Raw genomic sequence first — 72,089 nt, forward strand, 5'->3', positions numbered from 1 at the left:
AAAATTGGCCAGTGACGCTAGCCTAGCAAAAAAAGAAAGAAAAGAAAACAAATTTGCCCATACTGTCACTGCCTAGTTACGAATATAATTGGATACCTGAAACGGTTTTAATTAATTTTTGACTGATTTTCTACTGTTTTATGGTTTTCAGAAATGTGTTTTCATAAAAGATGTTGTTTGAAAATGGTGTGATAGTGATGTGTGCAGAATTTCTTGAAGATATTTGCCAATAAAGATTTGAGTTGAGGAAGATATGAGCACAAAAATGAAAAAAGTACACTGTAATATTTATAGGCAGTAATTCGCCTTGATAATTTAAAGGGAGAGTGGGAGAAATGGGGTTTAACGTCCACTCGACACAAACTAGGTCATTTCGGGACTAACATATGGTTTAATTTTATTTCAATAATTCGCTTGTGCGTAGGGGTCTTCAGCAGTGGGAGAAAACCATCGAGGTTGGACAGGCGACCCTACTCCTTGTCACGTACAACCGGGGATTCGAAACCACGCCAGTTGACTCAATGACAGGCCTTATGATACAGCGCGCACGTGCTAACCATTCGGCCATCCACCCCCACCCCCACCCCCACCGCACCCCCATAATTTAAAGGGGGTTTATTGTCCATTCGACCACACTTTTCGACCAATCAGGATAGAGGAAATTTCTAATTTGTGCTACAATAATGTAATACACCCCAGATATTAAACACAAGCCTATGTCACACATTATATAAAACATAAAACAAAATAAGATTATCTACGGCCATTCCGTTTTGCTTATGGACATACATCGATTTGGGTTTATACTTTAGATTCTTTTTCCGTACCATCGGACTAAATCCATAGCCAATTGTTTAAATCTTCCACTGGAGCATTTAGTAACCACAAAAGAAAATAGTATAATGACGTTTATTACAGGGGAATATATCTAGAATGAGTAAATGTCATGTAATAATAATAATTAAAGGCTCAATACCACTCTTGTTGTAACTGAATAATATGTCCCAATCTTTATTCTGGTCAACAAATTGTACTATTTTACAATATTCCAATTAATTGATGATACAAATTTCATCTTAACAGACCTAATTTAAAAAATTGGAAAAAATCAACTAAATGATTTGAAAAGCCTAACGTAAACCTTTTCAAATGTGACTTGGATTTAAAAATATTTTCGAAACCTCTGGACAAGTAAAATAGGATGTAATGGATAATTTACACAACAGGTAGGACACTTAAACATCTAATACTTAGAATATGGCTATTATTTATTTTCTGGAGCTGTCAAGCCAGCAAGAGTGTTATTGTCCCTTTAATAAAACCAGTCATTATCTAGAAAAAAATAAGTAAACTGAAATAGTGACCAACATAGATATAAATATATACATAAGTAATAGGATAAGGCTAAAGATGAAGTTTATATAAAGCTTTATGGTTGTGTTAATTTATAAATATAAAACATATTATTTAAACATGCATTATGTAAGATTTAAATAAAGATCTGATCCTTCTTCCTATTGTTGTGTTATATTACACATCTTAGTAATTCTTAATTGATTAATTGCTTTAAAGTGGATAAGTAATCTCTACTTTGGAACCTTGATCGTTCTAATTTACCTTTTTTAAACACTTATCTTAAAACAATTTGATATCACTTAACACGCATCTTAGTCATTGATGATTCAGTAGGTACCTATCAATAATGTAAATATTTTAATTTAAATCACATTTTGTATTATATATGCTTGATAATTCTTATCGTGTATATGTTAAAATATTTCTAGTTTAATTATAATTAAGACAGTAAGTTGGTGATAGCGAATGGGTATAAATATAACAGACGAAATACGGACAACTATTTTCATTCGTTAATAAACCCAGTTCGACGCCAAATAATCATTACTTATGTATCTTATAGGTGAATTAGTTTATATTTGTGTCGCCTAATGTTTCATTAATTATATATGTTTCTTTCCCGCATGGGGGGTTGGATGGCCGAATGGTTAGCACGTGCACGGTGTATCATAAGGCGGCCTGTCATTGAGTCAACTGGTGTGGTTTCGAATCCGCGGTTGTACGTGACAAGGAGTAGGATCGCCTGTCCAACCTCGTGGGTTTTCTCCGGATCCTTCGGTTTCCTCCCACTGCTAAAAACCCCTACACGCAAGCGAATTATTGAAATAAAATTAAACCATATGTTAGTCCCGAAATGACCTAGTTTGTGTCGAGTGGACGTTACCCCCTCTCTCTCTCTCTCTCTCTCTCTCTCCCTCTCCCTCTCTCTCTCTCCAACATTTATTATTCAAGTAGCTTTAATCTATAAGAAACATATATAAGTAATATTTATTTGAGGTCGAACTGGGTTTAATATCGAATGAACATCACAATACAATAAAGACATTAAAATCACAATTAAAACATCAATAAAAAATTATCTATTAATCAATAATTAAATATAAAAAGTAATTAGCAAGTGTAATTATAAGCTATTTCACATTATAATATTATGCATGAAAGAAACATACATTAATAAAAAATTGAATATAAAGTATTTTCAAACTGTCAAAAAGTGTCGTTAACTATTTCACATGATAATATTATGCATACAATAAACATTTATCACCCAATAATACATTCTACAGTAGATATCGTTTGTGTGATATATTTCATAATCTACTGCGATATCTCCTTAGGAGATATCGCTTTACATGAATTTGATTGGTCAGTTAAAAAGGAACTACTTTTTTTTATTTTCAAAGAAAAGTTCATTTCTTATTAAAAGTAACTTTTTTTAATATTAATAATGAACTATTGTTATTCAATTGACCTTGATGGAAACACTGGGTCAATATAAAGGACTTTGCAATGGTTGAATTGCTGTCAAAAAATGATGTACAACTACGCCATAATGTTCAGTAAAAGTTAAATCTACAGCAAAGAATTATATTTATCTATTTGTGCATGTAAGAAGGGATTGGGTGATATATAAAATCTCCTACTCGTCTTTTTTGATATCAAAAAATATCAACACTCGTTGATAAAGTAAAAAGAAACTCGGCAGAGCCTCGTTTTTTGATATCAAAAAAGACTGGTAGGAGATTCTCTATATATACTTCATGAATTATACAGGCCGTATTTCTGCAAGGACCATTTTGGAACTAGATATACGTATTCCTTATAACCCAAGGACGGCAACTTCAGGTACATGCCCTGATCCCTAGGGGCAGAGCCAGGAACATTTTTTTGTGTTTAGCGTCTGAAAGGCCACAATTCTGAATGGATTATCTTGGAAATGGGTATACTTATTCCTTATACCCTAAGGACGGCTATTATTGATTTTGGTACAAGTATATTATGTTTCATAAGGCAAGTATACTGATGCGCGACGAAATATATACAATAAATATTTACACATGATATTTTTTTAACAATATAAGATGACGTATAGCTTTTTATTCAATATTATCGTCTCTGTGGGCTTAGTATTATATAAGATTTATATAAGGGCGTAAAGCTGTAACTTAATCTTATCCAAACAAGCACGAATTATTGGTCTATTCCATTCAATAGTGATGTTATCTTGGGTTCTTGTTATCCAATAAGACACAGAGAACAATTTTAAAACCAGTACACATCGGCTCTTTATCAATGCTCTCGAGCGCAATTTGTTATATAGAACTAAATGTCAGGGCGTAAGTGAATACAATATGGTACGTACCATGTAGAATTGGCCCGCCAGGCACACGTGGTTAGAAATTACGATAAAAGTTCTCAACAAGCGATTGTCATGCCAGATATGCCCACATTTTGCCAGAGATAGACAGTTTAAGGATCCTTGTTTATCACGTGACTTGATTGAGGAGAGGTCCATTTTTAGCTTCTATAATCTCTCGTTACTTGCTGTCCATTTACCATAACAGTTGAAGCGAAAGTAACGGCTTTTGTTTTTCCCGGCATTTAACAGTTCGTTAACTAAGAGTCTCAATTTTCGCACAACCACCAGCTATTCGATTTAAAAAAACAACTAAATACGTTATTTAGACAGAGTATGCACATTCTTCAGGGGATCCATTATTTTTCTAGTAAGTTTTATATAGGCTACAAAATTGATGATACTTTTATTGGTAATAACTACCCTATAAATACTTTCGTGGATATGTAACTATCAATGCGTTTATTTCATTGTCAGGCAAAATAAGTTAGTAGAGACACCCTCGCCCTATCACCCTGAAAACGAAAACAATAGTTGAGAAATGAAAATTAAGAAGCATTCTAAAGATATTTTGGGGCCTCACTTTTTTGCAAAAAAACTAAATATTTGAATCTCCAGTCGCCAGTAACCGACTTGGGAAAGAAAATGTTATTCAAATATCCCCAAGCAAATAATTTTAACGTTTGAAGATTTTTAAAAGTCATGTAAATAATTTTAAAAAGCAGTTTACTTGACAAACTGATACTAATGGTATGAAATTTATAAGAAAAAATAATAATTTTATTTGAATCCCAAATAACGAAACACTTTCTTTCTCGTTATTCGTTTTTCAACATTTGAATCCCTGATAACACGTCCTGCCACGTTATTCTCGAAAAAGTACAATTGGCCATTTTATGGCATAATCGTGAACAGATGGCTGTTTACTGTCGAGGCACCCTTCTCATAAGTCAATTAGTGGCCAGAGGTGGCTCAGTGAGGAAGAAGTTGGCTCGCTAAACAGGTTGAAAAGTTCATCAGGATTTTCCGGCTCGGTTCTCCTTTAGCAGTGGGGCAGGTCCTGGCAAATGACAATGTATAGTCCTTCAGAAGATGTGAAAAACAGATCCCGTGCTCGTACGCATGTTCAGGACGAAGTGTAAATCTTTACATTTCCGTTTATCTGTCCTATTTCAGCTGCTTTTTTGCCTTCCCTGTCATATTTTCAATTTATAAAACGATTTCTTGTGACTAATAAATGATTTGTTACTTAAGTGTTAGTCGTAATTTGATCAAAGCGTAATTCAAAATTCCACTTACATTAGAAGTTGCTGAATGAATCACCAATATTTAGAATACCTCCAAATTATTTTAATTAATTTATGTCTATGTTCTACAGATTTATTTATATCAGGGTTGTATTTCCAAATAAGATCAAAGTTTCATTTGTGTAGAATTTCTTGAAGATATTATTGTCAATAAATATTTGAGATTGGGAAGATGATATAAGATCATGAAAATGATAAACACAAGAGTAGGGTACACTGCAATATGTAGACATGGTTAATCAATTAGGGCTGTCATGGAAATCATTATTAGAAAGGCAAGGGATATGTCCTTTAAACATACATTATGCAAGAGCTAAATTTGCCTATTGCAATTCTTTATTTAGGCGTCAGATGTTATAGAAATTATTAATCAGATATTTATTTACATGACAAGCTCAAAATCAACCCTGTAGACCCACGGATGGCCTGGATACAGCTTGGGTTTAAACAGTCGTCCATTTGAAATTAAGTCAATAAATGACTGACCAAGCTAACGTTTACCGCTAGCTACTGACGGCACTACGGAGACTGCCAGAGAAAGGCCTGCCAAGCGAGTGTACAGTAGCCACTGTCAATCAAACGATCGGCAATTCTCGTAGACAGTGCGGACATAGTTGATGCCTATTTCTAGCCCGTGCAGAATAAAGTAATTTGAGTGAAATTTTCAATATTTTCTTTTTTTTATCATCTAGTATTGAATTATTATAGCAAGAATGGCCAACGGTTTATTAAACTCTTAACTAATGTATCTTTAAATAATGGCCATTGTTTTTTCACCTTATGTTGCTTGTCAATAACGCTACGCTCGATTGAAGTCATAACGACTCTGGCACACTTGCAAATAATATGGTAAATCAATGTGCGCTTACTTAGGTCAATGTGTATCTGAAGTATCGATCTTAAAGATAGATTATGGGAGATAGATAAAGAGCTGGCAGTTCTTACTATAATAGTTAAAAACTAGATAATGTAAAGGAATTTGCTAAAAATTTCAGTCAAATTGATCCACCCCGAAACGAGTATATGCGATTGACTTTTGGGCCTAGCCTAGATCATCATTACTAAAGTCGGTACAATAAAAAACATAGTCTCGATTATCCATTTTTTTTTATTTAATCAGAAGCAGCAGACCGGGTTCTAATCAGGTAAATATCGCAGGCTAGCGATGCCACCGAGAGTTGATTATGGATAAGTTAATTAATGTCTAATTAATAATTTAGATAACATTTCAGACCCAAAGAAAGACCTGCGATTGGCAGATTTAGCTCTTGCATAATGCGTGTTTAATTATTTATCGTGCCATTATATAATATTGATATCAGAGTAATCTGGTTTTAATACAATCTGATTAAAATACAGATCTATATTTGGTTTCGTTTTTTTACTCTACATAAAGATCTGTTCGGTTGTAGTAAAAGGTCGCGTCAGACAGACATTAATTAATCATTCAGCGTTGACGTTTCTAGTGGTTTACCCACAGTCCCGTGCATCACACGCAAAGATGGTTTCCTTGGCTAATCTCTCACGCCATCCAGAAAGCAGGTTATAGAACAACCCTTCCAGGTCCCAGTGTAGTACAGAAAAATAAATTAAAAAGAAATTTTAACTATTAAAAACGAAACGAAATGGGATCTGTGTTTAAATTAGATTGGTTTTAATATAGCGCTCAAGTAGTATTGCCTATACATAACACGTGACTTAAGTATCAATTATTTTCCAAAATAAATTTCTTTAAAGACTCGGTATGATATTAGCGCTATATAATCCCCTGCATTGTGAAAATTGAAATCTCTATTAGGAATTTCAGTACAAAAGATATGATCAATTGAAAATATTATATCTATCTATGCTACTTCGTTGTGAGTAACAAGGACAGCTGTCTAGTCATTCGGATGAGACGAAAAACCGAGCTCCCGTGTACACATTGGCGTGTACGTAAAAGATCCCTTTGACAGTTGGAATTCGATATAAGAGTAGGCCGTAGTGCCGCTGTCCGGGCAAAATTTCCCTATTAGCACACTGTATGGCGTATGCCCGTCTTCATTAGCCCAGTTCATTAGAGCAAAACAGTAGGACGTTAAACCCAATTTCATTTTATTTCATTTCCGTCGTGAGTAACAAAGTGGTCGCCATCTGCATTTGCCGTAAAACAAAAGTGATGGGCCTGTTTTCTATCTAACTGATTCCAAGCCAGGAGATTATCAAGCGTTGGTAGTTGATTTTGGGTACATATTAGCGTGGTTTAAGTCTTTAGAATTTGACATCAACCATTGCTACTTTAAACATATCTATTTTTTTATTTAATTCAATAATCTATTTCCTATTGAATACCTTACATGGGACAATAAGCTCAGAATATAATCAAAAATACAGAATCTATCTATTTATACAAAAGTAAGGATGGTTTGATTTATGGTTTTAAATCAACAACAGTGGAACTGAAATTAAATCAAATCGAATGGGGTTTAAAGTCTTACTTCCATGTACCAAACGTTAACCATGGCGTGTCACAGGTATGGCTTGGAGTTCGGTATGTAGTATAGTACCTGTATTGTGCGAAAAACAGGTATTCGTGCTAATTTGCGGTTTTGTCTCGATAATCTAGATATCACGATCTTACGGTTATGGCCTTGAATATCATTTACATTTGAATTAGTATACATAATATCGACGATTCATAAACGGCTGGTCTGTTATTGGCTAGTCTACATAATGTTGTATCATTTACAAAGTTCAAGTGGTTTGTTTACCCCAGAAATTAAGCCATCTCTATAAGTATGACATACTCATTAGTGAGGCTTTCAGAAAGTTAGTATAGGTCTCTACGATATGAACCAGTACCCTTCCTGTCTTGAATAAGTTGATTAATTTATTCACAGGAAGAACCATATTCTCTTCTACAGTTCAGAAGAGGCTACAATAATCTATATGTCGCAGGATTTAGCTGGCGGTGGGCATATTTCGTTGCCTGGTAACCTTTGTTTTAAAGATGTCTGCTATTCTGCATATTCACAGCTGAATAGACAGTTAGTGCAGTTGAAACTTGGCGGCACCATGGGTCTGAAGGGACAGGATGGTTTTGTTTTATTCACTAAATAAGCCACTCGAACAAAGTAAATAGTAAATAACAATATAACAGTATATGATATATTTGGATTTCCAAATACGTCCCGTTAAGTGAAGTTTGGCGTTCCAGAAATAGACAGCTGTACAATTGCAACCTTGTAAGATATATTTCATAAAGGATTACAATATGCGATCGATTTCTAAATGTATGTGTTCGAAAGAAAACCAGCATTACATTGTACCCCAAACTCATCAACATATGCTAACGTAGCCGCCATTATGTAATACAATTGTAGACAAATAAAGGGATATGGACAAGGGGTGATGTAGTAACAGCGACCATAAACAGGGGTAGACTTATTATGCGCTTTGATAATTGTCCTGGTCACCACAAATAAACGAACGACGTTTTAGCAACGACGTTTTATTAATCTTAACGAATTAGCTCCCGCTAGCAGTAGATAGTGCCTTTCTACCCCCATGGTCACAATATTTGTCCACGTTACGCATATTATGCTTTCAAAGCAGTTAAGTTTTGGGGGAATTGATCTAATTATAGACAAAATGAATATCATACATGCTTTAGTTTCGTCAACTAATTAAGTATGTAATTGGCATACAGATATGGCACAATGCCACAAACCTTTGCCTTGTTACACAAGTATTTCACAGATAAAACGATACAGATTTGCACACCCGATATCCCGTATATAATAATCATGTTCCGGTGATATAGCGTTGCATTTGTCTATTCCACCATCGGGTTCACCAGGCGCCCACAGACCACCAACTGGAGTACCATTTAACCAATAATAGAATATACTACTGCTATTGGGTCCATACCGGTTGGTACCACCAACAAAATGATAAGATATATCCAAGGCTACAAAAGAGAAACACAATATATTTAATTACATATTTTAAAATTTTCATAATGGTATTTCAAACAACTATTAGAGACCAAGTATTGCTACTAAAATGTATTCGAAAATATGTTCGGTTGCGTTTTCGTTCACAGCCTCCTGGAACACACGGTTTCACAATCCAAATACGCCCCTGATACCTAGTAGACATACATACATGTACTGTAGTGCCACCTTTTCATTAAAACACTAACTGTATTTGAATCACCTGAAATTCTATTAATCATACAGTGTTTATACGGCAGAAGTTAAGCGGGACATGGTAAATTAGTGGATAATAAATTCATTTTATCTTATCGTGATATAACCCTAGCTAGGACATTTGTTTCTACAAGTATGCCCTATTTCTATTCAGATGACCGATCATATTATCTAATTAATATCATTCAACTACTTTCAGCTATTTTTCATACACTGAAAAAAAAAAGAATGCTTAAACTTTGTTTGATAGATCTGTCAGAATGTGTGGGCTCCTATAATTACATTCGAGGTATTTTTAATAAAGAGCGTTGATGTTTTTTATATTGGACTTCATGTGGTGCAGCTTCGAGAATGAAATCTTACAATTGACCGAAAAGAAAAATGTAGTAGAGGATTCTTTAGAGATTTTCATTACAATATATTTTATACAATTTGAACCACATATAAGCAACACAAGGCGGTTTTACTCGCAATCTCACTTTAACACTTGGCATTGCAGGTTAAAGTTTCTCAATTTTTTGTAAATGTGCTAATGACCATGACGAAAAACAACGTCAGAGAGCCGGAATGGAAACCCTTTAAATTCATGTGTCGACGAGGTGCCTTTGAAGCCTACAGTTAGGCAGCTTAACAAAATGATGTGAACGTTCCGGACAAAGGAGCCAACTTGTCCACCAATATTACTTATCACCTTAGCTTTACATGTTTGATATCCACCACTTCCTACAAATATATTATGACGGTCATCTTGGATATTCAGAATTTCTTCTGTGCAAAACCATTATCTGCCAATTAGGCACGCAATCTTGGTGTCTGAACCTACAGATATATCATCTAGAAATATGTATTGCGTGGACTCAGTGGTGATGATGATATATTATCACACACATTTCTAGAGTCCTTGTAGTGTATTTCATTGACTGCTGTACATTAAGATCATATGCTGATAATGGTTGTTTTTGACCTTATATGAACAGTTTTGTTTCCCAAATTACCTTTAGAGATTTACTTCCAAACTGACACTTTTCCAGATGGTACAATTGTATTTCTTGAACACCAAGATTGCGATCCTAACTGATTCAGAAGCTGAGATATTGGTAGATATAAGAATACCATTTTTTTCTAGCGTGAATAACAGCTATCTAATCATTTTCTAGGCTGCATTTTATTTGTGGAACCTCAAAATGTAGGTTTATGCATGACGAATGATGATACCAACTGGTCCAGAACCTAAGATATTGATATACCAACTTTTTTTAATGAACTTTGTAAAAAAAATAATCAATAAATGTTCCTTTTCTAGATGTTATAATTGCATTCCTATGCCCTGAAAATGTAGGTTTAGACACACAGCTTAAAAGCTGAGATATTGGTAGACAAAACGTTTTACATAGTGTAAATTTAGAAGATAGAAGATGGCCGACATAATATAGTTGGAGAAAATGGTGCCTTTTCTAGATGGTATAATTGTATTCATTGAGCCTAAAAATGTAGATTTAGACACCAAGATCGTGATCTGAGTGGTTTAGAAGGTTATATATAAATTCGTGCACAGCTGAAATCTCGACGATCCAAGATGGCCGCGGAATTTTGTTGCTTTTGTCCACAAGTTCACACCGTTATACACATGAGACGGTCTGGTTATATGAGACAACTTGAAATTACATAGATCCATGCTTTTATCCGTTCATGAAAATGTTACGTCATACCCTGTTTAATTCTTTAATAAATTGTACATGTGTTCCAATTGTAAGTAAACAGCTCCTATTAATTGGGCATTAAGTAAGATTAGATAAACTATCATAAATAGCTGACAGTTCTCGCTATAATAGTATAATAGTTAAAGAATGGATAAAGAAAACAAAATATGCTGAACCGAGATATTAGCCATTGAGTTTTAGGCTATAGTCCCAGTCGTCATTACTGACGTTGGTATGATAACAAAGTGTAGATTATCCATTTTTACGTTGAATTATTAATCACAAAATGTATTAAAATCCAGTAAAAATAGCAGGCTAACGATGGCATCGATAATTGATTATGCTCTGGATAAGTTAATTAATTCCAATTAATAATTTAGATAACCTTTCAGGCCCAAAGAAAGACCAGCAATAGGCAGATCTAGCTCTTGTATAATGCATGTTTAATATTAAAGTGCGAATATTTAATGTTCTGTTGGTGGGTCGATATACGATTTCTGATTATCCTTATTCACTCGGTCAATATCAATTTTAGCTCAATAAATTCTTTATTTACAGCATTGAATATATAGTCAAAAAAAACCCAACAAAACAAATAGAATGTAAAATCGTAAATGGAACAATGACTAGACAACGCTTTTCCATTTCGTCTTCAGAATTAATTAAATCAATGTATTTAGGAACTTATTAATTGAGAATGACGGTTATATTGACCCTAACAGCAAATAGAATGTTAGATATTCTTTGAAGGAACCTAATATTGTTTAGTTTCATTAAAGCCTAATACACACTGGTAAATTTCTTAAGAGAATTTGTAAGCGATTTTCAGTTGACCCCATATTGTTAGGAAAAAACGTCTGCGTGCGACAAATATCTAACTGATTTCTGAGACAAACTTGTTTGTGGCTTTGAGATCGTACACCAATAATGAATGGGTATTGTTTTTGTTTGACCAATAATCGCAAGCCTAGGTAAATATCACATGGTCTTATAAAATCTCCATCCACATGATCAGTGTTGGCATTCCATAAACAGTCGAGCCTGAGAATTAGTTGCACACGCACACACACACCGCTGTGATTCGAACAGCATCCCTAGTGGCCTAACAATTGCTCAACATTTAACTCCCGTGTATGTTCGAAACTGGGTGGCCCAAACTATCAGATCGCAGAAAAATCCACAGACTTTGTTTACTTTGGAAAATAATAAATTGTCCCTCATACCTATCAGATTTAGTTCCTTCTATCAATAACATACCATATAATCTAAGAAAGCAAGATAATATACCGATTCCTTTATAGAATAAGTCTTAAAAACAGCCCCTTTTTCCTAAAACTATTTCTGAATATAATAGACTATTAACTGATAAAAAGAATGCAAATTCATATCTCAATTTCAAAAAATCTATTTTAATTAAATTTCCGACACCACATTATAGAAACATTGGCATACGTAAACTAACAATTCTTGATAACCGACTCCGTCATTCATCTAGCAGCCTTAATACTGACCTATTTCAATCAAACATTATTGACACTCCTCTATGTTCTTGTAAAATGTCAGTGGAAAATATATACCATTACTTTTTTAAATGTTCCATTTACCGCTCAAAGAGATGTGCTAATGTCCGATATTAATTATCTTAATAGTCTTCCCTCGGACGAATTATTAAATATCTTACTAATTGGGAGCTCTGTTTTACCCAACATTTTAAACAAGAACACATTTCTTGCCGTTCAACGTTATATTTCCAGCACAAAACTAATTCTTTATTGATTAATGTACATCCTCGCAATCGCTCACTCATATTTTTAGATACACACATATTTATATTAGATGCTTAATTTAGTAAAATAACAATGATCTAATTTACTCTTTTATATATCAAAACAATAAATAGATGATAGGTAATTATTAATACGTGTACATATTGTATATAGCTGTATCTTAAATGTTTGTTTTGCCAACAGTGTGCCGCTCCACCAAAACCAGGTGCTTGTCGCACGACGTCATTTTGTGCTACGGGCACAAAAGAATTGTTAACAATGGATTTGGGTCAAAATGTCGATTTTGAGATTTGAGGTTGAAACATCAAGAAATACAAAAGAACTTTGTGATTTGAGAAAAAGTTTGACAATCAGAAAACTGGAAATTTTATGAGCCTACCTGATTAAAAAGGCCCAAGAAATGACGTCTATTCTGTGAAAAAAATCAGCGAAAGTAATGCAATGTTTAGAAAACGCACGCGGTGCTAGATACTAATCTCCATACGTCATTGGAAAGGTCGTGAACCTAATTTTCCATATTTGGAGTAATCAAAGGCAAACTCTTTGTCAATAACGAATCAGAGTCAGTTTAACAAGATAAACCGTAGGCCTTCTCGTTGCCACGAATGACCGACCTCCTGATAATAATATAACGCGATCTCATTGGCTTAAAGTTCTGGCTCGCGCTCGGTGTGTAACATGGGCATGAGCAACAAGGATGTAAACATAGATTTGTTGACTAATGCCATTCTTTTTTTTCAATAGTTTCATGAATGAAAATTTCGTATTGATATTAACTAAAAAGTTTGTAAAAATGTGATCCAAATCTAGACCCGTTGCCCATGTTGCACGACTCCTGAATTCAGCTAAGCAAATCGGTATTTAAGACCCCGAAAATGAATTTCTACTGTGAGTGCAGGCGATGGCGGGTTTGATGTTTCTACTACTAGTAGTATTGCTATCTTTCTATGGAATCTATGTGATATTTAACATAAATATTGAAAAAAAATCATTTTTATGTTAGGCCTATATACGATATTTTATTGCTTGTGTAGCCGGAGCTTTATCACTCGGGGGTTTATAGGTTTTAGAGGAGATAAACGAACAGCACTGAAAATATAAATACAAATATATTACAAACATGCCAGACAGAACATAATCAAAATAGAAAAAAATATTTAAAAGAAACATAAAATACGAACTAAATACATTTAAAAACATTTAGAAGGAAGAGGAGAATAAGAAAACTAAACATACGGAAGAGCTATATTACACAAGCTGAAGAACATACAAGGGTCTTGTCATTAGTCATGTCAAGATATATAGCCGGAGTGATATAATTTCTGTTTGTCAAGTACCGAGAACAAATTGCAAAATAATTTCTTTCACTAGAATCTAGTAAAGGGATGTCTTAAGGACTCCCAACTCAAAATTGTCCGCTGAAACCCTGTAGCGTTTTTCATAATTAGCATAAATCCAAGATGGCCGCCAATTGGACTTTCTGGCCTCCATATCTTGGAAACGGCTCGTTTTAGAGCAATAAATGTATTATCATTAAATACAAAAGTGATATCAACGAATCGGAAAAAAAGGTCATCACGACGCCAGCAGGTCATGGTGTGACGTCATGACGTCATTGTGACGTAATGACGTCACACTACGTTATTTTGACGCCAAAACACTTAGTCCTGCAGAAAAAGGCTGAACCTGGAAGTTGTACACAAAGATTTTTTTATGATTGATTTTAGTAGCCTATGGTGTCCTCTTTAAGAATCTGCCGATTGAACCTGGGTCACCCTTGAGCGGTTTGGACAATAATTATTTAACCGAACCAAACTATATATTTATGGACATAGAACTTAGAAGCATATGATTGATACGATAACACTACATACAGGGGGTCCAGGGCCACATGAGACGGCCCTGAAAAGAAGGGCAGAATCTGTTTTTTGATCATTTAAAAAGCAAATTCTACCCGCAAAATACGAAAATACCCCCACAAAACTAGGTAATATTCAGTTTAATCCTTTAGTCGTGTGTCTGGTTGCAACCTGCGACTTCACAGGTGCAATATACTATACATTCTAAGCCACCCCTTGTGCAACTACAAGCAAGCGTACTATTTGGGGCGTCACTCGTGCATCCGCATTTGATGAGCTAGAGCAATTTGACGGATTGTAATCTTCTCAATTTAGTCTACTTAACCCAGCAATACAGTTCTGGATCAAGCTCTGGTGGATTGCGATCTTCCAATGAACGCCACACAATGCATCATTCGTTGGAGCAAGACTACATGGTTTAAATGTGGATGATGACGATATATTTTCAGTTTCGGATGCCTATACCCTCCAGCTTGTTTCAGGCGTCGATTTGCAAGGAGCTGTCCATAACACGTTGACAAGAATCACGTTGGTGGGTATGGACATCTAAAAGTCATCATCCCCACTCAAACATGGTAGTCTTGCTCAATGAATGATGCATTTACAGGGAACGTAAAAAGAGCTCATCAACAAGCCATTGCTGGGTAAAGGATACTAAATTGATAACACTACAACCGGCCAACTTGCTCCGGGGTCTGTCATGTGTCACATCAGATGCGGATACGCTTGCTTGTAGATGCACTACGGATGGCTTAGAATGTACAGTATTTTGTGCTTGTAGCCTACTGTCTTAGGTTGCATCCAGAAATACCACCAAAGGATTAAACTGAATATTGCCTAGTTTTGTGGGGGTTATTTTCGTGTTTTGTGGGTAGAATTTGTTTGTTTAAATGTTCACAAAACAGCTTGTGCCCCCCTTTATCTAGAAATATGTAGTTTGTCTCTAGATATAGTTTGGTTAGGTGAAATAATGGCCCATATTGTCTGGCATTTTAGATTTTACTATCATCTAATCACCCCACAACATAATGAATGATTTCAGTGTATTCCTTGACCCGAGTAACATAAGTTTAGACCCAAAAATTATCGTCCTAGAATAAATACTATGGGAGTTATGGGGGATTATTTGAAATGGCGGTCGTCTTGGACGCCATCTTCAATTTCGCAAAACGCTCAAGGGTGACCGGAGTTCACCCGGCAGATTCTGAAAGAGGACACCATAGGCTACTAAAATCAATCCTATAAAACTTTATAGACAATTTCCAGATTCACTCGAAATATTGAGGTTTGACGACCGGACAAACTGCTTTGATACCGAATAAGCGGGTTTGACGTGAGTTCTGTTTGAAACAAGAAGGTGCAAACCAGGTAAACTCATTAAAAGTACTCAGTGAACATAATTACAACAGAACACACTGGACACCACATCTTGACTCGATTCCAAGACACCAAGCAGATATAAACAAATACACCATAATATATTACATAAACTTTATTTACATATATAAACATTTATAAATTTCACCCTACTACACTTGTTATAAACCTCCAAAAACTAGGGTGCCCACCCTTGCTTGATCAAAAAACCGAGGAAGTATACATAACAATGTTGATATATAGTCACTTCACTTTTCGTCATAGCAACAATAGAAAATCAAACTATAAAATATTCACACAAGCCTGGTTTGTATTCGTGTGTCATATGATATTTACCACGAATCTTTTAGGATAATAATACATAACAGCAATATAAATTCATAATTATAATATTCATATATGCGTGTTTTGTATTCGTATGCCAGCATCATCTTGCATTTAATTGGGGTTTTCACACATGTGTACCAATACAAGTACAAAATGTGTATGGTTATTTAAAGTAATTGGGATATGTTTGCTTCAAATCTACATTGAAATCATTCTTTTATTTTTTTTTTTTTCAAAGCATGATTCCTAAAACAGTTTTAGAGATTTATCTTCAAATTAATATCGATGGTCCAATAATGAACATTTTAAAATTAGTACACAAGTCGAGTATTTCTGTGGTTTCGGTGCCATTTGTAATGAACAAATAAAAACATATCCTACAAGAGAAAGCAGAAGTAATTAGTAATGGCTGATTCACAACCGACAAAATAATAATTAAAAGACCTGTAGATTGGACTAAGCAAACGTAAACGACTGACGTACAATTTGGACTATTCACGTATTATCCCGAAAATAATTGATTAGAAATTACAATAATTATTTTTTTAAAATTGAATATACATGTAGACCCCTTTATATACATTCATATTACATTAATTTGTGATTTTGGACTCATTTTCATCTATTTTAAACATACATTATACACGAGCTAAATCTGCCTATTGCAGTTTTTTCTTTAGGCCTGAAATGTTATCTAAATTATTAATTAGACATTCTTTAACTTATTCAGATCATAATCAACTCTCGATGTCAACACTAGCCTGCGATATTTACTGGTTTACGATCAGATTTGCTGCTCAACTTTCATTCATGATTTAATCATGAAATGGAAAATCGAGACCATGCTTTTTTTTTTATCGTACTGACTTTATTAATGATGATCGAGGCTAGGCCGAAAATTCAATCGCTAAAATCTCGGTTCAGAGTGGATCAATTTGACTGGAATATTCAGCAAATTTCCTTTACATTATCTAGTTTTTAACTATAGACAGCAAGAAAAGTTAAGCACCCGACAAATAAAAGCTGAATTATCGGTATATGTTGAAACCAAATTTCAATCCTCATGATAGCAAATCAAAGAGTGGTATATTGGTGATAAATAAGGTGTTACTTATTGGAAAATGTCTCTCACGAACGCAGCCACATGCACGTGAATCCCGCCCCCCATGTGTTGACACACCAAAGTTTCAAACAACCACAAGCATTGGGTATTTAAGGATTGGTATCGACTTCATTATCACTTTTTTGCACTTCTGATTTACAAGGGCACGAAGGAGAATTTCCCATGCATTGCGATGGCAGATCATTGGACTTCATCGGGCAGGACTTTCTTACAAGGAAATTGGAAGAAGAACTCAGTTTCACTACACCGTAATAAGCCGTCTGGTAAGGAAACATGCGCAAACAAAGGATGTAAAGGACCTTCCTCCTTCTGGAAGACCAACCGCTTACACGCCCCAGGAGTACAGAGCTCTGTTACGGCATGTTAGACGCTCTAGCCTTTCTGATTCAAGCACCCTTCTGAAACAGGCCTGGTTATCTCATCACTACTTGAGCAACCAGACTGTGAGAAACGGCCTCAAAGCTGCTGGATTAAGAGCCAGAAGGGTCAACAGGCGTCCACAGCTCACAAATCACCTCAAGCGTCAGCGTAGGTTATGGTGTGAGCACAGGCAGAGGTGGAACCTAAGATCATGTAGGAGTATACATTGAAGCGACGAAAGTCGTTTCCTCCTGCATGCTGTTGATGGGAGAGACCGCGTATGGTGGACTAGGATCATGTCCCGGGGAACATTTTGCCAAAAGTACCATTTTGAGGGGGATCCGTAATGGTTTGGGGAGGCTTCCCCTAAGACTGTAGACTGGATTTGGTGACTATACAAAGTTCATTCATAGATGCTCGCTACATTCAGGAGGTTCTGCATCCTGTAAGTATTGATCATTTCGATGACCACAGACTTCTCACAAGACTCTTGTTCATGGACGACAATGCATGACCTCATCGTTCAGGTGCTGTAAACCAACACCTGGCAAATAATGATGTGACACGAATTCCATGGCCAGCAATGTCTCCTGATTTGAACCCAATCGAACATGTTTGGGACATCATGAGCCGTCGGGAACATAGAATTAATCCTCCTCCACAAAACCTGGGGAAACTGAAGGCAGGTCTTCACGAGGAGAAGCAGCGGATCCCGATGGAACAATTAAGGAACCTGGTTAGGGGTATGCCAAGAAGAGTGGCTGCAGTTATTTAGGCACGAGGTGGCAGCACACGTTACTAATGTTTTGTGATCCCTGGGGCATTGATCCACATTATTTAAGCTGCTTTAACCGGGTGGCACACACCAAGACCTTGAACTGATGATACTTAAATACCCATCTCTTTTCGATGAAATTCCATTTCAATTTCACTGTTTTCATGCACTTTTAGTGCTCATACCCTTACAAATTTTCACTTCCAAATGACCAAATAATTGTTCTTTTAATTAAAATTTGTTTTGCTTATCTTCTTTTTCTCAGTTGCTTACCTTACTTCCATGAAGTTCACCCCTCTGTGAAAAGTCAGGAGAGTGCTTAACTTTTTTTGGCGTGTATATTATAGTGAGAACTGCCAGCAATTTCTTTTGTACATGTAAAAATATCCATCTTTCATTACAAACAAAATATATAAATTATTAATTGTGTGACAGAACCGTTTGAAAGGGTGCGTGTAAATATATATAATGGCGTTGAATGAAATTTTAAAGTTACAATCCAATTATCATCCATGTACATTAATCGTTTATCGCTAAAATTAAATCATGCCGAAGATAGTGAAACGTTTTGAGATTTTATCGCTTAAGTTTAACCATGCTAAATATTGTAAAACTGATTGAGATTTTATAATAACTGAGTATAAAGGATGTTATGCTGGTTAAAGATGCATGATTTAAGAGCTGAGGGGCTGGATGGCCGAATGGTTAGCACGAGCGAGCTGTATCATAAGGTCTGTCATTGACTCAACTGGCGTGGTTTCGATTCCCCGGTTGTACGTGACAAGGAGTAAGGTGGCGGTCGCCTGTTCAAACTCGTGGGTTTTCTCTGGGTCGTCTGGTTTCCTCCCACTACTGAAGACACGTACGCACAAGCGAATGATTGAAATACAGTAAAATTAAATCATGTTTTAGTCCCAAAATGACATAGTTTGTGTAGAGTGGACTTAAACCCCAACCCGTCTCTCTCTCTGGTATATTGGAGACTTAGCCTCGCTTTCCTATTTTTAAATGGCGAACCGTTCTAATCTAGCTAAAATCTCGAGTATCCAATGCCATCGAAAGTTGATTATGGTCTTGTTTTGTTATATGGTTTATATAACATTTCAAGCCTAAAGAAAGACCTGCAAAAGGCAGATTTAGCTCTTGCATAATGTATGTTTAAACTAGCATTGCAAGAACTGTCGGCTTTTTATCTAAATCTTAATAATTCATCTTTTCCTTTCCCTGGTTGATCACCATGTCACGCTATGCATAGGCGTACGGGCTCGATGACAGTTGGGGGGGGGGCAGAACCCAAATCCAAATTGCCCGAAAAAATTTCGGTTTTCAGACGGCGGCGGTGGTCTTCTGCGAGTGAGAAGGAGCTTAGCTTACCGTGAAGGGACCCTCCAAGAAAATTTTGGAAACTTTGACGGCGTAAGGCGTTTTCCTGCTTTTCCAGCCGGTGAATACAGCAACTTCAAAGTTGTCTACTATAGCCTAATAAAGATGGCTGACTTGAATTCCAATCAAAAGATCAATCGTTTACAGTCTACGGAGACGGGAAGGTCGGTAGAGAATTTAACTATTGCAAATGCGTTTTCCTGCTATTCCAGCCCGTGAATACAGCAACTTCAATGTGATTCAATGCAGCCTACCTTAGGTGTCTGACCTGAATTCCAAACAACTAAGAAAGCGTCGCGGGTTTTGGGGGCCATGCCCTTCCGGAAAAGTTTTTGAAAATTTAACCGCCGCAAATGCGTTTTTCTGCTATTCTAGCCCGTAAGATTAGCCACTATAAAGTTGTCAGTTTGCTACCGTGAAGGGACCCTCCAAGAAAATTTTGGAAAATTTGACGGCGCAAAAGCGTTTCCCTGCTATTTCAGCTCGTGAATAGGCTAGAGCAACTTCAAAGTAGTCTAATTTAGCCTAATAAAGATGGCTGACTCGAATTTCAATCAAAAGACCAATCACGGAGCCGGGAAGGTCTGGAGAAAATATTGAAAATTTAACTGCCGCAAACGCACTTTCCTGCTATTGCACCCCGTGAATACAGCAACTTCAGTGTAGTCCAATATAGCTTACCTTAGGTGCCTTACCCGAATAACAAACAACCAATCAATCGTCGCGAGATTTGGGGGTCTCGCCTTCCCGGTGAAAATTTTGAAAATGTAACCGCCGCAAATGCGTCTTTCTGCTATTCGAACCCGTGAGTTAAGCTACCCCAAAGTTGTCCAGTGGTTTTGTAACCGAAATCCCACTCTAGGCCGACCTGAATTCCAGCCATCCAATCAGACTGTTGCAGCTGCATTCACAAATAATAATCGATGCCCGAAAAGTAAAGTAAAGTGGCTCCAGACAAAATATAGTACAAATTAGTACAAATTCGTGGTATTCAATTAAAAAAGTAAAACTAGTGTTTTATGAGATTTCGGGCACTTTATTTTGCTAACTAGATGAAATAATACTTTAGATTTTCACTTTACACCTTTGCATTCACAAATAATAATCGAATCCCCCCAAAAAATGTAGCATAAAGTAAAGTGACTCCAGACAAAATGTTTTAACCCATAGTCAATTCAGTACAAATGCGTGGTATTCAATTCAAAGAAAAGTAAAACTAGTGTTTTATTAGATTTTTTTTCACTTTATCCGTCTGCCCGAAAAGTCAGATTGCCCGAAAGTTAGGGGGGCAGCTCTGCTTGTACGCCTATGATGCTATATTAATAATGCAAGATATCTTTACACAATCATCTGTTATGCATCAATGGATAAATTAGAATTTTAATAATTCAAAAACGACAAAGGGAAAGTGAAAGTAATTGATACTCCATTAAACCAAGTATGCATATCAAAATAAATCAACAAGCAATTCGATACATCGTTGTCATCCAGTAGTTTTTTTCTTCATACTTAAAATAGAAATACATGTCCCAGTAGTCAGCTAATGTTTTTTGTTTATGTGATTCACCATGTAACGAATACTAGTATTTGGGTAATAGGGGGTTTGGTGGCCATTTGGTTAGCGCATGCATTTGAGATCACAAGTTTTGTCATTGAGTCAAGTGGCGTGGTTTCGATTTCCCGCTTGTACGTGACAAGGAATGGGGTCGCCATCTAAACTCGTCCACTGGTTTCCTCCCAAAGCTAAAGACCTTATGTGCAAGCGAATTATAGTTTGTTTCGAGTGGGCGTAAAATCCAATTTATCTTTTTCTCTCTCTTCTCTCTCTCCCTGGACAGTTTTGACAATAATTGACTTTGGTAGTTTATTCCATAGAAAAGGTCTAGCATAGGACAAAGCACGTTTTCCAAGTTGTAAGTTTATATTTGCAGATTTTAGAAGATGTACTGTCTGAAAACTGAGATTTCTACTGGTAGTGCAGGTCTTCACAATATTATTTAAGATATGACATGTGAATTAATTATATTCATTTAATTTAATTTTCTTTTCTTTGAGTATAGTGACGGTCGTGGTGCTACCTGTTGCGCTGCTGATAGTGTTTGTAGTGTGGGGTGTCAATGTTATATAAATTATATTCGTTGATTTTTGTCAATATTTCCCATTTCTTATGTTTATTACATTAAAATATATATTTCTTTGAGTTAAACGTAATTCAAATGGGATTTAACGCCCGACTGGGCTAATGAAGACGGGCATACGCCATATTGTGTCCTATGAGGGAAATTGTGCCCGGGATCGGTGCTACGGCCTACTCTTATATCGAATTCCAACTGCCAATGAATATACGTTGACCAAGGCCCTCTGTCCTGCACCAGTGACAGGTGGATTTTGGTGGATTTTCAGAATGATCTACAGGGAAAGGTCATCGACACTTGGTGCCAAAAGACCTTCTAAAGAAATTTGTGGTGGGTCTTTCAGTATTTTGATTAGACTAATACTCAAATAGACTATAGCGAGACTAGATTCACGCATATTATTGTACAGAAATCTTCCATGTGAGCAATTGCGGGACATTTTGACTGGTTATCGGAACGCGGGACTTGGCTACAGTTTGCGGGACTGTCCCGCGAAATGCGGGACGGGTGTGGTCACCCTACCCAAAAGGTTCAGGCTGTGAAAGAGCTTGTTTACGTCACGTGACTTCTCGCTCACTTTTCCACCCGACTCGACTGATTACCGTAAGAACTATACCTGCTTCTACTCAATTTCTATGCATCTTGACAAATTTGTTATACCGATACTTTGATTTTCCAAAGGAATTATTGATTTCTTATTGAAATACATTTTATAATAGCAGAAGTATAAATAATGCCATCTATGAGAGCACCGATAGAAACTTAAGAAACGTCGGGACGGAAGTGTCATTCAATTGTCATGTGCCACTATGTGGTCAGTGAACAGAAAGAAATCGCTACTTGACTAAATAAATGGATACATTTTGGCATAGTATGTATGTTTTATAGTTAAATGTAGTATCCTTGGACTAATGTAAAATGTATTTTCAAAGAGAGGTATACTATACGAATGAGTGAACACGAGTTTGCATCGCTAAATATCCGATCGTTCCCGTAGATATATAAATAATTACAGTACGGTACATGTCTAAGTACATAAAAGGTATTAATAAAAGGAAATGTTTAATGCCTTCTTATTATAATTTGCTAAACTGATTTACATCTTTTTCTTACAATTATAATGAATTGGATTTGTGTCGGATACACTTATTCACTTCTTCGGTGCTATAAAATTTGAGGCTTATCATATTAAAAATATTTATGTGCCATACAATATAACTGAAATGTAATTGATCATTACTTTTGAAATCTCCCATTACTCATTATAGCCTTTACTTATAATTTTTTTTACAATAATAATTACATTACCCCAGCTCTGGCATATACATACAGCTTAATGTGAAGGAAATTTTGCCAGGGCGGTGGCACTATTGAATTCCAACTGCCAAAGGAACTTTTACACGCACGCCTATCTGTACACAGAGGCTCTGTTTTCCATCCCACCAACACGGCTAGACAGCTGTTCTTGTCAATCCCGTCATCCGTCACCACTGACAAGCCTTAGGAGAAACCATGCCGGAAAATCCAGATGAACTTTCTCGGTCAACACCGGGATCGTGCCGCGACTTGACGGAATTATTGAACGTGTATGGGCCCCTTTAGAACAGAGAACAGAACAGAACTTTATTCACAACTCAGATCAAATACATGACATATGAGTGATAGGTTATTTACATATTTACAAGATGGAGGCTTTTAATTTCTTAGTCAATGGACATAAATTTGTTAAGTATTATCTTTAAAAACATACATAATTTTATAATTTTTGATTGTTTGCTTGAATTAAAAAGTTTATGATATTTTAAAGTATTAGGTCTTGTGATACAAGTAAATTACTTGATTGTAATTGTAGTCTAAATAATTAAAGATGCATTATATAAGATTTCAAACATACTTCAAAAACAGATATTGCAAAATGAACCCTGAGCGAACATATTAGCCTATAACAGTTTTTATAACACTTTTAGGCCTAAAGAAAGATCTGCAATAGTTAGATTTAGCTCTTGCTTAATACATGTTTTAAAAAGGATTCGCGATAAATGGTTTTTATTTCCCAATATGGATTTTGCATAAAATATCTAAATTAGAGTATTTGCCATAGTAATTTTTACATGTCCACATAAAAAAAGTCGTCGCCCCTGTCCACCCAGAAACATAGGTTTATCTTCCCAAGATCGCGTTTTCTTTCGATATTAGCATGTACAGGACCATAACTTCATGAATGGCCCCTGATTGTACGAAAAATCATGTTTTTAGATGGTGGACACTGTAGAGGTCACAATTGTTATCTAAATTTGATGAAATTTGAAATGTAAGTTTATAAACCCAGAGATCGTGTTATTCGTGCATATTGGACAATAACTTCCCGGATTACGACCCCTAATTGTACAGAAAATTACGTTTTTTGCTTGTGGACTCTATTACAATTTTTATTCAATTTAAAATTTTTGTGAATATCAGACCAAAACTGCCGGTCAAATAGCCGCTCGTTGTACGCAGATAGTTTAAAAGTACGTAATATCAAGGTTATAGACTATCTAGAGGTCACAATTGTACGAAAATTCACTTTTTTAGCTTGTTCTCTGTTCATCTTCTGCAAAATGTGGGCGTGTCTTGCATGGCAATCGCTAGTTGATACAAAATGTATATATATATATATATATATATATATATATATAATAAATAAAAGATTCTACTCTCAGGTAAAAGTATATAGAAAAATGAGGTTTTCAGAAAGGAAAAACTAATTACATCTTAGCTAGCGCTTTCACCCACTACGGGGATCATCAGGCATTTAGGCATTTAATAATCATTAAATGTCTGATGATCCCCGTAGTGGGTGAAAGCAATTATTAAATGCCTGATGATCCCCGTAGTGGGTGAAAGCGCTAGCTAAGACGAAATTAGTTTTTCCTTTCTAAAAATATATATATATTTTAACACTATTGGCCATAATGATTATGACATGTTTTTTTTTATAATGTTATGACTTCAAACATTTGGGTCTTCACAGAGTAAAAATATACCACAGAGTAAAAATACAATTTCATAGTATTAGGGGGCCTATAATGGCCCATTTTAAGGTGTATGGAAATTACATTTCAAATATAGGAATGGAAACAACAAGTATTTGGTGGAATAGTTTCAAAGTTAATAAAACCTCTTAAAAATCGACAATAATTTACGGCCTTAAATAGACCAATTCGTAAACCATCACAAATGCCGTCTCTCGTCTCAGTCCCACTTCATTCCGGGCCGTACCACGCTTTATGCATGTTTTAAAAATATGAATCATGTTTTATAAATTCCCGAAACACGTGCACACACACAACTAACATATTATGATTGTATGTGATAATTCTCAGTAGTTTTGTTACCGAAAATATTATAAAACTACGAAATTAAAGCGATTTAGTAATTAGTTCATCGATATAGATATCGTAACGTCGTTGAGCGAACTGTCAGTGTGTGTTTATTACAGACAATTCCCAAGATGCATTGCGCGTCGCTTTGTTTCTATGAGCCGTAATGCGAGTCGCCACTCTGTATTTTTACTCTGTGCCATTAGGTCTGATCTGTGTTCAGAGTTTACTTTCATTTTTGTGATTTTTTTGTCAACTGATTATTTAGAAATAGAAAATTTAATTTATACGGTGTACTATTATGGAATTATCTGCCATACAAACTGAAGTTAACCATACAGCATACTATTACTAGATAATCAAGGAGTAAATTAAAATTATTTTTAATTACTGAATGGATTAAAATTAGTGATAGTGCTTCAGTACATATTTTATTGGTCGGATTAAGGCCTACCAGTAAAAGGGGAAATGTGATTTTGAATAGCATAAGAGTATTAGGCTTACTGTTTTATTAAAAGCTTATTGCAACTGAAAATTGAGCAAAATAATATTTTTGTTATAACATACCATAAACTTAACACTTAAATTGCTTACAAGTAATTGTAGGCCTACATATAATCAAATTTTTCGATTCACAATCTTAGAAAAAATTAGGCTTATCCATTATCCTTTTGCCAGAATACAACAGATTCTTCAGGTTAGTTCCCTCGCACATGATTCTTTTTCAATTGATTTTAATGACAACATATGAATCTAAATTTATTTTATTCGGTAGACTGTAGGACTATTATTGTATTTGTAGATTTTATTTGTTTTTACAAAAAATATAGAATGTAAAAAGAACATGTGCAACTACGGACAGTAAAGCTTAAGGCCCGGTCCCACTGCACTTACGGATGCAAAGAGGATGTAAAACGAGAAATAAAACGTCCCTCCGTTTGAAAACACCATGCATCCGTTGTGTACTCATTGCATACGTGTTTCATACGCTCTATCTATCGAGCATCCGTTCACTTTGATTTCATCCGCGCAAAAAGTTTTGAGCTGCACAAAACTTTTATAACGGATGAACTTTCTGCCGTGTACGATGTAAATGCGCGACATATACGAGCACCAAACGTTCCATGTCCGTTAAACGTCCACTGTCACACTGATCCGCAGTGAATATTTGCTAGGCCGCTACAATCACTGATAAGGATGACATCGATGCGGCTTAATGAGCCAGAAATATTAACTTTTTTCCTGCGACAAATTAAATTCTAAAACATTTTTTTTATGTATTGGAAAAATAAATAAAGGCGTTTGACGTATTTGTAGGTAAAAATTATTTCCTATTTAGTGTAAATGGGTATTAAAATGACTAAAATGCAGCATTCTCTCCGAAGCAGTAACGTCCTATGTAAACAATGCACGCGCCATTCAGCCAATGATTGACGCCGCGTGCTGTGACAGCACGTGTTAAGGCAGTCATCTTTGACAGAGATTTATTACTAGACTCGTAATTCTCTGTGAAACAGATTGGTCCACTGTATCCTCTCTGCATCCTCTGGGCATCATCGCAACTCACATCCGCTCCAGCTGAAAACGGAAAGAGGGAGGAAAGATAAGGTACATGGAACGTCTATACATCGTTAGTAAAACGGAAATAGAAAGGATGTAAGCGTATGCATCTCGTATATAAAGTTTTCAAAACGGACAAAGCTTTTGTATCTGGGATGTATCTGGTATATTGAAGGATGTCTGGAGTTTGCCTAACCCCTTCGGAGCTGTCATCCACTTCCATCCGCTTTCATCCGCTAGGCTTCCGATGAACATCCATTTAACATCCCCGCTACATACTTCCCACGTTCGTTCTTTTCCGTTCTGTTTTCGCAAATTTTCGTCAATTTTGTCCATTTCTGGAGCGGATGAAAACGGATGAGCCACCCCGAAAGTTTGCTGGTCCGCTGTGTCCTTTTTGCATACGTTTTGTGTCCATCGGCCACTGGGGCCGGGCCTTTACTATTTAAAATTTGATCCTTTAAAAATCACAACTACATGTAATTCTAAAATCACGAAAATACTAGATAGCATGTGATAAAGAATGCAAGGAATGATTTGGTTTACATCGAAGCGCAACTACTTCTTGCTTCGCGTACGCGAAACTACTAAAAAGGGCCTACAATTTAAATTACCGGGTATTAATACGTTTGTTAGACCTGACATGTCATGGAGTCAAGTAGCGTGGTTTCCTCTCACTGCTAAAAAAGACCCATCAAGTGAATTACTGAAATAAAACTGAACCATGTTAGTCCCGAAATTACCTAGTTTGTGTCGAGTGGACATTAAACCAAATTTCCCTCTAGTCTCTGAAGTCTCTCCCTACATTACATTAATAGCACATTGATTTGATTAAGCTTAGACAAGTTAGAGCGAGAGGCCATATTATCATAAGATAAAGACGTATATATCTACTTCTAGGCCTACAGTACTCAGTACTCTACATTGGAATATATCATAATATGCAATATAATGCCAATTAAGCCTAACCAATCAAATATGAAAACATCTTTCACCAACTGCGAAACGTCTTCTTTAGCTGCCATGTTTAGTGACATTACAGACAAAACCCAAGATGCAGTGCGCGACCTACTTTTTATGCAAATGAAGCAGTCGCCACTCTGTGTATTTTTACTCTGTGAATATACAGAGTGGCGACTGCTTCATTTGCATCGTCTGCAACGAGTACGATACGACGAGTCATCGTTGAGTGCTAGGCCTAGGCCTAGGCCTAGTGCTATATATAATATACTGAGCCATAATAACATAATAGATTATAATAACAGCAGTATATATCATCAAAAAAAATTATTTTGTAAGAGTACATATTTGGTGAAAGGTGTTTTCATATTTGATTGATTAATTGGCATTACATTGCATATTATGATATATTCCAATGTAGAGCACTGAGTACTGTAGGCCTAAAGTAGATCTATAGGTATACGTCTTTATGCTATCTTATGATAATATGACCTCTCGCCCTAACTTGTCTAAGCTAAATCAAATCAAGGTAATTTCGGTACTAACATGGTTCAGTTTTATTTCAATAATTCAATTGATGGGTCTTTTTTTTAGCAGTGACTTAGTGAGAGGAAACTGGAGGACCCGGAGAAAACCCACGAGGTTGGACACTCGACCCTACTTCCTTGTCGCGTACAAGTGGGGAATCGAAACCACGCCACTTGAATCCATGACATGTCATAGGTCTAATTTAATAAACGTATTAATACCCGGTAATTTAATTTGTAAGTATTTTTTTAGTAGTTGCGCTTTCGTGGGACAAGAAGTAGTTGCGCTTCGATGTAAACCAACTCATTCTTTGCATTCTTTATCGCATGCTATTTATTTTCGTAATTTTAGAATTACATGTAGTTGTGATTTTTAAACGATCAAATTTTAAATCGTAAACCCATTAAGTCTGTAGTTGCACATGTTCTTTTTACATTCTATATTTTTTGTAAAAACAAATAAATTCTACAAACACAATAATAGGCCTACGTACCACTAGTCTACCGAATAAAATAAATTTAGATTCATGTTATCATTAAAAGAAATTGAAAAAGAATCATGTGCGAGGGAACTAGCTATATTTTCCGAAGAATCTGTTGTATTCTGGCAAAAGGATAATGGACAAGCCATAATTTTTTCTTAGATTGTGTATAGAAAAAGGTTATTCTATGTAGGCCTACAATTACTTGTAAACAATTTAAGTGTTACGTTTATGGTATTGTAATATACCTTTATAAATGTCATAACAAAAATTTTGTTTTGCTCCATTTTCAGTTGCAATAAGCTTTTAATAAAACAGTAAGTCTAATACTGTTATGCTTTTCAAAATCACATTTCCCCTTTTACTGGTACCTTAAACCGACCAATAAAATATTTACTAAACCACTATCACTAGTTTTAAACTATTCAGTAATTCAAAATAATTTTAATTTACTCTGTGATTATCTAGTAATAGTATGCTGTATGGTTAACTTCAGTTTGCATGGCAGATAATTCCATAATAGTACACAGTATAAACTAAATTTTCGATTTCTAAAGAATCAGTTGACAAAAAAAATCACAAAAATAAAAATAACTCTGAACACAGATCAGACCTAATGTCATGGATATCTAGAGCAAACTTCAGATTTATAATAATTTAATATATTCTGTGCAGTTTGTAAAATGGATAATTTCATAGTATTGGGGGGGGGGGGGGCCTATAAAGGCCGTCAAAACATTACATGACACCCAGAGCAATATGCAAAGTATTCATTCTCAAGGTGTTTTTGGTTTATACTTGTTTGTAAAACGAGAAACCAATCAACTCAAATAATGTTTATTGAAAAATGTTATAGGCCTATTTCAAAAAGAATTTTAATATCGTTAATTATTTTATTTTTCAAAAATACAAGCCTACATTAGTTAATAGAACAAAAATTATAAAAGTAGTAAAGCTCACAGTGTGTCAACGTTGGAGCCAAAGATATTTTATCTTGGAAAACAACCAACAGCACAAATCTGTTTACTGGAAAACGTTATATGCCTATTTTAATATTTTTAAATTATTTTTTTTTTTATATGAAAGCTTACTTTATTAACATAACATAAATAAGAGAATCACACAGTAATAGGCTCTAGAAGACAAAGGTAAATCATGTTGATGTTGTGTAAAATAGGCCTTATCCAAAAAAGGGCGTGGCACTTTGACATTTTCAAATGGTCCATTTTAAGGTGTATGGAAATTACATTTCAAATCTAGGACTCGAAACAAGTATTTGGTGGATTAGTTTTAAAGTTTATAAAAACTTTTTACAATCGACAATAATTTACGGCCTTATAGACCAATTCATAAACCGTCACAAATGCCGCCTCTCACTTCATTCCGGGCCGTACCACGCTTTATCTAGCCTATTCATGTTTTAAAAATATGAATCATATTTTATATATTCCCGAAAAAACACACACAACTAACATATGATTGTATGTGATAATTCTCGGTAGTTTTGTTACCGAAAATACTATAAAACTACGAAATTAAAGAGATTTAGTTCTTCGATATAGATATCGTAACGTCGTTGAGCGAACTGTCAGTGTCTGTTTATTACAGACAATTCCCAAGATACATTGCGCGTCGTTGTGTTTCTATGGGCCGTAATGCGAGTCGCCACTCTGGTTATTTTTACTCTGTGGGGTCTTTTAAGAGTTGAACTGGGATTGACGTCATGAAATCACGTCATGATCTCACGTCATGACGTCAGTCACAGAGCTTTACCCTAACACAGCTCCGAAGCCAAAGGCCACGTGATTTTGGGAATGGGCTATTGGTGATTTGCATGGAGGTGTATATATTCACCCGATCCAGCAAAGTTACCCACTACTATAAAGAATCTGTTAGTAACAAAATCCTTATACTACTGGTAACAACGGCACGGTATTTTCAAAGTGCCCTTGTCTATGGGGATTAAATTTCAAAACAAGGTATCGCAACATAGATAATTTTCAAAGTTATAAAACGCTTTTATGATTCGGCAATAATTAACAGTTTATAGTCTATATAATATATGCTAGTTCCAAAAACATCGGAATTAACGTTGTTTGATTCTGGCCGTACCAGTACCCTCCATTATTATTATTCCTCCTTTAAAAATATCGATCGCGTTCTATACAATCCCGAATACACACTATTATCTGTTTATATCAGTGATAATTCTTGATAGTTTTCCTTTACGAAAATATATTAAAAACGACTACATTCGAACGAATTAGTTCATCGATGAGCCTTACGCACAACGTGATCCCGCTTTGGCACATGGTATGTGACGTAATACACAATATTTTGAACCCGTGATCCAGTAAAACACGTAAATTTGAATCATCCTTTTTGCGGTCCTCCTGCACTTACTATTAAGAGTTGATCTGTGATTGACGTCATGACGTCGCATCATGATATAGCGTCATGATGTCACTAAGCGATTTGTTACTGGTGATTTGTTACTTCCAATGTACATGAAATAACTTACGAGCAAAAACATTTTGGCCGCCGTTACCATGGCACCCAACATGGTTAGATTATGATGGGCACATTAATTTAAGAAATGGATTATACTAAGCATAAGGAAAACTCCTTGTTGCTATTCTATTGGCTTTTAAATCAAAAATAAAAGAAACATGTTTGGAATAGACTGCTTTTCCCTGTTTGACCATTTTTTTTTAAATTGTGACAAAAAGTCTGGTATTTGATTTTATCCATTTAGAAAAAGTAATAGGTATTTGATTTTATCCATTTAGAAAAAGTAATAATGTCCCATCGGAGTTGGAACTACGCCTTGGTTGTTGTCTTTGGTTTATACTACCAAAAAATCACGGGTTTAGATATCTAAATTGAAGGTTGCTAAGGACTATTGAGTGGTATTTCTTCTGAAAATGTCCTAAGACACTCGCATACTTCAAAATATCATAAAATTCTTATTCCTTGTCCCAATTTTAAAAAAAAGATACATTTTTGGAAAGCTCAGACTGTAGACTATGTCAATATGTTATTAAACTATTATTAAACTATTCCCCGGAAAAATCTTCATAATTTTTATAAATTGTCCTTATCCCCTTGTAAATTATTTCCAATAAAATATGTTTAAACCAGTTATAAACATGAGACAAAATAAAATTAAATTGATCCATGCTTTTATCCGTTCAAGAAAATCATAACATGTTCGATTTTTCAATCAATTGTACATGTAATAAAAAAGTATCATCCCATACTTCCGCTTCAAAGAGTCAAAATAATTAGGTAAATTACTTGATTGTAATTGTAGTCTAAATAATTAAAGATGCATTATATAAGATTTCAAACATACTTCAAAAACGGATAATGTAAAATGAACCCTGAGCGAACATATTAACCTATAACAGTTTTTATAACACTTTTAGGCCTAAAGAAAGATCTACAATAGGTAGATTTAGCTCTTGCTTAATACATGGTTTAAAAATGATTCACGATAAATGGTTTTTAGTTCCCAACATGGATTTTGCATAAAATATCTAAATTAGAGTATTTGCCATAGTAATTTTTAGATGTCCACATAAAAATAGTCGTCGCCCCTAACCATTCAAAAACATAGGTTTATCTCCCCAAGATCGCAATTTTCTTTTGATTTTGATAAAACTTGAAATGTAAATTTATAACCCATTTCAGATAGTAAATTATGGCCCCTGATTGTACGAAAAATCGCGTTTTTAGCTTGAGGTCCCTCTAGATGTCACAATTATTATCCGATTTAAAAAAAAACGTTCAAATATATCACTGTTACACCGTAATTTTGGTTGAGTTCGAATTTCGTTTAAATCGGGCCAAAACTGCCGGACAAAATGGCCACCCCTCGTACACAATTAGCGTAAAAATATGGTATATCAATGTTTTGGACCCTCTGGAGGTCACAATTTCCTTCTGATTTTGATGAAACTTGAAATGTAAGTTTATTACCCAAAGATCTTGTTTTTTTTACTATCCGCGCATATCGGATTTTTTATCTGATTTAAAAAAAATATATCTAAGATCTTGGATCCATTTGATAATCGCGGATACCCGAACTTAACTTCCTGGATTATGGCCCCTGATTGTTCGAAAAATGGCATTTTTAGCTGGCGGATTCTCTAAGGTCACAATATTTTTTTCCGATTTTAAAAACCGTTTAAATATTTCATCATTCCACCATAATAAAGGTTGAATTCGAATTTTGGGAAAATCGAAATGAAACTGCCCAACAAAATGGCCCCTCTTTGTACGCAAATTGTTTAAAAGTATGCAATACGAAGGTTGTGGACCCTCTAGAGGTCACAATTTTTATCCGATTCTGATGAAACTTAAAACATATCTTTATCCCCCAAAGATCTCAGTCCCTTTTGATATTCGTGCATTTCAGACCATAACTTTCTGGATTTTTGCTCCTGATTGTACAAAAAATCCCGTTAGTTTTTAGCTTGTTCTCTATCCATCTCTTGCAAAATGTGGGCGTATCCTGCCTGGCAGCCTCTGGTTACACTATTCGCGTACATGCGGCGGCCATTTTGTCCGGCAGTTTTGGTCCGATTTTCATGAAATTCAGACTCAACCTTCATTACGGCGTAACGGTGATATAATCAAAAAGTGATTATTCGTACAATCAGGAGCCATAATTCAGGAAGTTACGATTCGATATACGCAAGATCTTTGGGTTTTAAACATGCATTTCAAGTTTTATCAAAATCGGATTAAAATTGTGACCTCTACAGGGTTTACAACCTTGATATATCATATTTTTTTTACACTATTCGCGTACAAGCGGCGGCCATTTTGTCCGTCAGTTTTGGTCCGATTTTCACGAAATTCGAACTTAACCTTCATTATGGTGTAACGAGTATATAATAAAACGGTTTTTTAAATCGAATAAAAATTGTTACCTCTGGAGGGACCACAAGCCAATTATGGTCCAATCAGGGGCCATAATTCATGAAGTTGCGATCCGATATGCGCCAATATTGAAAGAAAACAAGATCTTTGGGTTATAAACATGCATTTCAAGTTTCATCAAAATTGGATCAAAATTGTGAACTTTAGAGTGTCCACAAGCTAAAAACGCGACTTTTCGTACAACCAGGGGTCATAATCCATGAAGTTATGGTCCGATACACGCCAATATCGAAAGGAACCGAGATTTGGGGGAGATGAACCTATATTTCAAGTTTCGTTGAAATCGGATAAAAATTGTGACCTGTAGACTGTCCACAAACAAATTGTGGACGGACGGACGAACAGGGGCGACGGCATAATACGTCCACATGCAAAAGTGGGCGTATAAAAAAACAATAGACTGGTAAAAAAAAAAAGGAAACAAGATCTTTGGGTTATAAACATGCATTTTAAGTTTCATCAAAATCGGATCAAAATTGTGACCTTTAGAGTGTCCACAAGCTAAAAACGCGACTTTTCGTACAACCAGGGGTCATAATCCATGAAGTTATGGTCTGATACACGCCAATATCGAAAGGAACCGAGATCTGGGGGAGATGAACCTATATTTCAAGTTTCGTTGAAATCGGGTAAAAATTGTGACCTGTAGACTGTCCACAAACAAATTGTGGACGGACGGACAAACAGGGGCGACGGCATAATACGTCCACATGAAAAAGTGGGTGTATAAAAAAACAATAGGCTGCAGGTAAAAAAAAATGGTTTCAAATCCAAACCTTTTAAGACGAACGAAGTAATTTTGTATGATGTCGAAAATCAAAGATACACAGCAGAATGCCATAATTTGGTCATGGAACTTAAAAATCCGAACGTTTCGAATGATAACGTAGCAGCGGTTATATCCGCATGTTTGGCTGCCGCAGGACCTCCTAAAGGTCATGAATATTCACAAAAAACTTACAGAAAATGGACATTCTTGGATTTTAGACCAAAAGTCAACAAAAATGAGCACGGGGTAAGAATTCCCAATTACTAGTCTTAATCATGCTTCCTGTTATGGATTTCTCATTGATGAAACCACTGTTATGCTACGTAGAATATATACGCCGATTTGTACATTAACTTGTGATCATTTAATTAATTTAAGTATCCCCATATTACCACGAAGGCGGCCCGGATCATTCCTTCAAAACATACAACTGCCCACGAAACGGTGGTGCCTAGAAATCAGAGTTGAGAATCATCATAGTGGGCGCCAAGCTTTCATTATAATGATTAGTATGTCGCAGCTGTCGGGCAAAATGATCGCTGATATGTGCAGGCCTAATAACGGATTCGGTTGTTTTCTTTCAAAATCATGAACATGGTTCGCGCAATTTAATCACGACACTAAACCCTCCCCAACCCCCCTCCGAAAAACACTTTAAGATTTTAAGATTCGAACCGGGGCTCTTTGTGTATAAAAATGTTGTTTTTTGATGCTAAGGTGGAGAAGATACCTGGGAGCTATAGAATATGTTGATCAAGTTCTTGTGGGATTGAGATCTCTTTTACTTACCAAAGTTATCTTTTATAAATTTTCTGTCGACTTCAGTTTCTACAAATGTTAAAGTGCCTCCATCGGTCGCGCATTGCGTTATAGCATCGTCGAAATTCTTTGGTGTAGTCGATACAAAAATGCATCTTCCGTCTGTCGGTATGAAGGTATAAGTGGGAGGACAATTACCTGCAAAGAAAAGTAGCATCTATAAACTGGTTTTGCATCTAAAAAAGTAAGTCGGAGAACTAACAGGCCATTCTTTCCAAACTTGCAGACAAAATTGCAACTATGCCCGATAAAGGCACCATGATGGTTGATAATCAGAAAGGAAATTCTAAAGTTGCTCACTCGCTGGGTTTAGGGGCTATTCAAATTATCACTTTTAAGGCTTTACCAACTCTACATATGGTCAGGTTACTACAGTATACCTAAAACTAAAAGTGTCCCTCAAAACCAAAAAAATCACCGATCATCATGGTGCCGCCATTAGCTAACAGAATAATGTTTCATACATCTGCTACACACCAAAATTTGTAAACCACTGATATTATTCGAATTTTGAACTTTTAAAACTGTCTTATCAAAATATTCAATTAGTCCAATCATCAATTTCAGTGTATAATGGTTAAGTATATTTTAGTTTAATATAGTTTTAATCGCACAATGAAACCATATCACATTGTGAATTAAAAATTACAAATCGTGAATGACAATAAATCGTGAAAATGGCCTTTTGACAATCGTGTAAATGAACAACAGATCCTAGCAGCAAAATTAATTCGACAAAATGGGCATATTGAAAATGGTGCAGACATGGGTTTTAAAATGTGCCAGAGCTGGGGTAATTACAACTTCCGCAGTTCTGTGGAAAATCAAACAATATGCCAATGATAACATCGAGAACTCGCGATTTCGGTAATTGAGGATGCCATCACACTGCCACCCGAGCTCTGCTCATCTTTTCCAGCTAACAAGGTTTTCATCAAAAATCTGGACCAGACAAGCACGTCACACGGCAACATCCCGCACTTATGCTCCTATGAGGATCCCGCGGACACTGTTCTCCGCTAATTACACCCTGTCTGACTGCTTAGAAATCAGCCCCAAAGTCACCAAGATCTGCACAGCGCATACAATTGTCTCCATGGAAAGACACGTTGCTGTCTTTACCGGTTTTACCATCTGTGCCCACGTTTCTAGTGATTTCGGCCTTCTGGTGTCGGTAAATGCTTACCAACAAACCATTATTCAAAAATCAGCACTAGCTTAGCTGAAGGTTTACTTTAACAAGTATCATAATATGCAATCAGTGCCAGTTTCTAGTAAAAAAAAAAGTAACATATTATTCTACCGCTCCCGCGCTAAACGATTGCATGTTACAAATCCTTTCAGTGATCCTGCACTGGTACTTGACAGTTACAATGTTATTCAAACCATTGGTTTGCCATTAGTTTGTTTATGTTAGCAATTCTATCCGATTAAACCATCGAGTGGGTTTATTATTTTAATACAGCAATTAATGGGGCTGAGGTATCTGGTATGACATATATTAAATAAATACCATAGTATGGAAAACTGCATGTTCCTAAAGCAACGACCTCAAGGTTTAAAACATCTAGCCGTTGCTAGATTGGTCTGACATTCCCGAACTTTTAAATTTTTTACCCCTGTTTACACGTGAACAATTACGTTGTCCAATCAGAGGTCGTGGACGGCGGCCCAGACATGGTTACGTTTATTTTTCTAATCTATAGTATCCCTCTATTAGTATAATATAATGCCTATCACAAATATGAGTAAGCCATGCAGTTCTATGCACATAGACAAAAATGTAACCATGGCGATTGTATAAATAATATATAAACTCGCATTAGATCAATAATCGATTCTGATTAAAAAAATTAAATCCATAGGATTAAGACTAAGAGACAAACTCATATTTCTAAAAAAAAAAAAAGGCTAGAAAAAAGACTGCGATTTATTGATGTTAATGAAATAATAATTGATTTTCGCAGGCATAAAAGTTCGGAAGAAACTTCCAACTTTGTATATAGTTAATGTATTGTTGATTCATAGCTATGAATGTTCTGCGTGAATGTCGGGATAATTTTCATCAGGCTGCGATTTTTCTGTCGTTTTTTAATCTTTCATTATCACTTAAAGGAGCTAAACCTCTACTGTGTGAACCGTGGTAAATAATAAACGGATTTCTTCGATTATGAACAAACTACTATACTTTGGTTATTATAAACTTACCTGTGTGTTTGAAATTACCTCCGGTTATATAAAATCCATTGTACAACTATATGTCCTAGCAAATAAAAAAGTTCTCTCTTGTAAAATTGAATTCATCACAAAGTTTGACACCGAGAAATAACCAAAATGAAGGCTAATTACGTCACTTATCGAGATATATCATTTCGTATAGGGGGGTCAAAGCAAGGCTTGTCTGTCCTAACGGTTGTGTATGAATAAGCTATTCCTCTCGGAATCCAGTAATGAGTTTGGGCGTTTAAAAACATAAATACGCCCGTAGTCCGGTATTTTGTTTCCCTCTTGTATTATAATTATTTGGTTAGAGAGTTTGGTGGGATTATTTCTTTTGAACTATATTTGTTTTACTGACCTTGAATTAATTTCACCCTTGAATATTTTTAATATTTCCTGATGGACTTAAAGTAGCTAAGTCCGTAACTCAATATCATCCAAAATCTTCGACATTGAAAACACGAATTTTTTTTGCAATTTAAATCAGCATTGGTGTTGTGGTCTTACCTGGAAAAGATGGACTTCTGATATCCAATATTTAAGACAGAATGGACATTTTACCATTGGTACACGAATCGTGTACCATAATGCGTTTCAGCGCCATTTGTAACAAGGTGCTCAAAGAATGAGGCTAGACATATTCCACAAGGCATGTCAAACGGTGATGGCATATTCTTATTTGGAGAGCATGCGCAATATATACTATCGGTGTTGACTGGAATAACCAGACGCTTGAGACTTCTGGCGTATTTCGCCGAACATAACTGATGACAATTCACAGTAAAACGGAAACGATTAAATGTAAAACAGTTTATATAAATTCATATTACATTATTATATGTGTTGCGACCCATTTGTGCCAATTTCTAGGCCCAAAATATTAGCGATTTAGCTCCTTTAAGCAGTCCTGTCAATTAACCTCAGCCGAGGCCATTGAATCATTGATTGAATAGGTATAGGCCTATAACGTTATTTTTTTTTATATATAAATACCAAAAATTATTACCAACAATTAATCATACCGCACACCGGATTAATTATCGGCAGATAGTTCAGTTTCTTTCTATTTCGCTCTGAATATTATTTCCGGTGTGCAAAAAACTGTTTAGAAAAATTTATAATCGTACGTGATCGGTAACACAATTATTTTGTAAATTCCCGGCTTTGTTTTGAAATTCACAAGGCAATGTATCCAATATACAATTATATATACAGGGGTGAAAAACAATATTATATTTACGAGTATTCGTATAATTGGTGATATATTCATTGTGAATAAAATTTAGTAGACTGACAATCAATTGTTTCCAAATCAATGTCTTTGTCTCAGTTGCTATTGTGTTGCCCAAACTCAAAAAATCGAAACGGTCGTGCGCTGTTGTGATTACAACACACGTGATTCAACCTTTACCCCTTCAACATATTATGATGGTTTAGCTCATGACGTGACACGTGTAATGTTGTGATGGACACTGTCGAAAATACAAGCAAAAACATTGACTTTTCAAGAGAGAACTTCTGTTTTTGTTTAGATATTTAATTGTGCAATGGATTTTATTCAACCGGAGGTGATTTCAAATACATAGGCAAGTTTTTAATAACAATTATTCAGTAGTTTGTTCACAATCGAAGAAATCCGTTTATAATTTACCATGGTTCACACAGTAACATAATATTGTCCATAATATTCGAAATTAAACAAACGAATTTGAATGCAATATTGGTTCATTTAAAGCAATATTGCTGATCTCAATATCCGATATTTAAGACACAGTGACCATTTTAAAATCAGTAGCCTACACGAGCCGTTAACAAACTATTTCGGACATAAATATATTTTTGATTATTTTGAAATAAAAAGTTCTAAAATGCTAAAAATAAAATCCCAATGCGTCACACCAAAATTGAAATTCATAGGGTTCGCCCTCTCAGATGTTTCATGTTTCGCGGGGCGGAATAGAAAGTACCATAATTTTTTTTATTATTTTAAAAAAGTAGCCTATTGCGTTACCAAAATGTTTGGTAAATAGGACATAACTCCGAAACGGGCACGCAGTCGCATAATGCTGAAAATCGGCCGAGTTAGTCCTATGGTGACCCCAATGCTGCACGCCAAATCTGAAGAAAAAAAAATCTGTTAACTCTTGAAATCGATAGCCTGCGTCTTCTCATGATCCAAATGCTTTACATCACATGAAAAACAATCCGCCCAAAGCTGTAGCTTCTATTGTGTTCACAGGGTTTACGGAAAGAATATAGTAGTAAACTCCTGAATATATGGTTACACAACGCCAGAAATAAATAGGGCCCGTGCCCTATCGACCGCAATCTACCTTTCCAAGTATTATAAAGAACCATATTTAGAAATTGTATTTTAATTAATATAATTTTTATCTGTTCAGACTTTTTCCAAGCCCGCATTAATACATCAGCAACCAGTTTAGATATACATTACATTTCGTGTAATATAGTGTAAAGGAGCTAAATCGCAAATATTTGGGATCTAGAAATTAACACAAATGGGTCGCAGCGCATATAATAATGTAATATGAATGTATATAAATTGATTTATATTCAATCGTTTCCGTTTTTACTCTAATTTCAAATCAGTTATGTTCCGCAAAATACGCCAGAAGTCTCAATCGAATGGCAATCTCTAGTGTCTGGTTATTCTAATTTACACCGGACAGTATTTATTTCGCATGCTCTTCAGGTAAGAAAATGGCGTCACCGTTTGACATGACTTGAGGAATATGTCTAGCCTCGTTCTTCGAGTCCCTTGTTAAAAAATGGCACTGAAACACATTATGCTACACGATTCGTATACCAATGGTAAAATGCTTATTTTGTCTTAAATATTGGATGTCAGAAGCACATCTTTTCCCGGTAAGATCACAACATCAATGTTCATTTAAATTGACAAATACAACATGTTGTCAATATCGAAGACTTTGGATGGTATTGACTTAGAGCTACTTTAATGATTAGTGAAGAAATTATATTTAAGACCATATTTTTTTATATTCTTGCTTATTATGTTCGCGATAGTATTGGATGTCAGAAACCCGTTCTTTCCGGTAAGATCACAACATCAGTGTTCATTTAAATTGACAAATAATTCGTGTTTTCACTGTCGAAGATTTGAATGATACTGAGTTAGAGCTATTTTAATGATTAGTGAAGAAATCATATTTAGGATAATACTTTTTATATTCTTGCTTATGTTCGCGATATTTTCAAAGCTAATTTACCTGTAATTGGTTATTTAAGTGCTTCATCTTGATAATAAATGTTTCTTATTTATGGGTTGTGTAAGTTATTTCATACAGAGTTAACATAATCATTATTAATCTTTAAGTTTTATTCTATCGATCTGTTATTATGAATGGATACCGAATGAACGGTTGCATAAAAAAACACTAAATATTATCTCAGGGTAGTGTTAGGGTTGACAAATCGACCAAATAAACAACTGGTTGATGTAGTAAGTTGTAGAGGATGAAATTATGGAGTTAATATTAACTCGTAATTATTAGTAGTTCACGGCCGGGTATTTTTCGCCATAAGTTCAATTCGTACGCATGTTCACTGATTAGCAGACCACCGTTATTTAAACTACTTTTCTGTACCAATGGAGACTGACATACGCCATGTAATGTGCTCCGAAGGAAATTTTGCCCAGAGATGTCGCTATGTCCTACTCTTCTGTCAAATTGAACTGACGAAGTTTCTATACGTACACATGCACAAGGAACCTCGCTTTCCGTTACTTCAGTATACTAGACAACAGACACTGTCCCTATCCAGTTCCCACGTCCGCACCCTTCACCAATGAAATGGGGGGGGGGGGATCACGCTGGAAGATTCTCAGCCAGCATCAGGACCTTCTGATTAGAGATTGAAATTGGGGTATTACAACGAAAGAGCTTGGGCCAGAGACGAAATGATCTGAATTAAAATGGGGCTTATACGTTCAACTGTTCTATTGAAGATGTGTTTTGCGTTAGACGTTTTTTTTGTAGAATATTGAAGATAAGTGAACTTTAAATGAGGTTTCCTGAAAAACTAGTATTTTAATATACCCGTATATACTGCCGTCGCCCCCGTCTGTCTGTCAGCCGGCATGTCCGTTCGTCAACGATTTCCGATAATTACTACCAGAGTTATAGAGCTTTACAACTTTGAAGACTCTGGGGATCGATTGACTTTAAATTTATACAAAGTGTTTCAGGTCATAAGAGGAAGAATCCTATTGATTTTCAACGATTCCCGATAAATTCTGCCAAAGTTATGGCTTTTAATCACTTTGGTATTTCTTGTTGACAATCTAGAGTTATTATCAGCTTGATTTGACATTTAAACAAAATGAATGAGGGCATGAAGGAATAATATTATTGGTATCCGATAATAACTTACTGTAAGCTTTATGGACCAAGATATTTTTGAAAACTCTTGTGGATGCTTTAGGGACCACTGGTATCACCCGAATGACTTGGAATTTGTACACTGTCTCGAGAGGGATATGCCTGTTGGTTTTCAACAATTACCAGGGTTATTGCCCTTGATCGCTTTAAAATTCGTATGTTGACCACAGAGACGAACGTCTATTGACATTTATACACTTTTTTTAAGGTCTTGAGAAGTAATCCTCTCAATTTGATTTCTTAATTTTTAGTTTCTTGTGAATTCTTTCACTACCGACAAACAAATTGCGCACACGACTTAGCTGCTGTGGGCACATGTTTCGTTGCCTGGTAATTTTATACAGATACCATTTTATTGTTGTTCAAAACAATCGATAAAACAGCAATTATTACGCATGTCATTCCAAACATGTCACATACAGAATAAAAAACCCGGAATCTTTAATAGTCGTACAAATCGTTTTTAACTGCACATTATTCTAAACTTAAAGGCACTCGCTCACTACCAATTTTATCATAACAAATGTATTGATATCGTTTCTTCAGTGGACAGAAATATTTAAATTATCAGAATTATATTAATGTATTTGTGGATAGCATGGTGATTATATATTTACATGATTTTAACTAACGTTTTCAGTTCTCTATTACATATATAATTGTTCCTGGCCATCGTATAAATCTTGTCGTATTGAAGCTTTAAAGGAGCTAAATCCCTATGCTTTGGCACCACGAAATGACACAAATGGGTCGCAACGCATATAATAATGTGTGTATAAACTGATTTACATTGTATCGTTTCTGTGTTGACTGCAATTTCTTATTGGTTCTGTTCGACCAAATACCAGAAGAGTCCAAATTTAATGGCAGTCTTTGGCATCTGGAATTTCAGTCTACACCAGTATGTTTAGCCTCGTTCACTGAGTCGCTTCATTACAAACGGCACTCGAAAGCATTCTGACGGGCTTTCTGTGTGTCAATGTTTTTTTCCCCGTCTTTCGAAGAAAGTTGGGGACTATTAAAATGGATCCGACTGCCTGTCCGTCACACTTTTTGGGACACAATAACCCTTCTTCTAATTATTGAGCTAGAATGTTTAAACTTGGTGTAAGTGTTTATTAGGTGAATGTCTTGACTGAGTTCAATGATTATCATTTCCCGCAATTAATGTGCAATTAATTAATATTTTCATTTATTTATTTTCGGATTTTGGCGGGGGACATCGGCCTCACTTTTCATTTTGTCTTAAATATTGGACATCAGAATCCCATCTTTTCGCGGTTATATAACAACATCAAATTCACATTGATGTTCTTATCTTACTGAGAAACAGCTGATTTGATGATTTACCTGGCACTATTTTTTAGCGCGGAATGTGACATTCTAGGCTCCTAGAGTGAAGTTTACCGTTCGTTTCTCTGTGGGGAAATAATCAAATCGGCTGTTTTCGACTGAACTTTTGATGTCACGATGTGACAATTCCAATTATCATGAGTATGGTAAACCTATCTCTGGGATCCGAGATTGGGACTTAATCCCACATTCCCGTAAGCTTTGTGAGTGCAATAGAGGCTTATGTTTTATACGCTCCCATTCCATGTGGACATAATATTATTGTCGTCGCCCCTGTCCTTCCGTTCACATTTTGTTTGCAGGTCACAATTTGTATCCGATTTTGAAAATGTAGGTTTGTATCCCCGGGATTCCGGTTCCTTTCGATATTGGCATGTATCGGACTGTAACTTCATGAATTATGAGCCCTGATTATCGAATATTCACGTTTTTAGCTTGTGGACACTATAGACGTCACAATTTTTCCGATTTTCATGAATCTTAAAATGTATGATTATAATCCAACAATCTCGGTTCCATTCCATATTGGCGCATATCGGAAACTAACTTCCTGGATTATGATCACTGATTGTGCGAAAAAACGCATTTTTAGTGTGTGCGACCCTCAAGAGGCCACAATTATTATTTGATTTTAAAAGATGTTCAAACATATCATTGTTAAACCGTAACGACGGTTGATTTCGAATTTCGTGGAAATCGGACCGAGATTATTCGACAAAATGGCCGCTCCTGATCGCAAATAGTGTAGCGTATACAATACCAAGGTGTGGCCCCCTCTAGAGGTCACAATTTTTGTCCGATTATGATGAAACTCAAAGAGTATGTTTATATCCCAGATCCCTTCGAATTAAGCGCATATCGGATCGTAACTTCCTGGCTTACGACCCTCTAGAGGTCACAATGTTTATTTGATTTTAAAAACCGTTTATATAAAAAAAATACCACTGATACAGCATAATATTGCTTGAGTTTGAATTTCCTACAAATCGGACCGAAACTGCCTGACAAATGGCCGATCCACGGTACGGATATAGTGTACAAATGTAATATCAAGGCTGAAGACCCTGTAGAGGTCAATTTTTATCTAAATTTGAAGGAACTTAAAGAATATGTTTCCTCGGTCCCTTTCGATATTAGCGCATATCGTACAGTAACTGCCTGGATATGGCCCCTGATCGTACGAAAATCACAATTTTTATTTGATTTTAAGAAACGTTCATATATTATTACTGTCGCATTATAGTTATGCTTGAGTTTGAATTTTGTGATAATCGGACCGAGACTTCCCGTCAAATAGCCACTGATCCCTTATACGTAAATACATGTAATGCCAAAGTTGTAGACACTCAGTTCCGTTCTATATAGGCGCATATTGGACGGTTACTTTTTGGATAATGGCCCCTGACTGTACGACAAATACCGATTTAGCTTTTGAGTCCTCTAGAGGTCACAATTTTTCTCTGATTTTAATGAAACTTTAAATACGTTACTATCCCTACGATCCGGTACCTGTCGATATTGGCGTGTATGAGACCGTTAGTTCATGGATTATGACCCCTGATTGTAGGTAAACGTACTGCATCGCCCTCGGGAGGGGACGAATCCTATCGACATTCGCGTTCCTGAGTTACCCCCATTTCCGACAATCTTCATAATTCGATCAACTTTGCTCGATAGTCCGTCCGGGGGTAACTCACCCTAAAAACACTTATTAACACATTAGTGTCTAGTGGTTTTCAATTAACCTTTTTCTGTTCCAATTTAATGTGGGACAGTGGCATATATTAACACGTTAGTGTCTAGTGGTTTTCAATTAACCTTTTTCTGTTCCAATTTAATGTGGGACAGTGGCATATATTAACACATTAGTGTCTAGTGGTTTTCAATTAACCTTTTTCTGTTCCAATTTAATGTGGGACAGTGGCATATATTAACACGTTAGTGTCTAGTGGTTTTCACTTTTCAGTGTAAGTGAGTTAACCTTTTTTTGTTCCAAATTAATGTGGGACAGTGGGATTGGAAACACCGTACATTTAAAGCATTCTATGATATACTTTTTCTAGAAATACTATGTGTCCTAAAGCTTGTTAATATATTACAGGGATTAGATTTCTTGAATGCAGCTTTATGCCTTATCAAATTTGCTCGATATTCAAATTACTGTCTATGGCTGCTATGTGGGCGCATTTCCACGCACTGCGTGACTGTCTTAATTGATAGCATCTGTATATGTTTTATGAATTTAAAACAAAAGTGAAAGTCCTTACCTCTTCGTTTTGAGTAATATTTTAACAGATCGTTAGTTTCCGTCATTGGGTTGGTTAGTAGTGGTATGAAATTGTAGAAATAACATCTTTTAGATACAACATCAAAGCTAAAACTTTTACATGCTGACAATCTAGAACAATCTGTAGCGCATTGAAATTTAAATCTAGAATTGGTTTGTTGAAAAAAGTTAGTTGTTAGCTGAGCTTGGTGTCTGTACAACCTCCATCGCGACTCCTGGATTAAAACTGTATGTCCTATTTGAAATATTGAAATTAGCCACAAGTAACCCTGGATCACATAAGTTGGCATCTTAACAAAAATGAAACATTTACTCAAGTATTCTTACAACTAAAGATTGGCATTTTTAAGTTCCTATTACAAGTCGATTCTTTTGCACTGACGCGGCGTACCGCGCAGCTTTATAAATCACGAAGTATTGATTATAGTCTAGTTACTGTATACGTTCAATTTATCCTTCCCAGTTTATCAGAATGATATCAATCTGCATCGATTTATTCAGGTTTTACCATACAAAAAAATTCAATTATATCACGTTTCTCTTAGATACAACAGAGAGAACATACCCCCAAAATAAAAATTATTTGACTAACATTCTAAGAACTGTATGCATCACTAGTTGTTGTAGAGAGCGAAGTCAGTGCTAAAATGCGCCCATATTGGTTATCTAACGTTAAATTAAAGATTCATTATAAATGCAAGGGCTAAATCTGCCTATTGCAGGTCTCTTTTTTCTGGCTTAAAATGTTATAAATTATTATTTAGACGCTTATTCACATAACCCATTCGGATCAGAACAGTAGGACGTTAAACCCCATTTCATTTTCGTGTTGACATAATCACTTAGATATAGACAACGCCCGCCATATCATCGTTAAACGATAATATGGCTTGCAAACACGGTTAATTTAGGCCATTTTGACAACGCTTCAAACAATTATAACTTCGATCAGAATAAATTAATTACACACATATTTTTATCTATTTTTGAACTGTCAGCTTTTTGTTTACCCCCCCCCCCCAAAAAAAAAACAAAAAAAAAACCCAACATTAATCTTACATAATGGATTTTTAATAAGACTATTAAATAAAATAAAAACTTAGTTCTGTAAACGGTCTCGATTCCGATGTCGATGGGTTATTCCGCTGCTCATATTCGTGATTTTAAACGCCCATAAATAATATCACCCTACAGGTAAGATTCTGAGCGGCGCATACGTGGGTGACAATAAAAAGTACCCAACCTTTTCGGTGGGACCATAAGCAGGTGTGTACATAAAACAACTCTTTGACAGTTTGAAGACAATTAGGCTACATTGTACAAGTAACCATATAACTAAGATTTACCATGTATTAGTCGAAGCACGTATCAATGGAACGGTCGATGACATCTGAATGCCAATAAACAACAACCGTTAAGTGGTTCTTCAAACTGAGCAGACGGGAAAAATATTTTTAAATAATCTGGGTTTTTCTTATATTTTGGATCAACAAAATGCTTTTGATGTATCCATATTGTCACAAATAGAACTTTGTATATAAGATCAATTTATCAGTAATGGTTCGCCACACCAGAACACTCAAGTAAACTACAGTTTTATAAATTATATAAAACCATTCGCCAACCAGAATCTTACCTCTAATAAAACTACTATCTGGCATTTTCGTTGCCGTACTCTCTAACCAAATATTGAAACCGGACAATATAATAAAATCGAAAGATATACAAGATCATCCAAATGTTGTAATATGGGAGCTGTTGAAGACGAATTTCCCATTCTGCTGTGCTGTCCCGCTTATATATCTCCCTACAAAATATTATTCGCGTTATTTTTGGTATTTTCCCTATCACTACAAAAGCCAAAAAAAACCCTAAAGAATCACGAAGATAATAATAAAAAAACTGCTTAATCTTGGAAAATATCTACATTACTCAATTAAAATAAGCAAACGACAGTAAGATAACCTTACCTGATGGGAATCGCGAACCTTTAACTGAGTATTCTTTTATCAACCGAATATAAATTTGGTTAATTATCAGTCTTTGACCTTCTTCTGAATATACTTTCTAAATATTATGTACATAAATGGGGTGGTGGCTGTTGTGTCGTGTGTGTATATATATTTATTTATTTGTGAGGGTCATGGGAGGTGGAGGGGGTATTTGTTTTTTCGCGAATTCGAGCCTACAGACTAAGCATGTGGAATAGCTATATTAAGAAGATGTGTATTGTCAGGGGCGTACATTTAGATTTTGTTTGTGGGGGAGGGGGTAGCAAAAATGCGACCGACTGATGCACATGTCCCTAATACGAGTGACGCAGTCAGGGGCCAAGCACCACAGATGATAGTTTTCTAGGGCCAGTAGCTGATCTGGAAGCTGGGAATAGTGGGTGGGGTGGGGCGGTTCCAAATCTAGGGCGCCATCCACAATCACCTCCCACGATGAATGTCAACAAAATACTGGCTTTAACACTGGGAGTCCCGGTAGAACATAGATCGGATTGCCTATAGTTGTTCGTCGATCGTTATCTCATCGGAAAGCAGTATTATTCAAGTTGACATAAAGTATATGTCATATAATATGATGATTGTTATTGACACTGACACTAACACTGAGCAACCTGAGAAAATTTTTAAAAAAATTAAACCAATATCCTGGCACTTGAGGTCACTGATGGGAGCCAATTCTTGTGAACAAGAGAATCAGAAATAGGATTCAATGGGACAGAATCTCTAAAAATGTCCCTGTCAATTCCGCCTGTTTTGCCAGAGTTGCCAGAACATTTGTACAGTCTGACGTCCCACGACCCATGCACCAACGGTACTACTAACTGGGCAGTTCACTATAACCGTGAATATGACATTACTGGGGCAGTATAAGACCACAGAGGAGTGGAAGAATGATGCCATAATGGAATCTAGAGGCGCCGGCGCGAACAAAAATCAGTTACTGACCTTTTAATTTTTGGGACTGGGCCTGAAAAATTAAAGTCAATGTCATGACAAATGGGATCAGATTTCCCTTAACGAGAGGATAAGAAATGGGACAGAAATCTCGGGGCCCTTCCGTCAATTTTGTCGGTTGTGAGAGTAGAAATAATAATTCTACAGTCTGTCGGTCCACTCACTAGTGGTACTACTAATTGGGCGAATTACTGTAACTGTGAATATGATAGTGATGAGATTGTATAAGACAGAGGAGTTGAAGAATAATGATACAATAGATTATGTAACTGAATTTTAATTATTGGGACTGGGCCTGAGGGGACTTTGTCTTACGGGAGCGTTTACTTTGTCTCTGAAATGCCATTTACTGTACTTTGGGATCTGGGGAAAGGTTTTGCAGAATTCTGATGGTCAAAAAATACTTACAGCATGAGTAAAATACGTTTTAATTTCTACTGGAACTAAATATGCAATAAGTAAAAATTCTTAAGTTCAATGGTGGTTGAATGGCTGAATGGTTAGCGTGTGCGCGCTGTATCATAAAGTCTGTCATTGAGTCAACTGGCGTGGTTTCGATTCCCCGGTTGTACGTGACAAGGAGTAGGGTCGCCTGTCCAACCTCCGGGTCCTCCGGTTTCCTCCCACTGCTAAAGATCCCTACGCGCAAGCGAATTATTGAAATAAAAATAAACCAAACGTTAGTCCCGAAATGACCTAGTTTGTGTCGAGTGGACGTTAAACCCTATTCCTCTCTCTCTCTTAGGTTCAATAGATCGCCTTAACATTTCATAATTTAAAGATTTGTTTACGTATTTCTGAAATAAACTATGCTTCCGATAACTTCCTACCAACTGTTCGACTAATGTTATTCGCATGACAATCAATAATATAATTTAAGTTATCAAAATCTTCGTAAGAAGCTCTCTCAAATTCTTAGACCAACATAGTCATAACAGGGAATTTTATTTTCAAACATGAAAAATTGACTAGGTTATTTTATACTATAATGTTGTAGTTTAATAATAATAACTTCCTGGTTGTACGAAAAATCGCGTTTTTAGCTTATGTGGATTCTCTAGAGATCGCATTTTTTATATATATATTTTAAAAACCGTTTAAATATATCACTATTCCACCATAATGGAACTTAACTTACTGGATTATGGCCCCTGATTGTTCGAAAAAAAATCGCATTTTTAGCTTGCGGATTCTCTAGAGGCCACAATTTTTTTCCGATTTTAAAAACCGTTTAAATACATCACCATTCCACTATAATGAAGGTTGAATTCGAGTTTCGGGTAAATCGAAATAAAGCTACCCGACAAAATGGTCGCTCTTTGTACGCAAATTGTGTAAAAGTATGTAATACGAAGGTTGTGGACCCTCTAGAGGTCACATTTTTTTTCGATTTTGATGAAACTTAAAAGATGTCTTTATATCCCCAAGATCAGAGTCCCTTGTGATATTTGCGCATTTATGGCCCCTGATTGTACGAAAAATCGCTTTTGTTTTAGCTTTTTCTCTATCCATCTCTTGCAAAATGGGTGGGGGGGGCGTATCTTGCCTGACAACCGCTGGTTCAACTATTATAGGGAGAACTGTCAGTTATTTTATCTACTGTCCCATAATACCGCTTTAACTTACATATAAATGAAAGACATGGTATGTATTGTTTACTCTGCTCGTCATATTTCAGCATATAACTTGACGCTGACTCTCTAATCAAAATGTCTCGGGTTCGCTCTCGATGTTGGTAGACAAAGTTACCCGGAATTTTCCAGCGTGGCTCCCCTTTGTCAGTGGTACAGGGCGGAGCGCCTGGAAAGGAACTGTCTAGTTGTTTGGATGGTACGAATAACCGATGTCCCGTGTAAACTTTGGGGTACACGTACAGGAACCTGTGACAGTTGAAATTCGAAATGAATGTGGGTCGAAGGCCACTGTCCGGTCAAAATTTCCCTAATACCACACTGCATGACTTATGACTAATTTCTTCAAGTAGTGGAGTCGAAGTAAGAGTTAACCTAGAACAAATTGCAACAGGTTTCTTGGTACCGTTGTCTTCGTGAGATCGTCCACTACAACATACCCAAAGTTCTCTGGGGAAAGGGCCTAATTAACATAAATTCAATATGGCCACCAAATGTACCTCTTGAGTCACAAACTCCTCTAATATTGAGTTTTCGCCTTACTAAATTATTACAGATGGAGACATGGCCTCTGCAAGTCAGAATATCTTGTCAGAAATTATCATAAATCAACCCCATGACGACAGCACGTCTTATTCTGACGTTTAATGTCATCATACAATTTTAAAAAAAAAGACTGAGCCCCTTGGAAGAAGATAACTGATAGAAATTTGAATGTGCAGTCATGAATTGTCCCATTTCTTCTCAAGTCTTCGTAGTCTATCACATGTCCCAAATATTATTTATCTGTTTATCTTTTTCAAATTATTTTCTTGGCTTAATTCCCCGTCTTCCGTCTTTCCCCACCCACAACAGCACCTGAATCTGGACATCATGTGGACGTATATTGACGTCGCCCCTGTCCGTCCGTCCGTCCACAATTGTTTGTGAACACTCTACAGGTCACAATTTTTATCCGATTTCAATGAAACTTGAAATATAGGTTTATCACCCAACGACCTCGGTTCTTTTCGATATTCGCACATATCCGACCATACCTTCCTGAATTATGGCCCCTGATTGTACGAAATATTGCGTTTTTAGCTTATGGACCCCATAGAGGTCACAATTTTTATCCGATTTAAAACACCGTTACCATAATTTTACCGTTACACCCTAAGGTTGTTTGAGGAGTTCGAATTTCGTAAATATCGGACCGAAACTGACGGACAAATTAGCCGCCCCTCGTTCGCAAATAGTGTCAAAATATTGTGTATCAGGGTTGGGGACCCTATGGGGTTCACAATTCTCATCTGATTTTGATGAAACTTGAAATGCATCTTTATAACCCACAGATCTCGGTTCCTTTCGATATTCGCGCATATCGGACCATAATTTTCTGAATCATGGCCCCTGATTGTACGAAAAATCACGTTTTTAGCTTGTGGACCCCATAGAGGTCACAATTTTTATCCGATTTAAAAAAACGTTTGAATATATCACCCTAAGGAAGGTTTAGTTCGAATTGCGTAAAAATCGGACCGAAACTGACGTACAAAATGGCCGCCCCTCGTTCGCAAATAGTGTCACAATATTGTGGATCAGGATTGTTGACCCTCTGGAGGACACAATTTTCATCTGATTTTGATGAAACTTGAAATGCATGTTTATAACCCACAGATCGCAGTTACTTTCGATATTCGCGCATATCAGACCATAACGTCCTGAATTATATGGCCCCTGATTGAACGAAAAATCGCGTTTTTAGCTTGTGGACCCCATAGAGGTCACAATTTTTATCTGATTTAAAAAAAAAAGTTTGAATATATCACCGTTACATCCTAAGGATGGCTGAGTTCGAATTTCATGAAAACTGCTGGACAAAATGGTCGCCCCTTGTACGCAAATGGTGTAAACATCTGGTATATCAAAATTGTGGACCCTCTAGAGGCCACCATTTTGATCCGATTTTGATGAAACTTGAAATGCAAGTTTATAACCCAAAGATCTCGATTCCTTTCAATATTCGCGCATATCGGATCGTAACTTCCTGAATTATTGCCTCTGATTGTACGCAAAATCGCGTTTTAGCTTGGGGTCCCTCTAGAGGTCACAATTATTATTCGAATTAAAAAAATGTTCGAATATATCACCGTTACACCGTAATGTTTGTTAAGTTGGAATTTCGTGAAAATTGGGCCAAAACAGCCGGACAAAATGGCCGCCCCTCGTACGCAAATAGTGTAAACATCTGGTAAATCAAGGTTGTGGACCCTCTAGAGGTCACAGTTTTGATCCAATTTCGATGTGAAACTTGAAATACATTTTTATAACCCAACGATATTGGTTCCTCTCGATATTCACGCATATCGGATCTTAACTTCCTGAATTATGGCCCTTGATTGAACAAAAAATCACGTTTTTACTTATGGTCCCTGCAGAAGTCAATTTTTTTTATCCGCTTGAATATATCACCATTACATACTAAGATCTTGGTTTGTTTTGATAATCGCCGATAATCGAACTTAACTTACTGGATTATGGCCCCTGATTGTTCGAAAAATCGCATTTTTAGCTTGCAAATTCTCTAGAGGCCACAATTATTTCCGATTTTAAAAACCGTTTAAATACATCACCATTCCACTATAATGAAGGTTGAATTCGTATTTCGGGAAAATCGAAATGAAACTACCCGACAAAATGGCCGCTCTTTGTACGCAAATTGTGTAGAAGTGGTTGTGGACCCTCTAGAGTTCACAATTTTTATCCGATTTTGCTGAAACTTAAAACATATCTTTATATACTTTTTGATATTTGCACATTTCAGGCCATAACTTCTGGATTATTGCCCCTGATTGTACAAAAAATCACGTTTGTTTTTAGCTTGTTCTCTATCCATCTCTTGCAAGATGTGGGCGTATCCTGCCTGGCAGCCGCTGGATCCTAATTGGTTCGCCCACCTTACAAACACAGCTCGGATCCTCATGAATCTTTTAGAAAAGGGCACTTTTTCCAATTCCAAACCATTTGGATATTGTATCACACCCAGATAGAGCATGCACAGACGGAAGGTATCAAACTCTGTCAATTTGTAGACGACAATGTGAAAACTTTGAAGGCGGGTGAGGATGCCGATATCATCATTGCCAAGACAGGAATCGAACGGGTTCTATGTGGTTGAGGAGGATATTGACCTCTTGGTAGGGTGCCCCACCAGAAATAAATATCTCCAAATATCTCGACAATTATACCACAATATTTATATATACACCAAGCCTTAAATCAGTTTCAAACATTTATAGTCACTAAATAAACGGCCATGCTGTACTTAATAAGCTATGACCATTTAATCATCCATAAATAATACACTGAAAGATGGTTCCGAATGTCGGCCATAACATCCGAGCACGTGTGAGTAAAAAATAGGTAACGTGTCCTTGTTTTGAAAGTAGTCTCGCTTAACCAGTCTACCTACCATTCTACGTTTGATTAACAGACCGGGGTAATCAAGACTACTTTTTTACGAAACATAGCAGAAAGCTTGAACAAGAAATTGTATTTAGAAACACGCACGTTGGGCAACTCAACAATTGTTTTAAGAACCTTGTAAAAGTAAAATGAAACAACTTCTAGTATAATGTTCTTTCTTAACGCAAGTATTTCAGGGATATTATTTGTACTAAACCAAAAGACGCCACTCCTAACGGTACAGTTAATGATAAAGCAATTTAAAAAAAAAAAACGAACGTAATTTCTAAAGCTGTTGTAACAAGCCATCAGTGAGGCTGATGTCCCCACGCCGAAATTGCAAAATAAATAGATGGCACATATTAATTAACCACACATTTATTTTTTTCACTAAGTTTCGTCACTCTCTATCAGATAGAATCAAGATTATCTTGTCCCAAACCATCGACAAATGAAATCGATTAGCTCTGCTTAGCTTCAGCTCGAAATGTTATTCACTGAACACAGTCAAGACATTCACCTATTGAACATCTACATCAGTGGTTCTCAACCTTTTTTTGCCAACGGCACACCTTGGAACACATGAAATAATAGCGGCACACCGGGCTAAATATATACTGAGCGCCATGGAAAACGCATCACTTTGTTTTTCGTATAACAAAATGATCCTGTAAACATATCTTATTTATTTTGCTTCTTATTGTGAACAATATTCAAATGGGAACACATCAATAACAACACATTTGTACACTTATGGATGTTTAATCTATAATCAACGGTACAAAGTCAGAGGGGTTAAAACCAAAAGTACGACACAGTTGTCAGTAGCGCGTGTGTCCTCCACGGGCTCTTACGCACGCTGTGCAGCGACGTCGCATGGAATTTACCAATGTTTGAAAGAAGGCCTGGGGCAAATTGTTCCATTCTTGGACAAGAGCAGCTTCTAAAGCAACAATGCTGTGCATCTGTGGTCTCCGATACAGACGGCGTCCAATCTCATCCCAGACAATGTCATGTTCTATCGGTGCCATGTCCGGAGACATTGCTGGCCAGTCCAAGACATTGATGTTGTTAGCAGCCAGGTAGTCCATACTGTAACGGGCGGTATGCGGACGTGCATTATCCTGTTGGAAGTGCTGAAGTTGTGGTGCGATCGGAACAACAATTGGTTGCAAGACATCATCACGGTAGGCTACAGCATTAACGCGGTCCGGTGATGAAATGTGAAGCCTCCCCACACCATTACACTTCCCCCACCCCATCGATTCGTTTCGAAGACGCAGCAGTCTGCAAGACGTTCCCCAAGACGTCTCCACACACGTTGACGGCCATCAGCGTGATAAAGATGAAAGCGACTCTCACCACTGAAGAGCACACTTTGCCAGTCTACTCTTCTCCATGTCTGGTTTCCTTGAGCCCATATCAAACGTCGCTGACGGTGATGATCCCTGAAGATAGCTCCAACTTAAGGTCGTCGTGCACGGAGTCCTACTTCTCTTAAACGACGTCTTACGGTGTTGGCACTTACTGGTCCTTGTCTTCCGACGACTGCTGCACATGTTCGAGTCGCTGGGCGGAATCTGTCACGCAGATGAGTGACCCGGATGTAGCAGTCTTGAGCCTGGGTTGTAACGCGTTGTGGACCAGGACGTTGACGGTCACATGTTGATCCAGTAACTCGAACACGTTCCACCAAAGTTACAATAGTGGACTGATGACAATTGAAGTGTCTGGCAATAGCACGTGTAGACATGCAAGCCCTGGACATTCCCATGCCTTCATTCCGTTGATTTTCAGTAAGTCTCGGCATCTCTAGCTCGATTCCTTCACACGTCTAACAACAAATTACGATAGATTGATGTTTCACAGTTCATGTACTTCACATTAAGTTGAAAACATGCTTTTAAAGGGCTCACACACAATGCTGCACGTGAATATTGGGTTTTTCATGTGCGTCTCGTGCAATTTCTTTTTTGTGCACACGGCCGATATGTTTTGCGTTTGGGAGCATTGTGTGAAACAATAGTTCATAGTATTGCATAATATTATACATACAAAACCACCTAGTAATAAAATATTTGGGAAAAAAAGTGATGCGTTTTACATGGCGCTCAGTATATATGAAAAATATTTGAATTTTGCAAAACATGGCTAGTCAGACGGCATACAACCGTAGACAAGGAATAGTCATAGACACATAGAATGACTCCAATTAAATAAAGAAAAACACCACAGCTAGGAATACTCAATTGGGATCATGTGTTTTTTTCGCATTTTCTTAGTGTGCCACGTAGGAAGAGAGAGAGAGAGAGAAATGGGGTTTAACGTCCACTCGACACAAACTAGGTCATTTCGGGACTAACATATTTTTTTTTTTAAATTTTATTTCAATAATTCGCTTGAGCGTAGGGGTCTTTAGCAGTGGGAGGACCCGGAGAAAACCCACGAGGTTGGACAGGCGACCCTACTCCTTGTCACGTACAACCGGGGATTCGAAACCACGCCAGTTGACTCAATGACAGACTGTATGATACAGCGCGCGCACGCTAACTAATCAGTCATCCAACCCCCCCCCCCCCACGTAGGAATTTCTCGAGGCACACTGGTTGAGAATCACTGGTCTACATCAAGTTTAAACATTCACCTTATAGACACCTACGCCAAGTTTGAACATTCTACCTCAATTAGAAGGAGAGTTATTGTGTTCCAAAGTCTCGACCAATCAAAGTTTATCACTCTGCTTACCCCCAGCAAAAAATGTTCATTATCGAACTTAGTCGAGGTATTGATATAATAAAGCTATACACCAAGTGCCCTCACTTTCACTTAATTAGAACTAAAGTTATCGTGTCCCAAAGCATCAAACAATCAAACTGCTTACCCTGAGCAGAAAATTCGCATCTTCAAACTCCATCAAGGAATTCACCTAATTGACACCTACGCCAAGTGTGAACATTCTAACTCAATTAGAATGAGAGTTATTGTGTTCCAAAGTCTCGACCAATCAAATTGCTTGTCACTCTGCTTACCTTGAGCAGAAAATGCTCATTATCGAACTTAGTCAAGGTATTTATGTAATGAAAATATACCCCAAGTTTCATCACTCTCACTTAATTAGAACTAAAGTTATCGTGTCCCAACGCAACAACCAATCTAATTGCTTATCTCTGCTTACCCTAAGCAGAAAATGCTCATCTTCGAACTCCATCAAGGCATTGACCTAATAAACACCTACACCAACTTTGAACATTCTAGCTCAATTAGAAAGAGAGTTATTGTGTCCCAAAATGTGTGACGGACAGACAGACAGGCGGACAAACCCATTTTAATAGTCCCCTGCTTTCATCGAAAGGCGGGGGACAATAACCGATAAGCTTAATATTACTGCTATTCAGAATCGTCAACAGTAGATTTTTTACGGCTGTAATAGTTGATAGATGTGTAGAGAATTGCAGGTGCGATGGCTATTTATAGTATCATAGACTCTAGCGCCGAGTGTTATCATAGTGCGTAGTGTATGCGAGATAAGCCACTGAAGCGTGTACATTCGCCGTGTCGAGACCAACTTTCTGTACGGTGCACGGGTCACCCTACTCTTGGTTCTATTGTTGCATCTTGTAAAGTCAAAGATGCCCAACCGGGTTTAAAGATTACACAACTTGAGAAGTCCAAAGATGGTTGTTGGTACATCAACAGAGAACGAGAACACTGGGGTTAGGACGTCACAGGATACCTTCCGTTTGTGCATGCCAGAGCTGGCTGTGTGCGACACGATATCAAGATTGTTTCGAATTGGCAAAGGTGACGCTTTTAAAAAGATATAAGAAGATTAGAACTTCTACATACACGCTGATATGGGGGTTTAACGTCCTAAACTCCTACTGTTCTGCTTCGAACTGGGCTCCAGCATACGCCATATAGTGTGCTAATAGGGTAATTTTGCCCGGATAGCGGCACTACGTCCTACTCGTACATCGAATTCCAACTGTCAAGGGATCGTCAGGCCCTCCGTCCTGCATCACTGATGAAATCTGGATGACATTTCTCGGCCAATGCAGAGATCGAACACCCGACCTCCAGTAGAGAGCCAGCGTCTTACCCACTTAGCCACCGTGATCCTTTTGTCCGCAAACATTGATGAAATTAAAGTTGCGGGAGAAGGGGCCTGTTGTGTTTATATGGTGGGCGAACAATGGAAGCACTAGAAAGCTTGCGCGTGAAAAGAGTTCAGTGAAAAGATGGTTGAAAGCCTGCCAAGCCTGGCCTGTGTCCAATCTTAGAACTTACCACCGACACAAGATGTTACAAAGTATCTCGCTTTCCCTGTGTACTATCAGGTGCAGATTGTATTGGGCGGGGCGGTAAATTAACGTAAATTAACTGCACTAAAGATGCGCCAAGTAAACTACTCGCCTATACGGCAAATCACTGGGCCTGCTTGATTTGTCCCCCGATAGGCGAGCCGGTTTGTACAAGGCGTACGCCGGTCAGGTTACCGTATCAGAGCAAATCAAGTGACCCGGCTGATAATAAATTTGGCGTCGGATAATATTATAACATTAAACCGGTAACAAGACATGTTTTAATAACGATAGGTTGCCAGGCAACGAAACATATGCCCACAGCAGCTAAAGCGTCCGTCTAGTCAACAAGAGTTGTCGCATATTTTTACTTTTTTCGGTAATGAAACATTTATAATACAATAAAATCTGATTAAAAGTAACAACTCATTAAGTAATTATCAAGTTCTGTCACATGCGAACGTTTAGAATACGAAACATTTAATATCATGGATTTAGCTGTTCAGTTATCAAAATTCATTGAAAAATATACTTGTTCGTCTCAAGACCTTAAACTCTGTGTATCAATCTGAAGTCAATCGGATGATAAATTTTGCCATAACGCTGGCGGTAATTATCGCTGAAAATCAATAGACTTCTTCGTCTCATGACCTTAAACACTGAGTATAAATTTAAAGTCAATCGGATGTTAGCTTTGGCCTATAGAGCGTCCACAAGCATTTGTGGACGTCGGACCGATGGATGGACGGACGGACGACAATATACGACCACATTTCAATGTGGGCGTGTAAAAACAGTATTCATGAAAGCATTACTATAAGTAAGTGACCGCAAAATAATACAGAAAATTATTTGTAGTATTACCGAGAAAAAAAAAATAAATGACATATGAACATCTGGTTTTACGAAGCCTTAATTCAACTTTAAAGCATTCGTGTTTAATGGCACTCCTAACTAACGTGAATTTTATCTTGTTGACATGTTCACCATCTTGCGCCGGTGATCGCCGCTGCCGATAAAGCGGCGCATTCGGCGTACGCCGCTGCCGAATTTTTGTCGACTTCCAGTTAAATCAAGTGACCTCGCCGGGGAAACTGCCGAACTGTGGTCAGCCGGTATGGATAAATCAAGCAGGGCACTGACACGTCTATATGATGCCTATTCCCACAACAAAACAATGTTATTGAAAGTAAAACAATCGGCTCGGGAAAGGGCAATACAATACAAATTATCTTAACAAATCTCTCTTTCAGATAACCAAAATTATAGGGTGAAAATTCGGTGATAAATGACAGAAAAAGGATTTTTTTTATAACACTGTTGCGTTGTCCGCTTTCTAGAGGGCACAATTGTTGACGAAACATTGTCAACTGTTAGGATTGAATTTGAGCCCAATCGCTACTTTTGTCACGGGGTTATAGCCCTTTAATTAGCGTTATTTCGCTTGTCACTCTCAAAAGAGGCCACAATTTTTGACACACTTTTTCAAATCTTAGGATAATGAATCTTCGTAATCGAATTCGAACACAATCACTATTATGGACCTTTCATTAGAGTAATTTTGCTAGTACGCTCTCTCGAGGCCACAATTTTTTCTTTCGGGAAGCTTGAATGCTGTCTATGGCTATCTCTGTGGGCCTATTGCCATGCTTTGCGTGGCTGTCATTTTAGCTGCACGAACCTTCAGGCCTAACAGACGGACAGCAGGCTATATAATGCGACAATCAAGTTCGCCATAATAGCATTTGATTAACCATATTTGTTTGATACTTTGATTTAAGTTAGACTAGTATTTGCTGTACATATTTGGTTGATACTGCCATTTCCCCCAGCTAACCAGATAGCTTCATCTCACTCAGGCTTATTCCTAGCTCAACATAAAACATACCACGATGTTGGGTAAACAGAACCCAATCACAACAAGCCCCAGGCCATATATACTTCTTATTAAGAACTGTATTGTTTGAATCCAGAAAGACGTTATCCTACACAGGAGGTAGGCCTATTGTTTGGTCAAATTTCAGATCAATTGTTATACAAATACTTATTGAATATGTTGTTAAGACGTATGTGCCGACATGTTGTTTAGAAGAACTGTAAATAATACTATAAACAAATAACACGTTGATTTACTAACCGGAGTGAAAAGCTAAAATCGATAGTAACCACCTTCATTAAAGGTGAAATATTGAAATAATATAGATTGTAATTTTCTTATTTAAATATTTATTAGCACCACTGGTAGTTTGTATTTCAACTTGTCAAAATTAGACAGGGAAAGGTAAAAGAATATGTTCTGTCGTAGATAATCCTTTAGAATCCGGCATTCGTTAAGTTACTAGTTATTATTATTATAAAATCATTTGTATAAGGCACCATCTTAGATGCCCTGTACAGATACATTACAGTTACAACAAGAAGAAATAATCTAAATATGAAAATAAAGTACATGTATTTATAAAGTTGTATAAATAAGAACATACAATCCAGAATCTATAATATGAAAAAGACAGTATAGTTAAATATAAACAACTCTATAGATATAAGAAGTAAAAATAAATCTATATATTAAAAGCGTGTCTAAATAAAATGTTAGCAATTGTGATTTCAAACTCAAGGAGGTAGAACGTTTGATAGCATAATTTTGGGGCCTGTATTGTAAACGATCGTTCACAGGAGAATTAACACATTAATTCAATTTTGACGAATTCGTGTTATTTTTATTTGTAGTACTATATTACGTCCAGCGATAGAATACCGGAAAAGCAATGAAACACATGATCTCCGCAATTAAGGCCGAATAGGAGGTTCTAATGGATGACATTGGTGCTTTGTTCACGCCGAGCCCTTCGACGAAAAATGACGTCACAGGCGCAGACCAGTCTTACCATTAAGGAGGGGAGTGCGACTAAAAACGGCTACCAATGGTCAAGAAGATCTCGCTAAGCATTAATAATCTCTACGTTCTGAAATTATGAGACTCGAGGTGGTAATAAGATTCCTGACCTTGATTTGCTGAGAAATGAGGGCGATCTATTGTCACGCATAGTCATCGGAAAATTCCATATTCGCTGTAAATTTCAAATGGGAGAGAGAGAGAGAAATGGGGTTAAACACAAACTAGGTCATATGGTTCAATTTTATTTCCATAATTCGCTTGGGCGTAGGGGTCTTTAGCAGTGGGAGGAAACCGGAGGGCCTGGAGAATACCCACGAGGTTTGACAGGCGACCCTACTCCTTGTCACGTACAACCGGGGAATCGAAACCACTCAATGACAGACTTTATGGTACAGCGCACACGTGCTAACCATTCAGACATCCAACCCCACAAATTTCAAATGGACTTACGATAAAAGTTGTTCTTTGTGTAAATAAATGGTTATTATTATTATATACAGCTAATAATGAATATATCGACAAATGACTGGCACCATTGGTATTTCTGTACTTATAGATATTGCGGGGTTATCCAAATCACCGGTAAATACGTTAATTGCTTGAGTCGTCTTCATTTGCCAGGTGGCACCTTAAATGGATCTACGGCATGTTACGGCATTTTAAATTCACTCTAAAATCTTCAAATCACAAATGTCTATAAAAACGCAAGACGATAATTCGGTAATTATGATTAGGCCAGCCACATGTTAATTGGGCTTCAATACACACTTGTCAACTGGTGGTGTGTATAGACAGTGATATATTGTACATACAGTGATATATTGTATAGATAATGTATATACTGTGTGTAGTCCCTGTGACGTCACCAGCCAATCAACAAGATTAAGGTCGTTATTGAAAAATTGAAAAGCGTTTTTGCGTATCGGATACGTTTAAAAACGTTAATAGCCGAATTAATTTTAATCAGATTGGTGTAAACTTGCCGGAAAGTGGATATAGTAACCATTGGCTATACGTACATGCAATTTAGACTTTTCGTCTTATGTGGTCTTTAATGACTACTGCCTGATTACTAACAATTTTAACTAACTAACACACATTATGTATATAAACTGATAACTTTGATCTATTAGTGTCGTATATTTTCATTTATAACAGTTATTTATTGCTTAGTCAACGATATCAATGTTACAGTGATGATTAGGAACGGTCAGAGGACAGCGTCCGGTTAGAGACCGTTCCTAAACATACATTATGCATTATGCAAGAGCTAAAGCTGCATATTGCAGGTATTTTTTAGCCCTGAAATGATATCTCAATTATTAATTAGACATTAATTAACTTATCCAGACCATAATCAACCTTCGATGCCATCGCTAGACTGCGATTTTTAGCGATTGGGATACATTTTTTGAAAAATAATTAACCGTAAAAATGGATAATCAAGTCTTTGATTTTTTTATCGCACCCACTTTAGTATTGATGATCGAGGCTGGCCCAAAATTCAAAAGCTAATATCTCGGTTCAGAGTCGAGCAATTTGACTGAAATTTTCAGCATATTCTAGTTATATTATCTATATGTTAACTATTACAGCGAAAACTGTCAACTCGTTATATAATCTCCCATAATGCAACTTAAAGTAACTAGGGCGAGGGCACCATCACGGATGAAGTAATTTGAACAGATGCAGTTGGTAAAGTGATAATTGTTTTCCGTAGTAGTGCCGTAGGGCGGCATAAGCCCGGCTTAAAAGATTAAACGAATCGAAGACAGGTTGTCATGAGCCATATTAATCACCATGGTCAAGAAAGTCAAGTCATTGTAGTAGTATATTGTTCATCATATTGTTATTGTATTGAGATAATATAAATATTTATTGAGGTATATTGTAATGTAAATGTTTAGGGGAGTGCACAACAATACATATCTTATATATCCTGTTGTTTCGAAGGATAAAGAAGACGTATTATTACACGTTCAACTATCACTGGATAATATTCAACATAGTCCATAGTATTATCTACGTCGATTCCGGTTTTAGCCAGCACAATTTCTCGGGATTTTCCACTTTGGTTTTCCCTCCTCATACACAGCGTGCAGCTTGGTGGACGTGACAAGAAATGGCGTTTAAACGTTCGGATGGGACGAAAATATGAGGCGCCGTGAAACGCAACTGAACATTTCCAGGCACATGGCTTCTGCCCGTTTCATTAACCCAACTAATTCATTTGTATGTATTTCCCGTAAATTGAACCTCGTTAAAAGCATTTTATATTACAATAAGTCAGGTATCTTAGGGCGTAGGTGTGGACGTTCCTGGCAAAAACCGATTTTATTCCATATACTACCCATTGTCTTTTAAGTTAAAACTTTCCGTTTTTGATAGGGCTAAATTCCTCCAAGAATAATGACGGCCATCTTGGATATTCAAGATTATCAGCAATGTAAAAACACAGAGGGCCTGACAAGAGAAAAGTATAGTCGTTCGAATGCGACGAAAAGACGAAGTGCGCGCAAACAATGGCGTAAAGGAACACTTGAGAGTTGGAATTCGAAATAGCGGTAGGCCGTAGTGCCGCTGTCCGGGCACAATTTCCCTTCCAGCCCACTGTATGACGGATGCCTGTCTTGGTAAACCCAGTCGGTGCTAAGGTATTCTATCTACTTATAAACCTGTAACGGTAAATCTCTTTGATCTTTGGGGTATATCCTTTAATATCCTTTCTAACTCAGACCTAACGGCTTAAACGTGGCAAGAGCCACATAGTTAGTTCTACATAACGTTCGCGCTAGGATGATGTGTTCACCCTAGCCTCCAATGCTGCTTAATTGACGCTGTTATCAATTGTCAATTCAATTCTTTCTTTATTTCTTTAAGTCTACTGACTCATCAGATAACATATATACACAAACACAATATATACACGGCAAGTAAATACAAACATTATAATTACATATACACAAACACAATATACACATGTCCATTAAATACAAATAGACAAAAAGTATGGGGATGGGATGTAAATAAATTGTATTAAATTGCTAGCCTAAATTTAAACATGACGGAAAAATGCAGTAATTATTATAAGCTTCATAAAATCATCCGAACTTCTAAAATGACTTTAAAAGGTGGAAAATAAGCTAGATTATTACCATAAAAAAATAAATAAAAAAAAGAAGAAAAAGTAACAAAATAAACAGTCAAATCAAAGGGTGGGGGGGATACATTTTAGTTAGGTCAGGTAATGTGGCAAGTTTAATTATTAATTAATAGAGCGGGTCTTTTCTTATCTGCAGAAATGAGAAATTTGCCCAGGTTCCGTATTTCGGATGTTGAAGTTGTACTTAATAACTGAATTAATTTAAATATATTAGGGTTTCGTAAAAAGTATGGTTTGATAAATTGGTGACACAATTCATTATAGCAAGGGCAGCTTAAAATAAAATGAAATTCGTCTTCTATGTCGTTCAGGTTACAAAGTGTGCACTTTCTTTCACTACGTTCTATTCTATTGTATCGGCCTACTTCTATATTTAAATTATGCGCGGATATTCGAAATTTGCTTATAGTTTTAAGGAAAATAGATTTAACGGGTTTTTTTAAAATAGCTCTGCAGCGTAAAGTTAACGGTTAAATCTTGATAAATTATACCTTTGGCGGACGATTTTATTTTTTCCATTTTTTCTTGGCCAAAGATATCAAATAACCAATTTTTTATAATTTGGAACGTATCATTGTTAACTTCTTTTAAAAGCAATATATATCCAACACCGATTCTATCTAATTCAGTTTGAATAAATTTAATCCAACTGTCATTATTTAAAATCATATCTTCACTTGTATTAAATACAATACAATATCAATACTTTAAAGCTCTGAATATGTCCATTACAATTTCAAGTCCTAATCCTAAAATAGCATTATACTGATAAACATGCTACAATAATAATAGTTCATTGATTCACTGTCAATATAAATACTCGGTTATACATGTCAATAAGTTCACTACATAATTTCAAATCCTGTTCAGAATTGTTGTTGTGTAAATTTTGGTGATCCGTTAACACTTCTTTCATTTCCTCTTTACAACCATATCTGCTTATATGCCGGAATTTCTCTGTCTGTGCGTTAAGATAAGATACATTACTTCCCGTAATAGATCCGTGTACTTGCTTAATCAGACCAATATAAATTCAGTTTCTTTACCCTTAATTTATATCATTTATTTTAATCATATTCTTACACTTAAGTTTATTTAAAATTAAAATTATATTTACTTTATTAGCACCCCACCTGTATTAATCCTTAATTCTATTTAATTTTAACTGAATAAACTATTGACAATAGACCTTACTCTGTCAAATTAATAAAAAAATTAGCAGTATTAATTAGTACTTATACCCGACAGTAATTAATAACTTTGAACCCGTTACATTACTGACCTTCTTTACCCACTATTATTATCTGTGAACAGGTCTACCTCATTAATAAGTCATTAGCAAATCGTCTACACTAAGCAGACTTGGTACTGGAATTCCCCTGTACCTGTTTTGCGTTAAGACATTCTACCTGCGCTATAAACACACAGTTAACATTGAGTATATAGGATGGAAAGGTGTACCTAGAAGTGAACACTTCAGATATTAAATTTTTCACTTCGAGCACGCCTCGGTTTAGTGTCACCCACTCTTTATATGGGTGGCGTCATCACTTCATTTGCGTGAGGGATATGCAAATGATCGGTGTGGGGTTTTGCGATCCCAGCGACGCTATGATGGTCTGCGTTTTATTTATGACTTGGTACCGAAACACATGTCAATCATTATTGACTTTGCCATTTTCTTGATGGAGTTATTCTTGTATTGACTATAAATATTCAATTTAACAGCAAAAATCAACCACTTTCTTCATAATGATATACAGCGACCCAGGGCTCACACTGGCTTTCAAGGGGTTTTTTTCCGCCAAAATGGATTAATATTTTTTTATGTAAAACAATGATATTTTTTTTCCGCCAATATTTATCTGCCAAAAATATAAATAATAAAAAAACACACATATTTTCACATATTGAACAAAACATTTTCAGCGTGTATACGTCGAATCTCAGCCAAGGATTACCAAATTTCCAGTTTTCTTTGAATTTTCGTTTCGCGTGTACAATAGGCCTATTGTTGATTTCGGGTACCGTCACGGTATCAGCATCTGAATCATAAATCGTAGTGTCAATTTCATTTCGTCTAGAGGAGCCAACGTCAGACTCTCCGTTGTTTTTAGTACACTTCGGCGGCGGTAACGAAAAAAAAGCAGACGGTTTTCTCACTCCAGAATCGTCGCTATTCAACTCGCTCTTTCGTTTTCGACCCATGGTGATAATATAATTTGAAATAATAATGTCCAATTAGCCATGCTGTTATATGTATACATGGCGTATGAAGCCACATACAGTAAACAAAATTCAACTATCAACACATGGACTAAGAATGTGGTGCGAGTTATAAATAGACAATTTTTCCCTTAATTTTTTTCTCCCCTCTTCCTGCATTATTGGATTGACTTTTTGGTCTAAAATAGGAGAAAAGGGATCAAATTTGCAATTTTATAGCAGTTTGGGGTAATACTGATGATATTACAGCGGAGGGATAGGGGGTGTAAAATGTCTTTCTGCCGAGCAATCATTGTATCGGAAGTGAGATGTTCACCCCAGTCAACTTCAAATCCCCGTAGCAAAAAATCTAAACGGTCAACCCCCTACAAGTTTATGATGAGGAGATTGCCAAATGTAGTCCCCATTGTGTCTATAAAGATTGGAACCAACGGAATGTTGAGCAAAAAGCTACAGCCTGTGATGTTACAGCCATTTAACATTGAAGTCAATGGGCAAATAATTACTAGTCTGAGTCCTGTAGGACTAAGACTAGTAATTATTTCCCCTTATTTCATGATGGACGAATGTAGTGCGAGTTATAAATAGACAATTTTTCCCTTAATTTTTTTCTCCCGTCTTCCTGCATTTTTGGGTTGACTTTTTGGTCTAGAATAGGAGAAAAGGGATCAAATTTGCAATTTTATAGCAGTTTGGGGTAATACTGATGATATTACAGCGGAGGGATAGGGGGTGTAAAATGTCTTTCTGCCGAGCAATCATTGTATCGGAAGTGAGATGTTCACCCCAGTCAACTTCAAATCCCCGAAGCAAAAAATCTAAACGGTCAACCCCCTACAAGTTTATGATGAGGAGATTGCCAAATGTGGTCCCCATTGTGTCTATAAAGATTGGAACCAACGGAATGTTGAGCAAAAAGCTACAGCCTGTGATGTTACAGCCATTTAACATTGAAGTCAATGGGCAAATAATTACTAGTCTGAGTCCACATGTAACTCTCTTTGAAAAGAGTTGTCGGGTAACGATCGGCCATTTTGATTACTTCCCTTTGTTTTAGTCACCCAACATCAAATAATCACCGCTAATCTATATGTCTAATTAATATGATGAATAAAGACAAGATAAAGGCTTTATTATCGGCAATTAACAATCAATTGAAACCATTAATCCCTGACAATTGTTTAGTATTACTCATGACACGTTCGGGATTATCAGCAAGTTGATTGATTTATAGTATGCCGATATTGTTAAAGGTGCTAAGTCGCTAATATTTGGGACTTAGAAATTGACACAAATGGGTCGCAACGCATAAAATAATGTAATATGAATGTATATAAATTGATTTACATTCAATCGTTTCTGTTTTTACTTTAATTTCTAATCAGTTAGGTTCGGCGAAATACACCAGTATTCTCAATCGAATTTCAATCTCTAGCGTCTGGTTATTCCAGTCTACGCCGATAGTATTTATTGGGCATGCTCTCCAGACAGAGGCCAAATTTCTTGGCTTGACATTCGACTCTAAACTATCTTGGAAGCCTAATATCGATGGCATAGTAAGTCGCACATCGAAAACACTCAACATGATGAAATATATCAGAGGGACGCAATGGGGCGCCAATAGGAGCACTCTTATGTTAATATACAGAGCACTCATCCGCTCGGTAATCGACTATGGATGTCTGGCTTATGCAGATGCAAGTGATATACAACTCAATAGACTAAACACAATACAAAGTAAAGCAATACGACTAGTAACGAGAGCAGCTATAGGAACCAAAACAGTTGCCCTATTACACGAGATGGGAGAGCTTCTGCTTGATCTCAGGCGCGAGAAACTGTCACTCAAGTATTGGGGTAAACTACAAATGCTAAAAGAAAGATGTCCGACATATAAGTGCCCCAAACAATTTCAACGAATAGGCTCCCGGAAAAACACTCGCCCTGTGACATTCGGGCAAATGTCAAACGATATCTTAAACAAGCACAGTTTGAAAGGAACAATTATTGAGACAAAAACCTACCCCGTCACTCCACCTTGGCAAATAAGCGACCCTATCATTAACACGCACTTAAGTGACGTCACAAACTAACGCGCTGATCCCATAGAGGCTAGAGCACTAGTATTAGAATTAATTGACACCAAATGGACGGATCATCTCAAAATCTACACAGATGGATCAAAAAACAATACACAGGGTTCAACAGGGTACGGCTTATTCATACCCAAAGCAAAACTAAACATCAGGAAAAGGATACCAGAACACTGTTCTGTGTACACCGCAGAACTGATGGCCACCAAAACTGCAATTGAATATCTAGACACGCAAACATACCAAAAAGCCGTAATCCTATCTGACTCCTTGAGTAGCATCAAATCCATAGAATTAAATTCCTCCAAAGGCCGACAGGACATAATCCATCAAGTTAGGGACCTAAATCAAAAATTCAAGATTAATGGGAGAGAGGTAGTCCTTGCATGGATCCCCTCCCACATCAATATTTTCGGCAACGAACAAGCTGACAAACTAGCCAAGGAAGGGTTGTCACTAAACGATATAGAAAATTTAGAATACAGCAGTCAGGAATTCACAAGCTTAGCTAAAGATAAAATTAAAAATGCATGGAAAACCCGTCTAAAACAAGAAAATACTCATCGCTATCAAATTGATAGCAATCTTGTAGACAAGGTTTACATCAATCATCCCTCAATCAAAATATGTAAACTCATCACGAGGCTCAAAACGATAAACGTAATTAAAGACTTCACCTTTACACCAATTAAATGCCCATGTGGACAAATTGCGACCACGTCACACCTGCTAATCAACTGTAATCAATTAAACATAGAGCGTCAATCCGTGATAAAGAATCTAGCAGAGAGGGGAAAAACTCTCTGTCTCAAATCTCACCTTTCTCCACAACCTGACGATAGATACAGGACATCACAGCTTGTCTGGGATTTTATTGAGAATATAGGCATGACCAAATACATAAAATAATCAATTAAACAGTAGGGCGGAACGTAAAAATGTCCTCTAGAAGGAAGCGTAAACCGCCCTAAACTACTAATAAATATAGGCATGACCAAATACATAAAATAATAAAATTAATCAATTAAACAGTAGGGCGGAACGTAAAAATGTCCTCTAGAAGGAAGCGTAAACCGCCCTACACTACTAATAAAACTCCGATAAAATTAATAAATCAAATTATACAATGTAGGATGAAGCGAAAAAACGTCCCCTAGAGGGAATCGCCACTTGTCCTACACCACAAATAAAACTATTAATTAATGAATCAGGGTGTTAGCGCAAAAATGTCCCCATAAGAGGGAAACGCTACACACCCTGAAATATTTTTTACACTTTTATTTATTTGACTAAATAAGTATTGATTGTAGATCATATTAAGCCAACATATATGTATTATTGTATTTATTAACTCCTAATAAATTTTGATTGAATGTATATCATACTAACTTGCCATAAATGCAATTTGTTGGGGTTTTTTTTCTCCCCCCCCCCCCCCCGAAGCCTTACTAGACGAAATGAAAACAAAACCATCACAAGACCAGCTACTCTTTTTTCTCTAGCTTTCTCTTTTCAGGCGCTGGATTTTTCCTTCAGGGAACCAACAGCAAAGGAATTAACAACAGAAATAATGACGAAATCAACCACCATACCGGACAACAAAACCAAATGGAAGGAAGAATGGTCCAGGCCTTACACTCACCAACAAGCCCCAACTGTTCGTCCACATTCATGTCTGTTTTGTTACAAATTCGTCTGTTTTGTAAACATCCACTGGCACCTTTGCACCTGTTATCTAATGTCTCTTTCTGTTATCTATTGTCTTCTGTACATATATACTATTCAAAAAAAGTAGGGGATATTTGATTTTTAAGTGTTATTAAAGTCACCTAATGAAAATGACGAAGAAACAAATGACAAAATGAAATGAAGTTCACATTCATCGATTTATTCCAAATGATCGTTAGACTAAGTAAGGCACAGACTGACCATTATAAGGGTAAAATGATACCCGGGGTCAAACAGCAAAGTTACCACAGCATCACAACCAAGTCAGTAACGGGTAAATCCTCCTCTGTTTGCCAAACAAGCATTGATCCGACGTGGCATACTCCTATTGAGACGTCTAAGGTCATTTTGGTCCAGATTGTCCCATTCCTGTTGCAACGCAGCAGCAAGTTCTTGGACATTGGCAGGACGTTGTTGACGTTGACGTAACCTCTGTCCAAGCATGTCCCAGACATGCTCGATGGGGGAGAGGTCGGGACTCAGTGCTGGCCAAGGTAATGTGGTGATGTTCTGTTGTTGGAGGTAACCTGTAACGATCCTGGCCCTGTGACATCTTGCGTTGTCATCCTGGAAGATGAAACGGCGGCCATGACGTCGTGCGAACGGCACAACATGGACTGCCAAGATGTTGTCCCGGTAGTACTGGCCTGTAACACGCCCTGCAACAACATGTAAAGCCGTTCTTCCAGCAACAGTGATGCCTCCCCACACCATAACAGAAACACCCCCAAATCGATCATGTCTGATGACGTTAACGTCTTGGAAGCGCTCGTTTCGACGACGCCACACTCTCCTACGTCTGTCCAAAAAATCAACAGTGAACCTTGACTCATCTGAAAACATCACATTGCTCCAGCGTCGATTATCAACGACGTCTTGCCTGAATGTGATGATCTCTCAAACAAGGGATCACGCGAGGACGTCGGGCGCGAAGGTGACCCCTATGCAGTCGATTCCGAATCGTCTGGCCACTCACTCTCACACCAGTGTCTGTTTGAAGACGAGCGCTGATCTGATTTGCTGTGATGACACGATTTCTCAAGGCCAAGGTACGGATAAATCGATCCTGGGCTTGAGTTGTCGCCCTTGGTCGACCTGAGCGTGGTCTGTCCTGTACAGATTGTGTATCACGGTATCTGGACCATAGCCTGCTTATGACAGACTGAGAAACATTCATCGTCCGCGCCACAACCGCCTGTGTTGTGCCGATCTGTAGCATGCCAAGGGCACGTAACCTTTCATTTTGGGTAAGCCGACGCATATCAAAATTTGTTTTCTGGTCACTAAAACAATTAAACTGATGTTTCCACCCTGGAATTCAATGCCACAATGACTGTAACATTCAAAGTCAGAGTCGTGCAAATCTTGGGTTGGACCCCCATGATGATCCCAAGCATCACCTGCATTCCATGCGGTAGCTATTGGCGCGTTTGGGCGTCACATGTAACTGGAAATGTTTCTTCTGTTAGGTTCTATAGTGACTTTTTTCGTAGTCATTTGCATATTTTAGTATTATGCCCCCAAAATCAAATATCCCCTACTTTTTTTGAATAGTATATATAAAAACCTAATTATCCTCTTTTTCACTAATCACATTGTAAATTATTGCACCTTGAATACATAACATGTTATTGTCTGCGATATCACCTCGGTGGAAGCGGACGTAAAATACAACTAACTAACAACAACAACAACAGATAAGAATATAGCGTCACCGTTTGACATGACTTGTATAATATGCTTAGCCTCGATTTTCGGGACACTTATTACAAATATGCTTAGCCTCGATATTCGGGACACTTATTACAAATAGCGCTGAAACGTATTGTAAAATGTTTATTTTGTCTTAAATATTGGAAATCAGAAGGCCATCTTTTCCCGGTAAGATCA

General features: G+C 36.7%; 1 long non-coding RNA gene across 1 annotated transcript; it reads right to left on the reverse strand.

Annotated features, from left to right (window-relative positions):
* Nucleotides 1–8,704: 8,704 nt before the first annotated feature.
* LOC126814360 (uncharacterized) lies at nucleotides 8,705–45,992 on the reverse strand. The gene is made up of 3 exons (XR_007677561.2): nucleotides 45,726–45,992; nucleotides 35,432–35,599; nucleotides 8,705–8,968 (listed from the first exon to the last, which is right to left on the reverse strand). It is a non-coding gene; the product is annotated as an uncharacterized LOC126814360 (long non-coding RNA).
* Between the last annotated feature and the right edge of the window lie 26,097 nt (nucleotides 45,993–72,089).

This window comes from Patella vulgata, chromosome 3, assembly GCF_932274485.2.
Source record: "Patella vulgata chromosome 3, xgPatVulg1.2, whole genome shotgun sequence".
Lineage (NCBI taxonomy): Eukaryota > Metazoa > Mollusca > Gastropoda > Patellidae > Patella > Patella vulgata.